The sequence below is a fragment of the Nicotiana tabacum genome, chromosome 20, assembly GCF_000715075.1.
Source record: "Nicotiana tabacum cultivar K326 chromosome 20, ASM71507v2, whole genome shotgun sequence".
In the NCBI taxonomy this organism is placed as follows: domain Eukaryota; kingdom Viridiplantae; phylum Streptophyta; class Magnoliopsida; order Solanales; family Solanaceae; genus Nicotiana; species Nicotiana tabacum.
This window is the reverse complement of record NC_134099.1, coordinates 24,189,503-24,260,928: the sequence shown is the minus strand read 5'-3', so window position 1 is coordinate 24,260,928 and position 71,426 is coordinate 24,189,503. Positions and strand designations below refer to the sequence as shown.

Here is a 71,426-nt window from a genome sequence, read left to right as displayed (position 1 = left end):
CAGTATTCAGCATATAAATATAGTAAGATAAGAATAATCAGACATAGCAAACATGCAGGTTAAACAGCACTGAAAGAAAGAAGTGAGCCTTGAACAGTCAAGACGAACACAAGTTCAAAAAGGTGATATAAGTTAGGCTAAAAATTCAGTAAGAACATATTCGAGGCAAGATAGTCACAGAAATTCAAATAAGAAACGAGCAGTCATGCTAACACATAGAACCAAACGAAGAAAATCTAGAAAATTAGGGCTTTCAACATAGGCGAGTTGAAGAGGTAGCAAAATCACATAATCAATCGAAATATGCAAGAAATAGAAGTTTAAACATAAAGAATCAGTTTTAACAAAATTTTGAAAGAAGTTCCGAAACCCTAATTTTTAGAAGAAGGTGAAAACATTTAAAATCAACGATTCTTGTAAGAGTGTTCCAGGGACAGTGTAAAACACTAAAGAAACCAACTCGAATCATCCTAGATCTGTACAGATCTAAGATATATAGGACGAAATTAGCGTTTCAGAAGAAATCCATATAGAGATGAAATAACCTGTCTAGAATCCCAAGGATCGTAACAAATACAGCATGATTTTCTCAAAATCACACTGAAGTAGCTAAGAACAGAAAAGTGACGATCCCTAGATGCAAGTCGTCATGGCCCTGGGTCCTTGAAGACCTTAGAGAAGGCAATCATGGCATTAGAGGAGCCATTGGAGGCTTAGGAGTTGATGGGAGATCACTGAAGAAGACCAGAGAAGAGAGGTCGGCGGTTAAAAGGGCTAGGGTTAGGTTGAGTTACTGAGAGAGGAGAGGAGAGGAGATGAGAGAATACAGAGGCGACGGGTTTGGGAGAATGAGATAAGGTTAGGGTCTTTTAGGATTAAAAAAGGAAGGAGTTAATAGGGGTCGTTGATCTCTTTGATAAACGGCCATGATTTAATTAGTTCTGGGTCAGGTAGGCGGGTTTAGGGTTTGGGTCGGGTAATTTAATATGAAATTGGGCTTGGGTTGGGTTAAAATTAAGGCTACAATTGAAATGTAATATGGCAATATTTTGAATAGCCAATTTATTCCTATATAATTTATAATAAATAATAATCAATTTCTACAAAATAATTTCATGTACTAAAAATGATTTAAAATATATTTTCAACATTTTAAAAATATAGAAGGTCGATTTTATGCATATAAATGTAATTATACATTAACAAGGCTAATATTGTAATTATATACAATTTAGCTTTAAAAATACAAAATGCAATTATAAAAATACGTAAAAAAATATTTTAACCATATTTTGGCATAAATATAGAAATTAAATGACTAAATCACCACAACAATAATCTGAGTGATAATTATTGGGGATTTTATGAGTAACATGGAAGGAAATAAATCAATTTAAAATATTTAAAATTATGGGAAAATTATAACAACCATGTGCATACGTATATATGTATATGTATGCTATTTTAAAAGTATTTATGCACGTTAAAATATATAGGAAAAAATTGGGTATCAACAGCTGCCCCTCTTTACCTATGAAGGATGAAAGATTTTTCGGGTAAAGAAATGATGGCTAATTTTGACCGGGCGGGATGTTTTGAAAGGTATAGGCCAAACTCCGGTCTTCGAGTTGCTTACATATCCCTGATTTTACAGAAATCAGGTCATGTGTAGTTCTGGATTCATCTGCAGAATATTCCAATGAAATCATTACAAGAACGGACGCGAGATTTCGGAATGGATGCAGGAGTGGTTATGGTGAGCGGTTAAAGCTAGGGATAGTTGAAGGAACTGGAGAGAGATCTATCCTGCTAGGATAGTTGTGCTTACTGGTTACGTGCAGATAAAAGATGCTACACACATGTATTTGCGAAAAATTAAACATGATGCAAATTCCCTTTGGACCATGACGGTTGTCTTCGGACGGTTAAAGATGATGTCTTGGGCCATGATTTATTTAGTGAGGGATTCATAGGCCATGAAATGATGTTCTCGGGCCATGAAGATGGTGCATCCAAACCATGACGCCTTTGAATAATGATATGCAAATTTGAGATATCCTCAGGCCATGGCATGGTGTCTTCTGGCTATGAGGATAATGCCTTTAGACTATGACGCCTTCGGATAGATTGGAGATATTTCAGCCCATGATATGTAATAGTCATGATGTTATCAAGACAATGATTAGTCTTGTGAAATGGAGGGCAGAGCTTAGCCCGATTGGAAAACAAATAGATAGTCAAATAGAGCAATATCTATGCAAAAAGGGACAGTGCTTAGTCCCATGCGACTGTAGAGGTAAGGATTAGCCTCATACAAGTATGGAGGAAAGGATTAGCCTCATGCAAGTATGGAGTCAAGGATTAGACTCATGCAAGTAGAGAGGCGGGGATTAGGCTCATACAAGTATGGAGTCAAAGATTAGACTCTTGCAAGTAGGGAGGCAGGGATTAGCCTCATGCAAGTATGGAGGCAGGGATTAGCCTCATACAAGTGTGGAGTCAAGGATTAGACTCGTGCAAGTAGGGAGGCAGGGATTAGCCTCATGCAAGTATGGAGTCAAGGATTAGACTCATGCAAGTATGGAGGCAAAGCTTAGCCCAATTGAAAAGCAAATAAAGAGTACCTAGAAATAGAGCAATATTCGTGCAAAGGGGGGACGTTACTTAGTCCCGTGTAGATGGGGAGGCAAGGATTAGCCTCATGCAAGTATGAAGTCAAGGATTAGACTCATGCAAATAGGGAGGCAGGGATTAGCCTCATGCAAGTAGGGAGGCAAGGATTAGCCTCATGGAGTCAAAGAATAGACTCATACAGATAGAGAGGCAAGGATTAGCCTCATGCAAATATGGAGTCAAGGATTAGACTCATGCAAATAGGGAGGCAAAGATTAGCCTCATGCAGCGAGTCAAGGATTAGATTCGTGCAAATAGGGAGGAAGGGATTAGTCTCATGCGAATAGGGAGGCAAGGAGTAGCCTCATGCAAAAGCAAGTAGCAAATGAGAGCAATATGTGTCTTAGCTGGAGATGTATTCTGTCTTCGATGGCCTGAGTGATAGTGAATTATCTTTGTGTATACATGTTTTGCGAATGCAATTGTTACGTCGAATATGCATGCACTAAAAGAAAAATTGTAAGTTTTGTGGGGGGAAATGTTGGTTCGTGCTCCTGTCGGCTGGCTTTTCTTTGCTCCGTTCTGAAAGCGTTTCGAGTTCCCCTGGGTGACACCTGACCATTATGAAAATAGATTTTTCGAAAATATGCATCTATTGATAAAAATAGAGCTATTTTAGAAACGTATTGATATATCAAGTAATTTTGATGAACTAGTGACTGTAACACATCTCAAAGGCATTGCAACTCTCTCATATTGGAATTTTGAGGGTCCTCCTCAAAATTCTGCCCCAGTTTGGTTGATGATCTTTTGACCGTTTGCGGATAATGGATCTTGCCGAGCCTTCTTCGGAATTTTGAGAATCCTTCTCAAAATTCTGCCCTAGTTTCTTAACTAGTTACTGACCGTCTGACACATGTTGGCATTGGTTGGACTACTCCAAAATTTTGAGGACCCTCCTCAAAATTCTGTCCCAGTTTCTGATCTTGGGGAAATGAAAATTTTATTATAATATGACCGAACCCATAAGCTGCATATGTATCCCCTCTTAAACGGGAATCAGGTCAAGTGTAGTTCAATTGCATCAGAGGAGAAGTGTAAAGTAATCTAGGCATAGTATCTCTTGACTGCTTCTGAATTGATTGGTTTTGACCAGACTTCTCCGTCCATTTCTACAAGTATGAGTGCTCCTCCTGTTAGTACTCTGTGAACCAGGTACGGACCTTGCCAGTTGGGAGAGAATTTCCCTTTTGCTTCATCTTGATGTGGGAAGATCTTCTTCAATACCAGCTGCCCTGGTGCGAACTGTCTTGGTTGACTCTTTTGTTGAAAGCTCAGGACATTCTATTATGATAAAGTTGGCTGTGACACACTGCATTCATCCTTTTTCTATCTATGAGGGCCAATTGTTCATAGCGATTCTTTATCCACTCAGCATCGCTGAGTTCAGCTTCCTGTATGATTCTTAAAGAAGGAATCTCCACCTCAGCTGGGATGACAACCTCGGTACCATAAACCAACATGTAGGGAGTTGCCCCGGTTGATGTGTGAACCGTGGTGCGGTACCCCAACAGAGCAAAGGGTAACTTCTCGTGCCATTATTTGTGGTTCTCTACCATTTTCCTTAGTATCTTCTTGATGTTTTTGTTGGCGTCTTCTACGGCTCCATTCATCTGAGGTTTGTAGGCTGTGGAATTCTTGTGCTTGATTTTGAAAGTTTCACATATAGCTTTCATCAGATCACTATTGAGATTGGCAGCGTTGTCGGTAATAATGGACTCGGGAACTCCGAATTGGCAGACAATACGATCCTTGACAAAATCTACGATGACTTTCTTGGTTACAGCTTTGTAAGATACAACTTCTACCTATTTTGTGAAGTAATCAGTGGCTACCAGAATGAACCTATGTCCATTTGAAGCAGTGGGTTTAATCGGACCAATAATATCCAGTCCCCAAGCGGCGAATGGCCAAGGTGAGCTTGTTGCATTGAGCTCGTTTGGCGACACTTTTATCATATTGGCATGCACTTGACATTGAAAGTATTTGCGGACATACCGAATGCAATACATCTCCATGGTCATCCAAAAATAACCAGCTCTGAGTATCTTCTTTGTCAAGACGAAACCATTCATGTGCGGACCACAGGTCCCAACATGCACATCCTCAAGTAGCTTAGAAGCTTCTTTTGCGTCAACACATCTTAGTAAACCCAAATCAGGAGTTCTTTTGTACAAGTTTCCTCCACTGTGGAAAAAGTGGTTTGACAATCTCCGGAGTGTGAGTATCTGAGTGTGATTTGCATGCTCCGGGTATTTCCCTTTTGATAAGTACTCTTTGATGTCATGGAACCTAGGCTTTCCATCTGCTTCTTCCTCGACATGAGCACAATATGCCAATTGATTATGGATCCTCACCGGAATGGGATCAATGTAGTTTTTATCTGGATGTTGTATCATGGATGACAAAGTGGCCAATGCATCGGCAAACTCATTCTGAATTCTGGTCACATGTCAGCATTCTATCTTTGTAAATCTCTTTCTCAATTCCTGCACATGGTGCAGATATGGCAATATCTTGGAATTCTTGGTGGCCCACTCTCCTTGTACCTGGTGCACAAGCAAATCTGAATCATCGATCACCAACAACTCCTGAATATTTATGTCGACTGCCATGTTGATCCCTAATATGCAAGCTTCATATTCTGCCATATTGTTGGTGCAAGAAAATCTGAGTTTAGCAGATACCGGATAATGCTGACCTATTTCTGATACCAAAACTGCTCCAATGCCTACTCTTTTGAAATTTGTGGCTCCATCAAAGAACATCCTCCAACTGTCATATGTTTCGGTAATGTCTTCTCCTACGAATGATACTTCTTCATCGGGAAAATACATTTTCAAGGGTTTGTATTCTCCTCCCACCGGATTTTCAGCAAGGTGATCTGCCAATGCTTGTCCCTTGACCGCCTTTTGAGTTACATAGACGATATCGAACTTACTTAGTAGTATCTGCCACTTAGCCAACTTCCCGATCGACATGGGTTACTGTAATATATATTTTAGAGGATCCATCCTGGATATGAGGTATGTAGTGTAGGCACAGAAGTAATGTCTCAATTTTTGGGCTGTCCAGGTCAAAGCACAGCAAGTGCGTTCAAGCAAAGAATATCGTGCTTCATAAGGTGTAAACTTCTTGCTCAAGTAATATATGGCTTGCTCCTTTCTTCCCGTCTCGTCATGTTGTCCTAGAACACATCCGAAGGCTCCATCCAATACAAATAAATAGAATAGCAAAGGTCGTTCCGGCTCTGGCAGGACCAAGACCAGTGGTGTGGACAGGTACTCCTTGATTTTGTCGAAAGCTTTCTGACAATCCTCGGTCCAGCTTGTTTCGGCATATTTCCTCAGCATCTTGAAGATGGGTTCACATATAACTGTGGACTGTGCTATGAAGCGACTGATATAGTTGAGACATCTTAAGAAGCTCATCACATCCTTTTTGCTCTTAGATGGTGGTAACTCCTAATAGCTTTGACTTTAGACGGATCCAGTTTGATCCCTCGACAACTGACGATGAATCCTAGTAACTTTCCTGCGGGAACCCCGAATGCACACTTTGCGGGGTTCAATTTCAAATTGTACCTCCTTAGCCTATTGAAGAACTTCCTCAAGTCTGCTATGTGATCTGCAGCCTTCTTGGATTTGATAATGACATCATCCACATACACCTCTATTTCTTTGTGTATCATATCATGGAAGATGGTTGTCATGACTCTCATGTAAGTAGCCCCAGCATTCTTCAAAATGGCATCATCTTGTAACAATATACACCATATGGTGTAATAAAAGCTGTCTTCTCTGCATCTTCTTCATCCATTCAAATTCGGTGATAACCCGCGAAGCAATCGACAAAGGATTGGAGTTCATGCTTGACACAGTTATCGATCAGGTTATGTATATTCGGCAGCGGGAAGTCGTCTTTGGGACTTGCGCTGTTTTAATCCCGATAACCAACACATACTCTGACCTTCCCGTCTTTCTTCGAAACTGGCACAATGTTAGCTAACCAGGTTGGATATTCGACCATCTTGAGAACTTTGGTTTTGATCTGCTTGGTAACTTCCTCCTTGATTTTCAGGCACATGTCTGGTTTGAACTTTCTGAGTTTCTGTTTTACTAGCGGACACATGGGATTAGTAGGAAACTTGTGAGCCACTATGGAAGTGCTCAAACCGGTAATGTCATTATATGACTATGCGAAAATGTCCTCATATTCTTTTAGGAAACAAATGTACTCTTCCTTCTCTGTTGGTGACAAGTGAATGCTGATGCAAGTCTCTTTGACGGTCTCGGCGTCTCCCAAATTTACTGCTTCGGTCTCGTCCAGATTGGACTTAGGCAATTCTTAAAATGTTCAACCTCTCTAACGATTTCCTCGGGTATCTCATCTTCTTCCTCTGAATCACTATTCTCATGTTGCGTTGCCTCATTACATGTCACAGTCACTGGTTCATCAGAAAAAGTAATAATAATGTTGTAGAAAGGAAAAGTGCAAAGATAGTAGTGAATAATAAAGAGCAAATGCATTTGATTAAAACTTGAAAAATTGTCCAGACAAAGCACGACTCAATGAATCGAGAATTTATTTTGAAACAAGTAAAGCTTAAAATGAAACTACAGGAAATCTTAAATGCCTAGAATGGCTATAGAAGTAAATTCTGCCAAGCTACCCAGGGACTCGGTGGGCTCGGGATGGTGTGATGGTCCAATTACTGAGAACAACTCCTTTCTTCATAATCTGAATAGTGAGGTCTTCTTCCTCCTCCTCCTCAATTATGGCACCACAGTCCATGTCTTCATCCTCCAAGAATAAATTCCTCAACCCAGCTAGTGCTTCTTCCTCTGCAGTTCCCCATATTGTGTCAGCCTGATGAAAAGCTTGTTCCAAACGTGGCACTGGCTACTTAAGAGGGTAATACGGTCCATGCTATGGAGGAGACTAATCCCTATACTCTTGCCATGTGTACTGATATCCCAGCCCAAAGGTGGTACCATGATTTTTTAGCTGTATTGGTTTGGTAATACCTTTCCCAATCCTTTACCGGGTTCATATCCGGACCATGCTAGTATACTTTCTATTTTGTTACTCCATCACTTATCTTTCTCGACGGCATTGACCCGTTCGATGTGATAGGTTTTCCCTCCTAGACTTCTTCTATGTCCAATGGCCGAGATGGTTTGACTAGGGTAGATAGGGTTACTTCTATCTCTATGAATGATTACCTCCTGACGGTTCCATTCAAACTTCACGTCTTGATGTAGTGTGGAAGGCACGGCTCCAGTGGCATAGATCCATGGCTGTCCTAACAGAAGATTATATGAGGCTGGTATGTCAAGTACTTGGAATTCAACGTCAAACCAAGTTGGCCCCATCTGCAAGCAAAGGTTGATTTCCCCGATCGTGGCCATCTAGGACCCATCAAAAGCCTTCACATTCATGCTTCCTACCCATATCTCATGGAAACCTTTGTCCAACCTTTTCAGAGTGTCCAATGGACAAATATTTAGGCACGACCCTCCATCAACCAAAACCCTGGCAATGAACTTGTCTTCAAATTGCACCATAATATGCAATGCTCGATTGTGATTCAGCCCTCAGGTGGTAGCTCATCCTTATGGAAGATGATCTTATGACTTTTTAGTACTTACCCAACTATGTTGGCCATTTCTCTGCCAATGATGTTATTGGGTACATAAGCCTTGCTCAGTACTTTCATCAAAGCGTTCTTGTGTGCCTCTGAATTCTGCAATAGTGATAGGATAGATATCTGAGCAGGGACTTTAGAGTATTCTTTTGCCGGCACTTTCCTCCACAAGTCATCTGGCCCAGTCTCAATGATAGGCTGCCTAGTAGTGGCCTCCTTACTTGAACCTCCTAGGTGCTCGGGTGTATAGACTCTGCCGGTTTTAGTCATTCCTTGTGCATCGTCAGATTCCTCTACCTTGGCCTTCCCTTTCCACCGAGCATCAGCAACATAATCCTAAGGTATTGCTTTTGAGTTGAATGGGGGTGTGGTTGATACTGTCACAATGAAAGGTGTGACTACTTCTACTTCAAATGGAAGCGGGGGTGACTGAGGGCGGAGCCATTTCCACATCGAATAGAACTGATGCAGTTACCTTAACCTCGATTGGTGCCTGAGTCTGAACCATAATAGGAGTAAGTGTGACTGCAACCTTAAAGTCATCGCCTTCTCGAATAAGCCCGATCGACCCCTCAGGGTCCCATTCTTCATTTGTCTTTATCACATGTACATCATCACCTCTGTGATCAGGGAGGGGATTGTTGCGGACATTAGGTGCGTCTTCCTTTGCTTGTATGACCTTGTTGTCAATTAGCGTCTAGATCTTATCCTTCAATGTTCGGCACTCAACAGTGGTGTGCCCTTTCATACCGGAATGGTACACACAAGTTTTGTTCGGATTGACCCATTGTGATGGATTTTCTAATGCCACCGCAGGAACAGGAGTGACGTAACCTGTGGCTTTTAACCTTTCATATAGTTGGTCGATGGGCTTAGCAATGGCGGTGTACTGTCTGGGTGGCTTGCGGTCGAAATTGGGTCTTGGTATTGGATAATTTTGGCGAGCTGGTGGTGATTGGAAGTGAGATGGTTGGGAATTATAGGTGTGATGGACAGTAGATGGTTGGGAATATCTGGGAGATGAAGGCTGATATGTGGGTGGTGATGCTTGGTATGTGGGTGGAGGTGTTTGATATATGGGTGGAGGTGTTTGATATGGAGGTGGAGGTGTCTGATAGGTAAGTGGAGATTTTGGGCCCTAGTCCACCATTACTGCCCCAACATCTCTCTTCTTCGATATGCCACCTAATTGTAGTGCCTTATTGGTGGCTTGCAATGCCTCAAAGTTTGTTACCTTCCCGCTCTTGATTCCTTCTTTGATTCTTTTTGAGTTTGATGATGTCAGAGAATTTGTGATTTTCACTAACCATCAATCTCTCATAATATTGTGGATCCTATGCTCTGACGAAGAATTTATTCATCTGTTCTTCGTCTAAAGAGGGTCTAACCTTGGCCGCTTCCGACCTCCAACGAGTAGCATATTCGTGGAAAGTCTCAGTAGGTTTCTTCTTAAGATTCTGAATGTAGAAGACATCCGGTGCATTCTTTATGTTGAACCTGAACCGGTCTATGAAATCCGACACCATGCTTCTCCAATTGGACCATTTCTTGGGATGTTGGCTGATATACCAAGACAAAACATCCCCAGTAAGGCTCCTCATAAAGAGCTTCATCCGGATCTTTTCATCTTTTCCGACCCTGACAAGCTTGTCACAATAGGTCCTTAGATGAACCCTGGGATCACCTGTACCCTCGAACATTTCAAACTTGGGAGGTTTGTACCCCTCTGGCAGTTCGACATCCGGCTGTATGCACAAATCTTCATAGTTCAAACCTTCTATTCCTCTGTCGCCCTCAACACCTTGGACTCGGCTTGTTAACTTCTTGAGTTCTTCAGCCATGTTTTTAATGAGCAAGTCCTTCTCGGAGGATTCCGGTGTATAGGATATTGGTTAGGTAGAATGAGGTATAGTTTCCACATATATGGGGTTGCTTTGATGGGTGCCAGGAACTTGGGTGTAGTGATGGTCATTGGTAGAGTTTTGTGGATCAGGTATGGGTTGTGATGTGTTTTGGAGAGTGTGGTAAGTGGTGGTTGGTGGGTACTGAATTGGTTGATAATGTTGCGGTGGAGTTGGTATTGGCAACACATTGATATTTTGGGGTGGAGTTGCGTATTGATTTGGTGCGGTAGGATTTTGTGACTGTTGGTTTTGTGTGTTCTAAGGAGGTGTTAGGTTCTTTGTGTTTTGTTGGTGGATATCGGGAACATTGAGGGCGAGTGACAATTTTGCCAAGTTGCGAACCTGCTCAAGTTCTCCTTGCAATTCCAGTATCTTTTGTTCTAGTCTCAAGACTAAATCATTTGGGGCCGGAGTACTAAGGCCATCTGAGCTTTCTGCGTTCTCAATATTATCCTTTCGGATACCATTTAAGTTGTCCATTTTTGTCTTTCCTTTTCCCTTTGTGTTGCTTAGAGGAGGAGGAGGTGGAGGGCCTCTAGATTTGGTGTGATACACTGATGAGGCCAGTATGAGTGAACCAACCTAAGGGGATGGGAATAATAATAAAAATAAGCAAAAACAAAAAGGTAACAAGTCAGTGAGAATTCTGAAACATTTGCAGTATTTAAACACATATTGCGAAAATGTAAATTCGTGTCTTAATTTGGGAGCCTCATTGTGTCCGAGGTAGGCCTAGTGACAAATAGATTTGGAGAACTTTAAATGCCAATAAATGCTTCATTTCATAATATAAAAATAGACGAATCCCAAAATGACACTAAGATAATAATAAAATAAGTCACTACTGGTACTTGGCCTTATTATATTTTTAGGAAAAAGCAAATAAATCTAGCCTATTTGGTCCCAGAAGGACCTTCCCCAGATTCAATCTTCCGGACTCCATCATATAGATCCCCTAGCTCGCGCAGCCCCAGCAACAAGTAGGCTCTGGCCAAATGTCCTCCTTCAGCTCCTTCAGCATTCTGGCAATTTTCAATTCTCTTTATGACTTTGCCTTCCAGCTCCCTTATTCCTCGCTCCAGATATTCCAGTTTCCTGTTGGAAGTGATTTCCATCTCTTTTCACTCCTCGATCAACCTCACATTCCTCTCATGTATTTCTCGGTGCTCATTCTCAGAGTCATGGGCCCTCTTGCACAACTTGTTGTATTTGACTTGAGCTTCAGCTTCCTCATCTATGATTCTGTTCCCTCGACCAGCCCCTGGTATCACCATTCCTTTCAGATTGTCCTCCAACCATGCCAAGTAGAGAGGCTCGCATCCTGCATGATACCTGCATGGCTCAACAATGTTTTTCTCCACAATGATTTTGCAGTGCCACATGTGCTGAGCTTGGAACTTGTAAGGGACATCGTCATCTTGAAAGTCTTCCCTAAAATGACTCATCTTGACAACCCTTGGTACAACCTGTTTCCTACCTACTTGCCTCATAACTTGCATAGGGACATATAGGTATATCTCTTTCAATCCGATCAGCATCAAGTGCGGAGCATCCCTGGACCTGATAATAAATTCGTCTATTAGGAACCATTCAAAAATCCACTACACTTGTTCCTCGGTCAGATTGTCGAAGAACCCTACCCATTCTTTGGCGTTTTCTGGCTGAGCAAATCTGTCTGGAATGTAAGTCATCTGCTTAGGGTGATGGAAGGCAATATGGTCGTTCCAATCCCTTCGCAGAAATTCTTGGCGATAGTGAACCTTTTGGAAATGCTCCAACAACCATAACTGCAATAACAAATTGCAACCCTTGAAATGCTTGACCCCTCTTTGACAGCACTCTAGAGCCCTGTAGATGTCGGCTATTATCATGGGGACTATGGTATATGTCTATCCATTAATCCCTTCCATCAGAGTCTTGCGACCATGGCCAACCTACTATAGATTCTTTCCTTTTTCATTGGAAACACTATCAGTCCTAGGAAGCAAACAATGAATACAAACACTCTGCAGTAGATGTGACCTAGAGAAGTGAGAGAGATCTCATCATGGTAAGTACAGAAAGACTTGCTATGGCCATACCTCTCGTACAAGTATTCGAAAGGTATGTAAGATTCTTTTAAGCACACTAGGTCGATATTCTTCTTCAGCTCCATCATCTTCAAAAATCCACTGCCCGTACGGTTTTCTGGTACCAATAGTCCGGGACTATCCCAAGTCAATCCCGCAAGCCCTCTAATTTCCACTAGAAGTGGTGTCATTTCTATGTTGTCGAAACGAAACACAGCTCTTTCACTATCCCAGAATAAAGTGGCAGCTTCGATCAACTTGTTGTTTGGCTCAATATCTAGCAATGAAGGAAGGTTACCCAGGTACTTTCTCATATGTTTCTTGTCACTTGAGGAACCAATCTAGCAGCACTGGTGGAATGTTGCTAACCATACCGAATCTGGGGACCTCGTGCCTCATTTTCTGCAAAACAAAAGGGTTAGACCTTACCCCCACCGGACTCGACTATTTATACATTTATGATCAACATATCGACATTTAGTTCTCCAAATTAATGCACAGAATGTGGTTATGTCCGTTGGGATTAGGGAAAACCCGATGGACTTTGGATAAGGCTTTATCTTAAAGGATCATTATGTGGACAACATAACTGATCTGACTAGGTTTGACCATGATGCATGCACAATTTAGATTGGTACCCTCAAGCGGACAACTCGAGGGGGAAGGCACGAAACCATAGACTGCACCGCTGATCGACTGGTTTTACCGCAAATAAGCCTTTTCAAATTTAAGGGTAGTAAATAGGAAGAGCGCAACCACTCATTAAAGCGTTGCAATAGGATTTGATATGCACGAGTAGAATATGATATGGAGCATGATTTATGCAGCAATTAATAACATGTAGTCAAGTATTTTCACGTAGGAAAAATAAATACAGCATTTAAATAATTGAAAGACAGTTACTTGGAAAAAAAACAAAGAGACAAGTCAGTTTCAGGGATAAAGAACCATAAATGCTTAAAAAATGGACAGTTAAATTTGAATAAGGGAGAAGTGTACGGGATAAAGCACGCTTAGACTAATTTATAAAGAGATAAGTTTGTTATGGTAAGAGCCTAAAGGTATCCCCAGCAGAGTCGCCATGCTGTCGCGCCCCCTTTTTTCCCTCATCGAAGAGAGGTCCGGGTTTCGACATTCATGGGGGGTAATAACTCATTTCCTTTTGGGAATTGGGTATTTGAAGAGTCGCCACCTAACGAGTTATGATGCATTAGGACACCTAGAGAGATTAACTCTTGGATTGGTTTGCATTACCAGAGACTAGGGTAAGGGCTCGAAATGAACTCGAGGGGAAGGTGTTAGGCACCCCTCTCACAACTGTGGGTCCCGTCCGAAATTATATTTACGAATTAGTCCATTAACAAATAAATACTTGAAACAAATAATTACAAATAAAGCACGTTTGTATAACTCAAATAATAAGACAAAGGTTTTGGATAAGTTGTATATATAGAACAAAGTTTGAACAAAAGGAATTTTGGGAAAGGGAAAGTCCTAGGTTGGTTAGCCTATAGGATCACCCCACACAATGTCCGATAAACACTCCTCAATGAGGGTCTACACGTAACATTAGCGCATAGTCATCATATCCCATATCTACCGTTCCCATCCCCTTAGTGGTCATTAAAGCGAGTGTTGGTCAGCAATCTCTATCGCGTGCTGTTACTCGTCCCTTCTTAATGGTCCTGGAGGGATTTAGGACCTATACCTATGGGTGGTTCTAGACATACCCCTAAGGTTTAAAGGGAAAATACTAAGGCGACAGGCAACAATTGAAGCAATTAGAGGCTCACGTTTACCTCCACAAACAATGCATATAAGCAGCACAACTCAAACACAAATAAAGGGCCTTTTGTTAAACAGTTTCCTAAGACATGATGTCTAAGTGAATATTAAGACATAGAAGATAGACAGTTTATTTTATGTACTCAGAAGTAATGGCCCCATCAGTTTGCCTACTAATTTTTTAAAAGCCTGTTAAAATCAGAACAACATTAAGTTACAGAAACAGTTTCGGAGTTACAGGATTTGGAGACGCCCTATAGGCTAGCCTACACACGGAATAATGATAATTATGTTTATATAGTAAAACATGGCAGATTTTAAAACAGGCTCTTTAATCCCTATATGCATGATGTCTAATGATAGATTAATGCAGTTTGAAAGAACTTGTTTTAGGGAAAAATAAACCATTAATTAAACTAGTTTCGAAGTGAACTGGTTTAGATCCATATGCAGAATTTCTAGTGTTGTTTCCTATAGGTATGATATCTAGTTGTTTAATACTAATTTTAGAAACTTGCAGGCATGATGACAAATGAAAAACACATGTAAACACTTGTTATAACAGAAGTTGGATTGGATTATATCCTATAAGCATGACATCTACTTGTGAAGTTGATTTTATGACCTATAACATGATTTCTATCATTGGAACCACTTGAGACCTATATGCATGATTTCTAGCATAACAAAATATAAAGTCCTATAGACATGGGTTCTACTTGGTAGGAAAAATATAGCAGAATATAAAGTCTTATAGGCATGGTTTCTACCCGTATTACCCCACAAATATGTAACTACCCACCCTTTTCACGAATTACCCCAATATTCATTTATGAATTATTACAGACCATATGAATGATTTGCCTAAGTAGATCAAAAAAATAAGAAGCTATTCTATAGGGAGCCTACAAATAGGCCCAGATTTCCAAAGCCTCCAGTAGCCTCAAATGCCCAAATTCCATAGATAGTGTCATTGTCTAGGTGCGTCAGAGTTCCCTAAGGATCTCAAGGACCCCGGGTAGTGCTCACACCTAGACTTGGTAACCAAATTGAGTAAGTGCAATGTGGAAGGGCCAACCTCAGTGTGCCAGAGTTCATAGGGTTCTCAAGAGGATCCCAAGGCAGTACACACACTGGAGGGGCCAGAACCTAGTGACTTAGGAGTAGAGTGAGAGTGCTTGACACAATTTGAAAGGTTTTAATGAGAAAACAATATTAAAAAAGATTTTCTTGAAATAGTTTTGTGGAGTAAAAGAGGGAGTCATGCAGTAAAACAACTTTGAAAAAAGAGAGTTACATGATCAGACAACAATAAATCAAACATGGAGCCCAAAACCAACTCAGCAATAGTTAAAGAACACAGAACCAAAACAGAAGGAACAAACCTACACACATGGGTGATAGGGATTGGGGATATATAGAGCATATGATAGTAAACATATAACAGGCAGAGATCTTTGGAATTGGTACAGACATGATCAGAAATAACTGATCAGACATAGTCGCAGAACCAGCAATGCTTAAGGGATTTAGTGTAGGATCAACATAATTAAAAAATAAATCCCCAGACTCATACAAGTTAGGAGTGCAAACTACTTTACAAGTAGACTCATACCAGAAACCAGATAGAGCAAGATCACATGGAGACAGACTACATAGATGGGGGGTAACATGTTCATACTGATCCTAAGGAAGGGGAGTACATAACATGCTTATAATGTAAACATATTAACTACAGGTTTCACAGCAAAACCATAAGTAAAAGCAAACTAACAACAAGATGAACTGAAGTAATAAATGGACCATATTGTTTTTGGAACTTGAATTGAAATTAGAACATACCAGTAAAGAAGGTAGTAAACACAAAGTGAATATCAAGAGAGTAGAGTAATCAGCCTTGGCTTGTAGCCGACTGACTTAGAACAATAGCAAGTAACCAGAGAAAAGAGAGCAGAAGAGAGTTTTTGAACCAATGTGTTTGTGTCCTTGTATTAATGAGAGAGTGTGTATATATAGTAGTTCAAAAATTAGGTAAAATAAGGCAAGAATCATAGTAGCATAGTAATTATTGAACCAAATAATAATCAGAATCAAATCAATGCAAGTACTCCTTTAATTAAGGGGTAATCAACCAACGGTAATAGACAGAAATAATTAAGGAAAGAAACCACATAGAGCATAAGGTACAAAATAGGCAATTAGAGGTAAGTACATAGGGGTTTAATTAAGGAAACAGCTAATGAAGAATCAGTAAAATACTCGGTTAACCAAATAATATAAGAAAACAAAATAATCGAAAATCAGCATATAGTAAATCATGGAATCAAGATTCGAAATTATTGATTTAAGGAGAGTAACCTGGGTTCCCATAAATAAGAAAATAAACCAAGTTTAAAAAGGAAAGTTTTCAAATCAAGCCAAGAAACAGGGAGCTCAGAGTCAATCAAAGAGAGAGTCATGACTCAGTATTCAGCATATAAATAGAGTAAGATAAGAATAACCAGACATAGCAAATATGCAGGTTAAATAGCATTGAAAGAAAGAAGCGAGCCTTGAACAGTCAAGACGAACACAAGTACATAGAGGTGATATAAGTTAGGCTAAAAACTCAATAAGAACATATTCGAGGCAAGATAGTCACAGAAATTCAAACAAGAAACGAGCAGTCATGCGAACACACAAAACCAAACGAAGAAAATCTAAAAAATTAGGGCTTTTAACACAGGCGAGTTGAAGAGGTAGTAAAATCATAGAATCAGTCGAAATATGCAAGAAATAGAAATTTAAACATAAAGAATCAGTTTAAACAAAATTTCAAAAGAAGCTCCAAAACCCTAATTTTTAGAAGAAGGTGAAAACATTTGAAATCAACGATTCTTGTAAAAGAGTTCCAAAAATAGTGTAAAACACTAAGGAAACCAACTCGAATTGTCCTAGATCTGTACAAATGTAAGAGATATAGGAAGAAATTAGGGTTTCAGAAGAAATCCATATAAAGATAAAAGAACCTGTCTAGAATCTTAAGGATCATAACAAATACAACATGATTTTGCTCGAAATCACACTGAAGCCAAGAACAGACAAGTGACGAACCCTAGATGCAAGTCGGCATGGCCCTGGGTCCTTGAAGACCTTAGAGAAGGCAAGCATGGCATTAGAGAAGCCATTGGAGGCTTAGGAGTTGATAGGAGATCACCGGAGAAGACCGGAGAAGAGAGGTTGATGGTTAAAGGGGCTAGGGTTAGGGTTGAGTTACTGAGAGAGGAGAGGAGATGAGAGAATACAGAGATGACGAGTTTGGGAGAATGAGATAGGGTTAGGGTCATTTAGGATTAAAAAAGGAAGGAGTTAATAGGGGCCGTTGATCTCTCAGATCAACGACCATGATTTAATTAGTTCTGGGTCGGCTAGGCGGGTTTAGGGTTTGACGGGTAATTTAATACGAAATTGGGCTGGGGTTGGGTTAAAATTAATGCTAAAATTAAAATGTAATCTGGCTATATTTTAAATAGCCAATTTATCCCTATATAATTTATAATAAATAATAAATAATTTCTACAAAATAATTTCATGTACTAAAAATGATTTAAAATAGATTTTAAATATTTTAAAAATATAAAGTGTCGATTTTATGCATATAAATGTAATTATACATTAATAGGGCTAATATTGTAATTATATGCAATTTAGCTTTAAAAATATAAAATGCAATTATAAAAATACATAAAAAATATTTTAACCATATTTTGGCATAAATATAAAAATTAAATAACTAAATCACCACAAAAATAATTTGAGGAATAATTATTGGGGATTTTATGAGTAACATGGAAGGAAATAAATCAATTTAACATCTTTAAAATTATGGGAAAATTATAACAACCTTGTGCATGCTTATATATGCATATGTATGCTATTTTGAAAGTATTTATGCACATTAAAATATGTAGAAATTGGGTATCAACACCTCTAATCAATTAAATTTTATGATTATACATAAGATTTAACATCAAATTCATGAAAATCTAGGAAAAAATTTGGGGATTTTGTCAAAGTTTTGAAAAATAAAAATCTGGGATTTGAGAGTCGCATATGACTCGGATTTGAAAACAAAACACGTATATGGACTTGTGGGGCTATGGGTAGTCAAGACCATCGGGTTGACTTTTTCAAAATTGTATAAAGATCATCGCTTTATTAATTAAAATTATTTTCTCTTGCATTATGTGATATATTTAAGTCGTCTTTGGCTAGATTGAGTCGAGCGGTGGTAAATTCATAAAGAAAAAAGCTAAATTGAGTATTGAGTTAGCTAAATTGAGGTAAGTGTCTTGCCTCACTTTGTTGAGGGAATTTTTCCTACTATTTGATATTATTTGTTATATGCAGGGGTGATACATATATGAGGTGACGAGCATATATGCATATTCCAAGGTTAATCATGCTGGGGGTAGATTATGCTACGAACTGTGCCTTGTAGAATTACGTGACTTTCTTGCTTCATGTTTTACTTGATTCATAGATTCTAAGAACATAGAATTAAATATTATAAACCAAGACTTAGTTTATTATAACTTGATTAAACTTGACGGAATTCTAAGAAAACATTGATTTGTCTAATTCGGTCATCATTATGCTTAATCATTAATACATTGCTACGACTGATATTCTTGAGATACTAGATTCTATACTCTTGTTGTGGATCATTCGTGAGATTTGTTGAAATACTTGAATGATAAGGTTCTTGAGGGTTTATTGAATTATTGTTAGCTTGAAAAGTTATGATTGGGATTCATTTGGACTGTTCGTTTAAATACTCTCCTTGATGTTATGTATGCTTCCTACCTTATTTGCCATCGATATACATATGCTTGGTAAGGAAGAGTGTAGATCATGAAGGGTGATGCCGTGCCATGTTATGAGACTATAAAGCATGAAGGGTGATGTCGTGCCATGTTATATAAGTGTAAAACACGAAGGGTGATGTCGTGACATATTATTTGACAGTAAAAGCATGAAGGATGATGTCGTGCCATGCTATGTGAGTGTAAAGCACGAAGGGCGATGTCATGTCATTTCATTTATATTATCATGCTTTTATATTATCATGAGTTCATGGCACAATGGGTGTTTCCGTGCAGGCAAAGATGAGAGACATGCATTATATTGTGATATCTTTTCCTTGTGTATATGTTCATGCCTTTACATTGAGCTGTTATTGTCGTACTTATAGTTCTTATGTGACTTTTTGTTATTGCCCTGTCCTTGTCCTCTATCTTAATTGTTATCGTGTTGTCATGCCATCTACTTGCTAAACTTGCAAACACTATGCCTACTTCCTGTTGTTATAATTACGTCCATGTTGTATCTATTTTGTTGCACTTTAGTACAAGTCTTCCACCATGTTAGTCATTTATGCCTCTACTTGTTAACTTATAAAGAACATGTGTTCCCTTCTTATTTGTTTTTCTATATCTAGGCCTTCTACCATGCTAGTTAGTTGAAGTTTATATTCCATTTTCCTAATTGTTGTCATTACTCCTATGTCTTCCGCCTAGTCTATTACTGTTGCCATATGTATATCCTCATTCATTATTGCTATTTGAGTATTTCCTACTTTGTCATTATTGTTATCAGCATTTTTGTCATCCGGTTGGTACTGGTATATGTATATTTGGTGAGGATGAGATAAATGCACAAAGGGTTTTGCCGTGCCATTGACTTGATATCTGAGTATATTCCTCACGCTATGAAAGTTATGGAGTGACTATCGTGTTTTATTAGTTTTCGCTCAAAGGAAAAGATTGTTCGAGATATTGGAAATTATTAAATTGTGATCTCTTCTAGTACTCAGTTATTGCTTTGCATATCCGTTTTGTGTACTCTTTTCTGTTATATCGTAGTATTGTTCTTGCTAGTTTATGGTTCAGGTTTTATTAGTGAGTATTTTTAAATAAAAAGCCTTGTTACTACTTCGACGAGGTTAGACAAGATACTTACTGGGTACATGGAGTCGATTGTACTCATACTATACTTCTGCACCTTGCGTGCAGATTTTGGGGTGGAGCTGCTAGTGATATCGGGAGCTGACTCTGAAGATGTTCGTGCATTCCGGATATAGCTGCCACCTGTCCTTGGTAGCTTTAGATTTTGCTAATCTGTTTATGTAACTTTCAAACAGATCGTGTAATTATTTAAATCAGCTTTGTAAATTCCAAGTCTTAGAAGCTCATGATTTGTACCACCAGTTCTTGGGTAAATTTGTAAATGTTCAGATAATTCTTCACTTTTTTCTTATAATCTCGTTTGGTTTGTACCCACTTTTTAAATAACTTCAGCCTCATTTCTCCCCCTCCTTCTCCTGCTTCGTTTTCTTCTTCAAGTTACAAAATAAACTGGTATTTATCTCCAGAAGCAACGCTGCTTTAGTTATAAGGACAACTTTTTTTAATTGAACAGTTCGACAGTTGTACTTCTGCTCCAAATTTACAGCAAATTAGTCTTAGGAAAAAGTTTAAGTTACCAATAGGATGAGCTGTAAAATTTTGGAGTTTTTGTATGTTTATTCGTATTTGAGCTGAGAAGATGTACGCTATTTTTCTTAAAAAATCACTGCTAATCGTGGTGTTTCAGCTCTAGAGCTGAAGTTCGCCAGTACAAAACAAAAACTTCAGCTATAGAGCTGAAGTTCGCCAGTTCCAAAACAAAAAATTCAACTCTAGAGTTGAACTTCGCCAGTTACAAAAACAAAAACTTCAGCTCTAGAACTGAAGTTCGCCAGTTAAAAAATAAAAACTTCAGCTCTAGAGCTGAACTTCAGGCCTGGCTACTAGAATGCTGAAGTTTTGCGTGATTGTCTTTGCTACTTCAGCCCCGTATGCTGAAGTTATGCGAAAAGCGGGTATATTTTTTTGCAAAGCGGGCACAAGTTAAAACGTGACACAAAAAGCGGGTATAGATGCAAATGCCCCGAAAATTTCACATTAGAACAATTTAGCTCCATACTTTTCAATTTTATAGCCCATATTTTAATTTACAACCAACTAGCCCAAAAATAATAGGCTAAGATTCAACATCCAACTCAAATAGATTCTCAAAATTACTATTTAATTTTTTTAAAAAATTCCTCAAGCTTTTAAATTAATTTTCGAATCAGTAACTGTGATTCAAATATTAATTCAACAAACCAAATTCATTTGGGTGGTGAAAATTAGATTTTTAACAAGCTTAAATATGTAGGTTTAAATTCCGATTTGATTTTGTGAGAAATTTGGAGTGGGTGTTATTTAGACTTGTTAGAAATAGTATAAGGAGGTTGTATATAAAATTTGAAGTCATTTAATGGAGATTTAGACTGGTTTTGAACGAGAATTGCAACTGAAAATCGTGGAAGAAGTTCGTCTACAAACGCTTGTATAAAGGTGTATAAAAGTGTATAAGGTGTGTTTCTACACTCATATACACTATTATACAATATTATACAAAAAACAGACTTCGTCTTCTTCTTTGCGTCTTTTCTGAAATTTAACTCAAATCTTGCTCAAATCTATTTCAAATCACTTCAAAATTAAAAATTGAACTTCTTTTGATATTTTCAATCAAATGGAACAACACCCAATCCAAACAACTAACAAATTCAAAAAAATCCATTTTCAAAAGCAAAGCTTTGAATGGTCCTCAATGGTGGACTTCTACTCTTCAATTTTCTTACATTGCAAGCAGGTGACACAAGAGGAGAACAGAAAATACATGACCCTTGAAGCATATGTAAAAGATGTGAGAAGAAGAGAGAGTGAAAGCAATGGTGGTAAGAACAAAGAATTAACTACATAGCTTTTAGAAGCAATGATTGTAAGAACACAAATTTTGAATTTGCAAGTGCTTTCAAAATATTTACAATGTGAGCTAGGTGGGGTAAACTTAAAAACATATGCCATTTTTTATTATGGTGTGAAGTCATATGTATTTTCTTGTAATTCTTTATTAGAAGATTATATAACTAAAACAAAATTAACATGAGCATAATGAAAATAAAATCAGATTTCAGTCAATAAATCTTGCAACAAATAAATTAGATGGTTCAATCAAAATAAATTCTTGGCTTGACTACATTATGGATGACTTGAATTCAACACCGTTATTAGTTGGTAAGACAGAAGTAATCTAATCTTGGATTAATTACCGTGCTCGCAAATAGCAAGTTATAAAATGTAATACAGTGACTTTTAATTGATATTATTGAAGATTAATTGAAAGATAGTATAAGAAACCTAAATATTGTTTAGGATTTAGTATTTGTTAGTCCAATTGACCTCTTCGCGAGGTTATTAATAAATTATCAAACTTTAGATTAAATTATATACATTGAAAATATAAAATAAAAATGTATAACTTTAACTTGTGAGTTGTGAATACTGAATAGCAAATTAATTACATGTAATTGCTTAATAAGTAATCTAATGCTGTAATTTTTTTTAAAAATTTAAAGTTATCTTATTTCAGCATAAGCCTTAAATCACGGAACTACGAGATTCTACATCAATTTTAATTAGTCAAAAGTTGGTCAATTAATAATTCGAATTATATTAATGGCTGGAAAAAAGAATCAAAAGAGGCTACATGGAAATAGGAATGATGGAAACATCACAAGAAGTAAACACTATTTCAGTATTAGTCCTTCATTCGACTTTCATTTACATTTCACCCCCTAAACTTCTCAAAAACCACAGGTCCACAATCCTTAGCCCCTTATCTCCACCAAACTCGTTCTCGTCGAAGCATCTTTGAACTTCTTAACAATGGCTAACACTTTATGTATAACTCTCACTCAATCTACTTGTCCCACTTTACCAAAGCTTTATTCATCAAAATCCATTCTTCAGAAATCAAATAGAATCTCTCTTACCCCATTTCTCAAATTTCAAGATTCAGCTCCTACTCAATCTTCCACCAGAGGGTTCACTACTATATGCTTTTCTCGTCCCAGAAATGGTCCTGATTATAAAGTAAGTTAATTATATTATCAGCAAGATTGACCACTACTCTTTTTGCTTTTATTAAATGGTACTTCCTGTCCAATTTTACGTACCACACTTTTCTTTTTAATTTATCCCCAAAAGAATAACACCTTGTCGGAACAATTCAATTTATAGTCATATGTCTTGTTTTAGACCGCACGTTTCAAAATTTTTTTAATTAAACTTTGTGTCTAGTCAAACGGTACATGAGAAGGTCATATAGCAAAAACTAGTTTGCTATCAAGGCATATTATTTATTGATGATTTTGTGGTATATCTTGATTGTGATGTTGAATTAATAAAAAAGGCATCCTGGTGCACTAAGCTCCCGTTATGCGCGGGATTTAAGGAAGGGTCGGACCACAAGGGTCTATTCTATGCATCTTTACCCTGCATTTCTGCAAGAGACTGTTTACCCGACTCGAACCTGTGACCTCCTGGTTATGTATTAGGTGGAAGTAATTGTGCTATGCCGAAAGTAGTGTTGTGGAATCTTGAAATTGAAAATGATAAATTTGAATGCTTTTAGAAAGAGCTTCTAAGATTTTTTTTTTCTTTGAGTAATTCTTGTGTTGTTTCTCTTCCCTACAGGGAAGTGGACCTGACTGGCCAATTTTGAGACGCTGGAATGTGCCATGGAATTGGCAAACTGTCTCACTTTCTTCGCTTGCGTGTGGATTGAGGTGTTATTTAGTTACCTCACTAAGTTTTCAAATATGTCTGATCAATGAAGTGTAATCTTATTGTGATTAGTAAAAAAAACAATTTTTTTGTAACGGGATACTCCCTCCTGTCCCATTTTATATGGTGGTTTTTTATTGTGCACATAATTAAGAAAGAAAGAAAGACTTTTGAAACTTGTGGTTTAAAACAAATCGTAGACATTTGTGTGGCTATAAAACATCATATTAAGGTAAAATGGGTGAAATGCAACGTTTTATTGGTTTAACTTGCTGTAAATGGAAGTTTTTTTCTTCTAGTTTGTCTAAAGTATCTTTATAAGCTGATGTTCTGTTTTGTCGTGGAAATATACTGGGCAACTAGCAACCAAGTATTGATCTTGGGAGGAAAAAGCTAACTAATATTCAGGCAGTTTTGTTTTGACAGGACTAATAGAGACAGCATCAATACCATATGTAGGACTCGATGTAGATGAATTGAGCTTGGATGAGAAGGCTGAAATTTTGTTCGCCGATCAAGCGTATGGATACTGATTCTTTTAGCACCGTTTGTTCATCCGGATTAAATAACTTCACATTTTGTCCATCCTCCAAGATTCTGATCATTTGTATACTTTTTTTGTTTTTCAGTATAACAACTGCAGTTGTGCTAATAGTCCTTTATACTCTCACCAAGTCATCTCAACCGCTCCCTGATGACATATATCGTTATGGTAATGAGTGTTTTTCAAGTGATTGACGAATTCATTTGTCTGTAGCTTTATGTAGTCAGGAAACTGGATAGAAGGCTGAGTCATAGTTTCCTCTAGTCTTAATTTGTTGCAGCAACTGGTTGATTTACGTTTGTCTATTTCCAGATTTGAAGGAACCTTTCAATCTCCAGAGAGGATGGCTTTTGTGGGCTGGAATTGGTTTAGTGGGAGCAATAGGTGCCATTGCTTTAACAGGAGTGGCAATGTCCACTTTCAACGGTGAGACGCCACCAAGAGAGGTTAGAATTGAACTAACAGTTCATCCAATCTTTTGAATTGAGAATGCCATTCTTTCTACAACCTTCAAAAGCAAATAATAAAATTGGGGTCAGAAAGAAGGATTTCTTTTAGGATCTGAGGAAATGGGTGAAATAGCTTTACTTTACCCATTGAGCGATATCCTGAGCTAGAGGACAATAATTGAGGAGCATATATGAAAATAAAGGACATAGTTTTTCAAATATATTCACATTATGGATGAGGACAATTACTCAAGAAGCATATCATAGGTTAGTTGCACACTAGCTTTTTCATGCAAAATTGTGTTGGGTTAGGCTTATCATTAAATTGGCTACATTGTGGTGATTAATGTAACAGAAAACTATGTGACTAAACTGCTATTGTTGTTTCAGCTCGTGTACATTAACGCGCATTAAAGTTCATTGTTCTCCCTGTGATGTGGTTTTTTTCCTCATTTAATTCCTTAAAACTTGTTACAGACTGATGCTCTTGCCCGATTACTCCCACTGATAGGCTCCTCAAGTATCAGGTATTTCCAAATATCTCTATTATCAATAGGCCACTGCTTTAATATTGATGGCTTTGCTGCCACTTAAAACTTTTGTAAGATATACAATAGAGTAATGAATTCTCTTCTATGTGTAGCACTGTTTCTCTGCTAGGCATTACTGGCGTGCTTGCTCCAATTCTTGAGGAGACTGTGTTTAGAGGATTTTTTATGGTCTCTCTGACCAAGTGGTATAATTCCTTCTACGCAACTTCGATTACAAATTACTACCGCTTCATATTTGGTGTGAGAACTGGCACTAGTGGTGGCAAAATGGTTAAAAGAAAACAATTATCCACCCATATTATTCGTTAAAAAATGGGCTGCATAATGAACTTTATAAAAACGGGTCAAATATGGATAATAACCATATTATCCACTTAGAAAATGGATAACTAATAGGCTTAACTTTTACATTTGTAAAGCCTCAAATTGGGGTTCCTCAAGTCTGGGAGACTAGGAATTCTCCCAAAAGTGATCATATTTAAGAAGCCATGGATAATATATCCGTCGGTTAATCTGTTTTTTATCCGTATTATATATGGGTCGGATCGAATAATTTATTTGTTTTTGTATTACCCGTTTTCGACCCTCCCATATCCTGACCCGACCGCCCGTTTTGCCACCCCTAACTGGCACTATTAAGTGACTATGTGAATCTTCTGGACTTTGTTGAGAAACTTGAAAAGGGAGGCATAAAAAGTTTTGAAAACCCAATAAACATGTAAAGATTATACTTTCACCAGTTGATCCACTTCTTTTTATATGTTATCTTTACCCAATCCAGGAATTTCTTTCTACGGATTCTGCTACCTGCATTGCTCTATGCATGCCAAGTGTGAACCCTCTTAATTTGAAAGTACTTCTGGGCTTGGTCAATTGATCCTTCAATATTATGCTTATGAACTACAATGTTATCTCTTGTGCAGTCTGTTTTGGATGTTCTGTAATAAAATTTGGTTTTCAAGGGAATGAGACTGAAAGAAAGTGGGCACAATTAGAATGGAATAGCTAGCAAAATGTTAACGAGGGTTAAATAGGAAGTGAGTAAGAACCCTCAGGGGTTGGCCTGGTGGCAATTGACTTGAGCCTTGGGGTTTGCTCCCTTTCAAGGTCTCAAGTTCGAAACCCACTGGGTGCAAACAATTTCTGAGGGCCATCGGACTGGGTAAAAACCTGAATTAACCGTGGTGCACTTGCGGGAAACTCCTTGCCGAGGGCTTGTGCACCCCCGGGAATAGTCGGGGCTCGAAGAGACTCGGACACCCGGTGCAAATCAAAAAAAAAAAAAAAAAGGAAGTGAGTAAGAGTTATGCTAGCAAAGACCATACCTAGAAGAATCAAGAAAGGTTGTCAAACATTAATTGAGTTGTGAGTCGTGATAGACTAGTCGCTCTTGCCTGGATTCTGTTCATGAGCCAAAGAGAAAACACAATTACAAATATAAAAGGAAATCTCTGGATAAAAGATAAAGACACCAATAGAAGAAAGCCGTGATTAGCCATCTATAACTTTATCACTTGTGGGTGATTCATAAATACATCATGTTTAATGAGGACATATGACCTGATACTCTATTCTCTCATGCTTATCAATTTCTCGTTGCAGGTTACCTACACCACTCGCAGCGGTTATTAGTGGGGCTGTATTTGCTCTTGCACATCTCACTCCTGGACAATTTCCTCAGCTGTTTGTTCTTGGTATTACTTCCATATCCTTTGATATAAATGACACCGAACGATAGAAGGGTAAAAACAGAAATTACAAAAAGAAATACTAACATAAATGGTTTTTACTTCTGGAAGTTCTAGAAAGTGAAAATTAGTTCAAAAAAGAATTGTTTATACTGCATAAGACAGGATCAGCGACTTTCTATGGTTTTTATGCTAATATTTTATTCATTTTTAGTAGAATGAAATGGGTCCGATTAGAGCAGAATGGATGTAGAGCCCGGCCCTTGGGTAAAAGTCTAGCCACTTTTATGGTTGATGTTTTAAACTCAGCTACCGTTTCATAATTGTTTGAAGTTTAGCCACTTTTTAACAAGGAAATAAAAGTTTGATAAAATTATCCCTAGCTAAAACACTGAAAAATGCCAGCACAGCGTGCTGGAGTTTGAAACTAAACTATAACGCATTGTACTGAAGTTTCTCCATGTTTTAGCTAAGGGTATTTTGTTCAAATTTTATTTTCACAATAATAAAATAAACATATCACGAATCACGGGTGCATTTCATGTAGCGTGGCTTGCGGTGTGTCCCAAAACGGTAAGTGTACGACAATCGTAACTTGTTTAAGAAATAATTCCATACATCCTAAAAGCGTTTAAAATAATTAAAAGCGCTTATAAAGGTAAAATGCACAATAGGTTTAAAACATGTAGTAAATCAGATAATTAGACCAATTATTAATAGTTTAAGCGACCGTGCGGAACTAGGAAATGCCTAACACCTTCTCTCGGGTTAACAAAATTCCTTATCCATAATTTTTGGTTCGTAGACTTTAAATAAAGTCAAATTTCCTCGATTTGGAATTTAAAATAAACCGATGACTTGGGACACCATAATTTATTCCAAGTGGCGACTCTGAAGAAATTGAATAAAATAATCTCATTTCGATTATTATCACTTTAATTGAAAAAACTCCCTTATATCCCCTCTCGGGTGGTAAAAAGGAGGTGTGACAATGAGGACGGTCTGGGCCAACTTTGAACTGCCTCTATCTTATTTGGATCCACTTGAATCCTCTCACTGGATACCAAGTTCCCCAAGAACGTCACTGAACTAAGCCAAAACTCACACTTGTAGAATTTGGCATAAAGCTTCTCTTCCCTCAACCGCTGCAACAGGATCCTCAAATATTAGGCATGCTCGTCCTGGCTATGAAGAGCCGTGGTCAAGGCATTCTTGAGCTTCTGAAAGCTCTCCTCACACTCATCCGACCACCTGAAATGAGCACCCTTTTGGGTCAATTTGGTCAAGGGCGATGCAATAGACGAGAAACCCTCTATAAAGCGATGATAATAACCAACAAAACCAAGAAAGCTCTGAATCTCTGTAGCTGAGGATAGTCTGGACCAACTCTGAACCGCCTCTATCTTCTTTGGATCCACCTGAATCCCCTCACTGGACACGACGTGCCCCAAGAACGCCACTGAACTAAGGCAAAACTCATAATTGGAGAACTTGGCATAAAGCTTCTCATCCATCAACCGCTGTAACACGATCCTCAAATGGTGGACATGCCCCTCCACCATGATATCATCAATGAATACTATAACGAACGAGTCGTGATAAGGCTGAAATACACTATTCATCAGGTGCATGAATGTTGCAGGGGCGCTGGTTAGCCCAAAAGACATCACAACGAACTCATAATGACCATAGCGGGACCTGAATGGTGTCTTTAAAATATTCTAGTCCTGAATCTTCAACCAGTGATACCTAGACTCAAATCAATCTTAGAGAACACTCTCGCTCTCTGAAGCTGGTCAAAGAGATCATCAACATGCGGTAAAAATTATCTATTTTTTCGCTCCCTGAAGCTGGTCAAAGAGATCATCAACATGCGGTAAAAATTATCTATTTTTTAACTACATTTCAAATGGTGGCTAAATATTAAAAAGTGGCCATCCCACGCCATTTTAAAGCCGACCCTTTTACTAGTTTTGGATTTTGGCATAGTTGATTGATTCATTAATTGATTTTACCTGTTCTTATCACTACATATATATATTTTCTGCTGAATCTGACTTGAAAAATGACGTGCATTCAGGGACTGCTCTGGGATTTTCTTATGCTCAAACGCGGAACCTCCTAACTCCCATCACAATTCATGCTTTCTGGAACTCTGGTGTTATTTTGCTTCTGACCTTCCTTCAGGTACTTTGTGAAGTCATTTAAAGCATGGCTAACGTAGGATTACCATCTGGCAATATCTGTTGTCATGTTGCTTTCTATCTATGAATATGTTAGCGTCTTGAATAACTTCAAAGTTGTTTGACCAATAATTAAGTCTGATTTCTTCCTCTTAAATTCTTTTCTATGTAGCTCCAAGGGTATGATATCAAGGAAATAATACAAGCAACTTGACCGAGACATGGTAATTCTCCGGACAAATGCTAACTGGAGCTTGTATTTAATGGGAGAAGTTATTATCTTTTGTCCGATGCCGAGTTGTTTAATTTATTGGTAGAGCTATTAATGCTCTTTCTTCATGGAAAGCAGGCAGGGGGAAGGATCCAAGAAGGAAGCCTCTGTTAATTTCTCAATAATATCTAATATACTACTATTTGTAGGTTTTGAGTGCACAGTTTTCTTTAATACTGTATATCCTAGTGTACAAGTTAGTCGGGATCAATCTTCCATATCCATTGTGCTTCGAACGTTGTAGGCATATAAATTTTATTAAAATTAAATCCATAAAATAATTTGGACTATATTTTAAATTCAAGATATATTGGTCCAACTAAATATTATGGGCTAATATAACTGAATTGATTATATAAGTTTAATACATATGAGTTAAATAAATAAGTCTTAATTCATTGGGCTAAAGTGATGAGCCCAGTTCATTAAGCCTAAAATGTCATCTTACTAGAGGCCCAGTTTGGTGCCACGTGTCAAATGACGTGGTGCGCCAAGTCCAACAAAAGAACTAATAGGATTATGCCACGTGTCAAAATGACAAGGCATGCCAAGTCACACTAAAAGGTTAATGAAATCGCGCCACGTGTGCAAGTGACATGTTCTGGTCAATCATATGTGGCCATGTCATATTTCAATTTGATTGGTCGGAAAGAGTTTGTTTTTATCATAACTCCTCCCTTCCACAACTATAAATAGAGATCTTCATAAGCCAGAAAAGAGGACCAGAAGTTATAACAAGAAGCAAGAGAGAGCTCAAGGATCAAACGCCGCAAATTTCTCTACAAGTTTCAAGCTTCAAGCAACCAAGTTCAAGTTTAAGAAATCAAGTTCAAGCTCAAGAACGAAGAACGAATCAATGTCAAGTTCAAGCAATCAAGCTCAAGCTCAAGAACAAGATCATCGTTCGTGGAAACAAATATAGATTCAAGATCAAGCTCAAAGGCCCTTGAATTTATTTACTATTGAAAAGAAGAATCAGAGGATCCATAGAGATTGTAACACTCAAATATTTGAAATAAAATAATACGATTGTTGCGATATTTTTCGGTATTGATTTTATTTTCTTGACGCAAATTTATTGTCTACAAATTCTGGCACGCCTAGTTGGACGATCTCTACCTCTCATCTCAATTTTTCAATCACCAAAGTCCAAGAACATTGAAATGGCTTCAAAGAAAATTAACTTCGGTTCAATTTCCACCAAGGCTGCTAACTCCAAGTTCTATGCTGATGTGGAAAGCATCCTCGGTGTTACCTTTAAAAGCTTCGGACCAGTTACGAGGAGCAAAGCGAGCTCTTTAGAACAACAAGCACCCCAAGTGTCGTCCGCATCAACACCTGTTTTCGGATCTTCACCCTCAAAAGGAGCAGGATCTTCCACAAACGCACCTGAAGGAAGAAGCGATGTTGCTGAAAAGATCAAGAAAACTCTTGCTCTGCTTGACCTCTCTAGATCCAAGCACTCTACTATGAAGGAAGATGATGATGCTTCAAGTGATGGATCCTCCCTACTTACACTACATAGGGTGAGCCAATCAAGGATCAATCTGTGTGAGATTCATGCTACTCTCCGTTGTCCACGACGATCATGCAAGTCATGGTGACAAACACTTCATTTATGGAGGAGCAGTTGGCAAACTTGACGGAAGCAATTGTTGGCTTGACCAAATGCATGCAAAATCAAGAGGCTAGAATTGACAAACTAACAGACAGGGTGAGAATCTTGATGGAAGAAGAATCCACCCATGCACCCGGCAAGCTCCCAGAAGTTCTAGAGAGTGACTCTCCCCCAAGACAAGTAGCATCCACTAAGGCTATCCCTGTCTCATCTGAAAGGATGATTCCAATCGATCAACTGAAGGAGTTCATTGAAGGAACCATTAAAAACAAATATAAAGTTGCCGCTAAATCCTCCCTTACATATGCAAAGCCGTACACTGCAAGGGTCGATATGTTGAAGATGCATGCTGGCTATCAACCTCCAAAGTTTCAATAGTTTGATGGTAAAGGTAACCCAAAGCAATATGTGGGGCACTTCGTGGAGACGTGCAACAATGCTGGGACTTATGGAGATTACCTCGTCAAGAAGTTTGTCCGCTCGCTAAAAGGAAATGCTTTTGACTGGTACATAGACCTCGAGGCTGGATCTATCGATAGCTGGGATCAACTAGAGCAAGAGTTCCTCAATCGCTTTTATAGTATGAGACGTACTGTGAGTATGATAGAACTTACAAATACTCGTCAACGAAAGTGGGAACCAGTTATCGACTTTATCTATTGTTGGAGGAATGCAAGCCTCAACTGCAAAGACATGCTTAGTGAAGCTTCAGGCATAGAGATGTGCATCTAAGGCATGCATTGGGGATTGCGATACATCTTGCAAGGTATCAAGCCTGACACATTTGAAGAACTTGCAACTCGTGCCCATGACATGGAATTGAGCATGGCCTCCGCTGGAAATGAAAGGCTGCCCATCTATGAACCTTGCAAAGGGAATGACAAGCAATAAGTTAGGAAGTGGGGCAAGTTCGTACCCAAATCTGAAAGCAAAGAAGCTATGAATGTCAACACGTCACCTGTGAAGTTCATGACGAAGGTGAGAAAGAAGCAGAGTATGAAATCCACTTCTTTTCAAGATAAGCCAAGTGGAAAGTTGACTCTAAAAGAAATGCAAGAGAAAGAGTACCCATTTCTGAATTCTGATGTTCCAGCCATTTTCGAAGAACTCCTAGAGTTAAATCTTATTGAGCTTCCGGAGATGAAGCGACCAAATGAAGCTGGGAAAACAAATGACCAAAATTACTGCAAATATCACTGACTTGTAAGCCACCCTCTGGAGAAATGCTTTGTCTTCAAGGACAAAGTCATGGAATTGGCTCGCGAAAAGGAGATCGTGCTTGAAGATGAGAAAGCAAGCGCAAACCAAGTCTCTATCACCTTTGGATCATTCAGTCCGGATGAATTATGTGGTTTTAAAGAAAGTAAAGATGAAGAATTACTGGAGAGCGACAAAGCTGAAGTCAATCAACCTGATGATGATGAAGGTTGGACATTGGTGACTCGCCGTAGGCACCACAAAAGGAGCCCACGAAAAGAATCAGTAGAACAACCAACAAGGAAAATGATGGTGAAAAGACCAAGGAGATGGAATCCAGTTAAATATTTGAAGAAAGTAAAAGTGGAGGTGCACCATCCTCAAAAGCCACGACATCTAGTGACCTCGGAGGAGTTCTTACCAAGTTGGTTCCGCACGAAGATTTCCCATGAGGGCATTGATGTCTCTTGTTGCCATGCTGACAAAGGGGAAGAAAAGAGTGATGACCTACTGTTGGCACCATCTTCGGAAAAGCTCATCGAGTCCACTCCTCAAGAATTTAATGCTTGTGAGGAAAAGGTCACGTTCACAAATGACGATCTTTTACTAAGTGACACTCCTCATAACCGCCCATTGTACCTGGTTGGTTATATGCGCGATGAAAGGGTAAATAGAATTTTGGTTGATGGAGGATCCTCAGTGAACATTTTGCCAATCCACATTGTGAAAGAACTTGGTATTTCCATGAACGAACTCTCAGAAAGTCGGGTGATGATCCAAGGATTCAACCAAGGGGGGAAAAGAGCCATAGGCGCGATTAGGCTGGAAATCACCATTGAAGATATGCAATCAAGTGCATGGCTACATGTGATCGATGCAAAGACTTCATACAACGTCTTGCTTGGAAGGCCTTGGATACATGAGAACAAAGTGGTTCCATCTACCTACCATCAATGTTTGAATACTACGAGGGTGAAGTTGAGAAGAAGATAGTTGCTGATGATGAGCCATTCACCGAGGCTGAGTCACACTTCGCCGATGCAAAGTTTTACTTGAAAAACCGCATTGTGCAGGAGCTAAACATCGATGATGTCATAAAAAGCAAAAATGACGAGCCCACAACTAAAAGAGTCGAAGTGACTACTGGTCGAGTCAAAGATGTTACCGAGGAGGTACAACCCAACATGAATAAATCTTATAGAGGGGGTATTGCGTCTTATGGCAAGAAAGTGAGTCATGTGCTCCAATATGTCCCTAAAAGGAAGAAAGACGAGGGTGAATCATCTAATCTCCAAACTAACATGCCAAAGGAGTTGACTCTTCTAGTAAAACGAATTGAGGCAGTAAAGTTGTCCTCGAAGCCGCTTGCAGGTTTTGTAGCCCAAAATCGTTTGCAGAATGTGGCACTCCCTACAAAGTGAACGGATAAAGGTTTTGACCTTAACGCTTACAAGCTATTTGCAAAATCTGGATACAATCCCAATGAGCCATCAAATTTAGGGAAGCTACCATCAGAAGCTTCAACGAGGCAACCACGTGAAGGTTTGGGATACAAGCAACCGTCACTAGTGCGCATCTCCATAAGAAGGTCGAGTAGCAATTATATCACTGTTGAAGACGAATCTTCCGCTTCCAACAAGCCTTCTGTGTTTGATCGACTTGGAAAATCACATGTGAGGACCTCCGTGTTTGAAAAATTGGGTCCATTAAAGAAGGGTAACAAGTTCTAGAGAAATTTTCAAAGCATAAGAACACCCGCTTCGCCTAAAATCCAGAAGATCTCTAAGGATTTCCAAAGTTTGGTTCCTTCTAGAATGAGGCGACAAACAAAACTTGTGGCTTCATGTAAAAAAGTACTGAAGGTAAAGCCATATACTGTGGTCTACACTAAGGAGCGTGACGAATATGAAGAAAGTGCGGGTTCTTCGTATCATGTTACTGTACAAGGCGATAATGGTGTTCCATCTTCAATGAAGGATAATGCAGGGTGGTGGATTGCTTGAGGACTAGCAAAGATTTAAGTGTGGGGTGTTGATATTAGGCTAGATTTATGTCATTTGAAGATTGTTTTGCCCCAGCTTGATTATGTTTCAATGCTCTAATATAATTAAATGATGAAAAATGAGCTCTAAATTGTGTTGCAGGAATGAGGAGCTTGTATGAGGCCTTAAAGCTGTGATTGGAGCTACATTGAAGCAAGAAAGATCCCTAGGAGCTGAGTAAGCGAGAAGACGAGAAAAAGAATCGACCAAATGAAGGACTGGACTAGCGCTCCCACTAGCGCGACCGCGCTAGCCCAGATGGTCGAGGCAGAATGGTAGGCTACTAGCGCGGCCATTAGCGCGCCCACGTGCGCGGCTGCGCTAGCCCAGTTCTGGAAAATAATTCTCAGGGGTAAATTTGGAAGTCTGAGGGCAAATTAACTTAACCTATAGAAGGTCAAGCTCGCCCAAAGGGGGGTGCGCAGCTTTTGATAGCCGAGAGCAAGAAAAGGAAAGGCAAGAGGCAAGGAGGAGTATTCTACGTCAAGTTCTTCTCTTCTTCCTTTTGTTTTTATGATTTGTAATGAATTTGATTATTGTGATGAACATCATTGTTATAAGTAGCTAACTCTTTTAATCTAAGGTTTTTGGGTGAACCCATTGTGGATGAACTTGTTGTTATATTAATATAGTTTTGAGTTGGTTGTTAATCTCTATTTGTTCAACTACGTTTTGATTTTGGTTAGTTGAAAGGATCCTCAATTAGCCATTCCTATTTGTTATGTATCTGCTTGAGAGAGAGTGCATATTTAGGTAATTTTTTGAACAACATCACTCCCGGAGTATAGGCGAGAGTCATAACCGAGGGTTTAGAGGTTGGAGTAGAGATAACGATACCTCGGGTGCGATCTAAGTGAGCTGTAATGCGAATCTAGCTAGCGTAGCTTGAGAGAGTGCGTCTAGTAAATTATCATAATTACTTGAGAGAGAGTTATGATAGCTGGAGAGTTCATGATCGATAAAGGCAACTAAATCGAAGCTATAAGAAACATACAACTAAGGAATTCAACAACGGGGGAAACCATTACCTTAGACCTTTATTCCAATTGTCACCAACTGCGTGTTAGTTAATCTTCGTTTATTAATTCTGTTAGCTGTAGTTGTGACCATAACACCACTTGTTATTCACAAAGTTTGAGAAGGTTGACTAATAAGAATTTAGTACTTTAAAGGCTTATCTTGATACGTTAATTCCTTGTGGGATTCGACTCGGGGCATAATACTCCGGATTATATTTGCAACGCCCGCTTAGTCTTTTAGTAGACACAGTTGAGCGTGATCAAATTTTTGCGCCGTTGCCGGGGAATTAATGGTATTATCAATTACCATTGAAAGAAGTACAAAAATTCTTAATGTAATTAGTTTTCTCTATACCCAATTTTTACATTGAAATTTTTAAAGTTTGTCGACTTGGTTGCACAGGTGCATGCCTAGAAACTCATCGAGAACTGGTGAAGTATTTGAAGCATTATCAGATCCCGAGAAAGTTTTCAAGGCCTTGAACCGGGCCAACCGGAAAAACAAACAACAACAAACAACTGACCCATTAGAAACAATAATGGGAGATCACGAAGAACACCCAACTGTACCAATAGCTCCAATGGCACCTGTTGTGCCCGAGGCGGCTCTCTATGACTGGGCACAACCCACAGCTGAAAATCTGGCCACCTCAATTTTAGTCCCGCAGATACAAGCTGAATTATTCCAAATCACGAATAACATGTTGCATTTGTTGCAAAACAAGGGACTATTTTCGGGGTCACAAGTCGAAGATCCTCAACAACACTTGAATTTTTTTTGTCAATCTACAAAACCCAAAGGCAACCCAATGTAACTCCGGAAGCAATCAAATTGCTATTATTCCCATTTTCAGTGACAGGAGCTGCCCAGACATGGTTAAACTCACTCCCCATAAATTCCATAACAACTTGGGAGGAGTTAGTCAGGCAATTCGTGAACAAGTTCCACCCCCCAACAAAACCGCGCAACAGATTGATGATATTTTGAGTTTTAAACAGAGACCAACGGAAACATTGCATAAAACATGTGAGCGTTTTAAAGGGATGATGGTCATATGTCCGCACCATGGCATTCCAGATTTGATGTTGGGACAACGGTTCTACATAGGATTGTCAGATAGCGTGAAAAACATTATTGATGCTTCAGCTGATGGAGCATTTTTGAGTAAAACATGGAGAGAAGGTCAAGGTCCGCTTGACAAAATGGCGCAGAATTTGGGATGGATAACCAGAAATGCACCTATAACTCCAGTGGTGAACTCAGTGCCTCTAGATCCGTCCAATTCAATGGCTGAAAATATGGCCACCTTATTGACACAGATGAGTATACTCACCAAAAATGTGGAAGAGTCAGGGCAAAAACAGTAGGTACATATTGTAGATACTACTAATAGGGGCTTGTGCACATCTTGCATTAGTCAGCCAATTGGTAACTCAGTGGAATGCAGAACACGATCATCAGCACTACCCTAAACATATGAATTATGTGTCTAATTATGGAGGTTAGAGACAGGGTGGTCAGAGTTGGGGTCAGCAGAATCAGCAGTACAGGTCATCCCTATCACAGTTCAACAGTGGGAATATGGGAGGTATGAGACCCCCCAATAATATAGCACCTTACCCAAGGCCACAGGGATATAGTAATCAGAATCAACAGCAGGGGTATCACCCTCCTCAGCAGCAGTATAATGGAAGGTAGGAAGATGGGTTTGCTAGACTTGAAGCAATGATGCAATAGGTTATTGGGTCTAATGCAAAGATTAGTGAGAGAGTAGATGCATATGATTCAGCGATCAAGAATATTGAAATGCAGATGGGCCAAATTTCGATGTCTCCAAACAATCGCCCTCATGGAACACTACCTGCAGATACCCAGGTAAATCCAAAAGATCAAGTCCCGAAGCAGCTGATGGCGGTGAGCCTACGTAATGGCAGAGATTTGGATGTCGAGCAGGAAAGGGCTCGAGAAGCCAGGGAGGCTGAGACACTCATATCAATGCCCATTGAGTTGGATGAATCAACGAAACTAATAGAGGTGACAGTCCAGCCTGCCCAGGAAGAAAGTAGCATTCAAATGGAGACCGAGAAAGAAGCTGAGATAACACAGAAACCAGTGGTTGATGTGACCGCTGATAAAGATCGATCCCAAATGATTGGGAAGAAGAGACCTCCTGCACCCTTCCCTCAGAGGCTAGCTAAGTACCAAAAGGAGGAGCAATACAAGAAGTTCTTGGAGATGCTAAAACAAATCCAGGTAAATATTCCCTTAATTGATGCTTTGAAAGAGATGCCTGAGTATGCAAAAATGATGAAGGACTTAATGTACCGAAAATTTGATTTCCAAGATTTGGCCACAGTTACTCTTACTCAAACCTGTAGTGCAGTGGTGACTAGACTAATTGCGGAAAAGCTGTCTGACCCAGGGAGCTTTACAATCCCATGCACTATTGGTGATTTTGCCTTTGCTAAAGCACTGTGTGATCTAGGGGCCAGCATTAATCTTATGCCCCTAGCAATTTATAAGAGGCTGGGTATTGGAAGAGCTAGACCCACCTCTATGTTGTTGCAGCTGGCTGACAGGACGGTAAAACGATCCTCTGGTATTCTGGATGATGTGTAGATTCAGGTAGGGAAATTTGTGTTCCCTGCATATTTTGTAATCATAGACTGTAAAGTGGATGAAGAGATTCCCATAATTTTGGGAAGACCATTCCTGGCCACGGGTAGAGCTTTAATTGATTGTGAAACTGGGGAGTTAAAGATGAGGTTGAACGATGAAGAGATAACATTCAACGTGCAGAAATCTATGAGGCGACCAAGTGAATTCGACAATTGCTCTCTTATTGATGTCGTGGATGTAATCGTAGAGACCGATGATGAACTGCTGACTATTGAAGACCCCCTCACTGCGTGTCTAATGAATTTAGATGAGGTAAAGGGAGAAGAACTGGCTGGATGGGTGATGGCATTAGAGGGTAGAGGGTTATGGGATAGAAATCTTGAATTTGAGCCCTTACACTTGGGAAACAGAGAAACTCCTCCAGCCAAACCATCAATCGAAGAACCACCAAAGCTGGAGTTAAAACCATTGCCAGCCCATCTCAGGTATGAGTTTCTTGGACCTGACTCCACATTACCTGTTATTATCTCATCTAGTTTGTTAGATGTGCAGGCTCAACAACTTTTGCAGGTACTCAAGGAGTGTAAAACTGCCATTGGATGGACCATAATATGAAGGAAGTAGTGAAGAAAGAAGTGATCAAGTGGTTAGATGAGGGAATCATTTTCCCAATTTCTGACAGTAGCTGGGTTAGCCCAGTTCAATGTGTACCTAAAAAGGGTGGCATGACGGTAGTTAAGAATGATAACAACGAATTGATCTCTACAAGAACCGTCACAGGCTGGAGAATTTGCATGGATTATAGAAAGCTAAATCTAGCCACCCGGAAGAATCACTTCCCACTACCTTTCATTGATCAGATGTTAGATAGATTGGTAGGGAGGTCACACTTCTGTTTCTAGATGGATACTCGGGGTACAAACAGATTTCTATTGCCCCGGAGGATAGGGAAAAGACTTCATTCACTTGCCCTTACAGAGTGTTTGCCTTCAGGAGAATGCCATTTGGCCTTTGTAATGCACCTGCAACATTCCAACGGTGCATGATGGACATTTTTACAGATATGGTGGAGGACATTATGAAGGTCTTCATGGATGACTTCTCAGTGGTGGGAAATTCGTTCGATGAATGCCTAGTAAATTTAACCCGTGTACTGAAGAGGTGCATCAAGACGAATCTAGTGTTGAATTAGGAGAAGTGCCATTTTATGGCACAAGAAGGAATCGTCTTGGGGCACTTAGTGTCGAGTAAAGGGATTGAGGTGGACAGAGCCAAAGTCGACGTGATAGAAAAACTTCCACCTCCCACATCAGTCAAGGCTATTCGTAGCTTCCTGGGACACGCCGGCTTCTACCGATGATTCATCAAGGACTTTTCCAAGATCGCCAATCCCCTCTGTAAGTTGCTCGAAAAAGATAACCCATTTGTATTTTCTGATGATTGCAGGGTGGCTTTTGAGGAACTAAAGAAGCGGCTAGTCACAACACCGATTATAGTTGCTCCCGCCTGGGAGCAACCGTTTGAACTCATGTGTGATGCTAGTGACTACGCTGTGGGAGACGTGTTGGGACAACACAAGGATAAGGTAATGCACCCTATTTACTACACAAGTAGGACGCTGAGTGGTGCTCAGCTGAATTACACGGTAACTGAAAAAGAAATGTTGGCTGTTGTGTTCACCTTTGATAAGTTCAGGTCTTACTTGATCGGGTCGAAGGTGATCGTGTACACAGATCATGCAGCCATTCGGTATTTAGTTGATAAAAAAGAGTCCAAGCCGTACCTAATTTGTTGGGTGCTGCCTCTGCAAGAGTTTGACTTGGAGATTTGTGACTGTAAGGGCACGGAGAACCAAGTCGCTGATCATTTGTCACGCCTTGAAGGTGCTGAAAATGCAACTGAGTCTGAGGATATTCTGGAAACCTTTATAGACGAGCAGCTGCTAGCCACAAGTGTGGAAAATATGCCATGGTATGCTGATATTGCAAACTATTTGGCCTGCGGCATTGAACCATATGAACTCTCCTATGTTCAAAAGAAACAATTTTATCGTGACTGCCGAAACTACTACTGGGATGAACCGCATTTGTTTAAAATTTGCATTGATAACATGATCCGAAGATGCGTCCCCGAGATAGAACAATGTTTTGTTTTGTAGGCTTGTCACGCGTCACCATATGGAGGACATTTTGGAGGAGTTCGAACAACAGCAAAGGTGTTAGAGGACGGGTTCTACTGGCCAACAATCTTTAAGGATGCTCACCAATGGGTAAAGGGATGCAACGAATGCCAAAGAACGGGCAACATATCTCGTAGACACGAGATGCCAATGAATCCAATTCAGCAAGTTGAGGTGTTCTATGTCTGGGGAATTGATTTCATGGGTCCCTTCGTCAGTTCTTACGGCAATAAGTACATACTTGTTGCGGTAGATTATGTATCCAAATGGGTGGAAGTTGCAGCATTCCCCACCAATGATTCGAGAGTGGTGGGTGGGGTTCTTGAAGAGGAATATATTCACCCGATTCGGGATTCCGAGAGCCATCATTAGTGACGGGGCACGCACTTTTGCAATCGTGTCTTTGAGAAGTTGCTGGCTAAATATGACGTGCACCACAAGGTGGTGACCCTGTATCACCCTCAAACAAGTGGGCAGGTAGAGGTCTCAAACTGTGAGATCAAGAGTGTGCTTACTAAAACTGTAAACGCCACAAGAACTGATTGGGCAAAAAAGCTTAACGATGCACTCTGGGCCTATAGGACCGCATTCAAAACACCATTGGTATGTCACCGTACAAGTTGGTATTTGGGAAGGCCTGTCACCTGCCTGTGGAGCTAGAACATCGAGCTTGGTGGGCACTAAACCAATTGAACATGAACCCTGATGAGGCTGGAGAAAATTGACTGACAAAGTTGCATGAGTTGGAGGAATTCAGATATCACACCGTTGAAAGCACGAGACTCTACAAGGAAAGAATGAAGAGGCTGCATGACAAACACATTGTGGACAGAAATTTCAAACCCGGAGACAAGATATTATTGTACAATTCAAGGTTGAGATTATTTCCTGGTAAGCTTAAGTCCCGATGGTTTGGGCCGTTCAGGGTGACCGAAGTGTTCCCGTATGGGGCTGTGGAGATAACCAGTGAAGATAGCACTAACACCTTCAAGGTTAATGGACAACGACTCAAACTGCATGTGGGGATGGATAAAACGAAAGAGTTATCTGTCATACTTCTTGTTGAACCACAAAGGTCGAGCGAGCCTTAAATGCGCTTGATCTACGTCGTGCCATGACGTTAACTAAGGCGCTGGTCGGGAGGCAACCCGACGGTAGTAGTAGTGGTTAATTGTGAGTTTTTGAAAATGCTAACCAATGCAGGTGATAATGGGCGGGTGATAAGGCAATCGAAAATGGAAAAATCAGGTGAAAAGTGTAAAAATATTTCGAAGTCCAGTAGCGCGACCGTGCTCAGGAACGCGCTACTGGCGCAATCGTGCTCCTGAACGTGCTAATTTGGCAAAACTTTCTGCCTTGGCCGCGCTAGACTAGCACGATCACGCATTTGGCCGCTCTACGAACGCGCGATTTAAGCCCTTATAACTGACAATTTTTCACCTATTCTAATTTTTTTTATGAATCAATTTCCTCTTTTTCTTTAGTCTAAATTCCCTCCCCCCTCATCTAATAAGCCACATCTAACAAACCCTCCCCCTACCAAACCACACGCCCTAAAAACTTCAGAAACCCTCCCCAATCTCTCACAACTCAATTTCTTTTCTTCTTCAGCTCCCCTCTTCCAGAAAATTTTCATCTCTTTCAAGTTTCTCTAAGTCTCCAACAACATTCCCCTTTAACCCTCTTCTCTACTCCTCACTCTCACTACAGGTATGTTACTCTTGTTTCAATTTTCTTTCTTTGTTTTCACATAATCTCTGCAGATTTTTGTGTGTTTAAGTGTGCTTTCTTTTATATAGTTAATTTTTTTATTTGTTTGTTAGTAGTAGATTTGGTAATAATTATTGTAGTATTTGTGGCTGGTGCGAATTGTAGAGTGTTGTTTTACTTGAATTGTGACCTTTGGAAGATTTGGTAGTGGGTTCATGTTGTAAATTGCTTTGAATGGGTTGTGAGTGCCTAATGCCCACAAGATGTTTTTGAAAAGGCCTCAATGAGTGTAATTATGTAATTGTGACCACGTATTCATGTGAAGTCTGAGTAACCGCAGTGCGTCACAATTTCTGGTATTGGGAGGTACTTATTTGTTCCCGTTTTTCAGGTACCATGGCTCCATCGAAGAAACGCCGCACCACCGGTCCATCGTCTAGCAGACAAGCCAGCTCATCCAGCACACGTGGTGCTGCCCCTGAACGCCCTTTTGATAATAACAAATTTGTCTCGGCTAAAGCCCAGGATCGCTTTGCTGAGAAGGTTTCTAAAAAGCCAATTCCTGAGAGGGGTATTGACGTCCAATCGCTCCAGCAAAATTGCCCTCACATGTACGATGAGCTGATGAGACGGGGGCTACAAACATTCATTAATGAGCCCGGTAAGGGTAATGTAATGGTTGTGAGGGAATTTTACGCCAACGCGCCTGAGCATGACAATGGCATCGTCACAGTATGACGAAAAGCGGTGAATGCCTCTGTTGAGGCGATAAGGACGACATACCAGCTACCCCCTTATGTGATTGATTATGATGACTTTTATGAGTATGGCCGTAACTCAACACAGGAAAAGTGGCAGCGATTCTTTGAAATAATCTGTGCACCGGGGAAAGATGTGGTTTGGATGCAATATGGTGAGAAGTTCCACTCCTCCGCACTCACCTTTGAAGCAAAATGCTGGTTGTATCTCATCAACAACCGTTTGATTCCATCCTACAATACTATAGAGGTAAATGGGCCTAGAGCTGCTTTGATTTGGCGCTTCGTCAATGGACACAACTTCGGCGTGGCTAAAGTAATACATGACGAGATGTTCATCTGCAGCTGAATAAAAAGGTATGGATTCTTCTTCCCTTCTTTAATAACTCAGCTTTGCAGGGATGCTCGAGTGCCCGAAAATTTAGCTGCGGATGGGCTCGTAAAAAAGGACCGCAAGTTCCAAGCGGACAAAGTAACCACGGGTAAGGAGCCAGCAGCAGCAGAGGAAGAGATCAGTGGTAGCTGTGATGACTCAGATGATGAGGATGAAGAAGCGGAGACTGTGAGGGACGAACCCCAGGCCCCAGAGCACGCTGTAGAAGCTGCAGTACTATCTAGGGCATCCATATCTTCACATCCGCGCAGGAGAACCCGCATGACCAATTTGGAACAAGAGATGGCTGGGTTACGTACTTCAATCACAGATGTAGGTGCCCGTGTTGAGGTGGTGGCTGACAGGAAGGTGAAGTCTGAAAAGAAGTTCTTGGGCTGGTTGAGAGCTTTGGGACGCGCGTGCAATGTGAACCCAGACACCATCTCCGACCAGGAGTGAGCCTTCAGGGAAGTACCTCTACCTCAATGTTCTTTAATTTTTAAAGCCACGGGGATATGTCTTCAGTATATGTGTGGGGTGGGGATACTTCATTGTATATATGTAATTGTAACCTTTGACTAGTTTGGTTTTGTTTTGTTTTGATTGTTTTGTTTGTTTAGCTTTGATTGCTTTGGTGTTAAGTAAGAGTTAATTAGTTTAAAGTAGGTAAGTAGCTTGGACTAAGTCGAACAAAAAAAATGAAAATGAAGACTCTTCCTGATGACGGATCCTTTAGATAATTTTCTTGAGGGAAGTTAGTATAAAAAAAATACAAAAAAGATTTTTTATTTTCTTTTTTGGTAGAGTAGTAACTCCCCCTTGATTTTTCTTTGGGCCACGGTTCTTTTTCAAGGGTTTAGCTTGAACCGGGTATAGGTAGTTTTTATTTATTTTGTTTTCTTTTTAGGTTTTAAATTAGGATTAATGGGCTGACGAGCTGAATTCGAAAAGAAAAGCCTCTAGCATTATTACACCTGAACACAATAGACACTAGAGTGTAATGCTTATTCTCAGTAGTTGATTCTTGCTAAAGTACCTTAAATTGTATATTTGTCACTAACTTGAATACTCAAAAGAGAGTGTCTTGATAAGCGAATCTTGAATGATTCATGTGCCATATGTGTGAGTTTTACTGTATTCCATGATTCATATTTGATGCCTAGAACTTGCCCTATGTGTTTGCAATGCGAAATAGTAGTATCATTCAGTCTTAGAAGTGATATAGGCAATTCCTTGTTGAGCCAGACTTATAAAGTAAACCCACCTAACTGCAATATATCTTAGTTAACCCCGTTGAGCCTATAAGCTTATTTCTTTGGCAACCATATTGCAAACCTTACCCAATTGTTTGAATAGCCTGCTGTTTGAACCCTCTTTCCTCACATAAGCACTTGAATGGTATTGAGAATTATGCAAAGGCAAAAGTGTGGGGTGGGGTTTGGTTTTTGAGTGGAACCATTGAAATCGAAAAAAAAAGGTGTAGAATTTTGTCGCATAAAAAATGAAGCAACACACAAAAAAAAGAGAGAATAATATAGTGGTTGAGAAGTGTTTTTTTGCTATAATTTCCCCTAATGGATGGGGTTGTTGTAAATAAAAGAACGGTGGTGAAATGTTTGGTTGACAGAAGTATGGTTTTGAATGTTAATGTAATTGTACTAAAAAGTGCTTAGGGAGGTTAGTCACTATATCAATATATCCTACCCGTCCCTTAGCCTACATTACAACCAAGTGAAGTCCTATTGATCTTAGACTGAGTGGCTCAATTAGTAGAGTAGTACACTACGGGCAAGCTTATGGTTCATCTTTGTGACATGTGAATGTTCTTTTTTTTAGAGTGAGTGAATTTCATCTATCTAAGTTCCTAATTGTTCTAAATATCATTATATGTGGAACTACTCTCTTGTGTGAATGTGAGGGCATGTGATTCATGAAGGAAAGGCAAGTCTTGACTTCTGTGTAGAGTAGCTTGAGAAAGTATGAATATTGCACAACACGTGAGAGTCAACTTTTGAGACTAAGATTGTTCACTACTAGGTGTAACTCATGTGATTTGTTCTTGGTGTGATGTTTTAGGGAAGAATGCTTAGTGAAGGAACCTCTATAAAGGGTGGTGGATTGCTCGAGGACTAGCAAAGATTTAAGTGTGGGTGTTGATATTAGGCTAGATTTATGTCATTTGATGATTGTTTTGCCCTAGCTTGATTATGTTTCAACGCTCTAATATAATTAAATAATGAAAAATGAGCTCTAAATTGTGTTGCAGGAATGAGGAGCTTGTATGAGGCCTTAAAGCTGTGATTGGAGCTACATTGAAGCAAGAAAGACCCCTAGGAGCTGAGTAAGCGAGAAGACGAGAAAAAGAATCGACCAAATGAAGGACTGGACTAGCGCGTCCACTAGCGCGACCGCTCTAGACCAGATGGTTGAGGCAGAATGGTAGGCTACTAGCGCGGCCATTAGCGCGCCCATGTGCGCGGCTGCGCTAGCCCAGTTCTGGAAAATAATTCTCAGGGGAAAATTTGGAAGTCTGGGGGAAAATTCACTTAATCTATAGAAGGTCAAGCTCGCCCAAAGGGGGGGTGTGCAGCTTTTGATAGCTGAGAGCAAGAAAAGGAAAGGCAAGAGGCAAGGAGGAGTATTCTACATCAAGTTCTTCTCTTCTTCCTTTTGTTTTTATGATTTACAATGAATTTGTTTATTGTGATGAACATCATTGTTATGAGTAGCTAACTCTTTTAATCTAAGGTTTTGGGTGAACCCGTTGTGGATGAACTTGTTGTTATATTAATATAGTTTTGAGTTGGTTGTTAATCTCTATTTGTTCAACTACGTTTTGATTTTGGTTAGTTGAAAGGATCCTCAATTAGCTATTCCTATTTATTATGTATCTGCTTGAGAGAGAGTGCATATTTAGGTAATTGTTAGAACAACATCACTCCCGGAGAATAGGCGAGAGTCATAATCGAGGGTTTAGAGGTTGGAGTAAAGATAACGATACCTCGGGTGCGATCTAAGTGAGCTGTAATGCGAATCTAGCTAGCGTAGCTTGAGAGAGTGCGTCTAGTAAATTATCATAATTACTTGAGAGAGAGTTATGATAGCTGGAGAGTTCATGATCGATAGAGGCAACTAAATTGAAGCTATAAGAAACATACAACTAAGGAATTCAACAACGGGGGAAACCATTACCTTAGACCTTTATTCCAATTGTCTACAATTGCGTGTTAGTTAATCTTCGTTTATTGATTCTGTTAGCTGTAGTAGTGACCATAATACCACTTGTTATTCACAAAGTTTGAAAAGGTTGACTAATAAGAATTTAGTACTTTAACGACTTCTCTTGATATGTTAATTCCTTGTGGGATTCGGCTCGGGGCATAATACCCCTGATTATATTTGCAATGCCCGCTTAGTCCTTTAATAGATATAGTTGAGCGTGATCAACCTTTAAGAAGATGAAGATGTGAAAGATGCTCCACCTGAACTTGAAGAAGGAGTGAAGGCGACAGTTGATGCCTTAGAAGAAGTTAACCTTGGCACCGATGAGGAACCAAGACCCACCTACCTAAGTGCTTTACTAGAAGCTGATGAAGAGAGCACTTATATTGAGTTACTTAAGGAGTTCAAGGATGTCTTCGCTTGGAGTTACAAAAGAGATGCATGGCTTGGACCCGAAAGTAGCAGTCCATCACCTTGCAGTCAAAAATGGTGCTCGCCCTGTTAAACAAGCTCAAAGGTGTTTTAGGCCGGACTTGGTTCCCTTGATTGAAACCGAAGTTAACAAACTCATCGAAGCTAACTTTATTCGTAAGATTAAATACCCAACATGGGTTTCAAGTATTGTCCCTGTAAGGAAGAAAAATGGCCAGATTTGAGTGTGCGTTGACTTTAGGGATCTTAACAATGCATGTCCGAAAGATGAGTTCCCACTTCCCATTACAGAACTGATGATTGATGCTACTACTGGGTACGAGGCAATGTCATTTATGAACGATTTATCAAGCTATAACCAAATTCGCATGGCACTAAAAAATGAAGAGCTTAATGCATTCCGTATCCCCAAGGGTATTTATTGCTACAAGGTAATGCCTTTTGGCTTGAAAAATGCTGGTGCTACTTATCAAAGGGCTATGCAGAATATTTTTGACGATCTTCTCTACAAGAATGTCGAACGCTATGTTGAAGACTTGGTGGTAAAATCAAGAGAGAAGGCTGACCACTTGAAAGACTTGCGAATGGTGTTTGAGTTGCTCCGGAAGTACCAACTTAGGATGAACCCATTGAAATGTGCCTTTGCAGTTACTTCCGGAAATTTCCTTGGTTTCATTGTTCGACATCGAGGGATTGAAATTGATCAAGTCACAGTAGATGCAATCTTGAAAATGTCTGACCCTCGGGACATTCACGAATTGAAAAGTCTTCAGGGAAAGTTAGCGTACCTTAGGAGATTCATCTCAAACCTAGCTGGTATGTGCAAACCATTTAGTCGCCTTATGAAGAAAGGTGTCCTTTTGTAATGGGACCAAGCGTGTAACAATGCCTTTGAGAGCATTAAATCCTACTTGATGAAGCCTCATGTTCTAGCAGCCCCAATACTTGGAAAGCCGCTGATACTATACATTTTAGCACAAGAAAGGTCTATTGGAGCACTATTGGCCCAAGAAAATAGTGAAGGGAAAGAAAACTCCCTTTACTACTTGAGCAGGATGATGACACCAAATGAGCTGAATTATTCGCCAATTGAAAAGTTATGTTTGGCGCTAGCCTTCTCAATCCAAAAGTTGAAGCACTACTTTCAAGCTCATGTCGTTCGTTTGGTTTCTAGAGCAAATCCCATCAAGTTCGTGATGTCAAAACCTGTCCTTAGTGATCGACTAGTAAGGTGGTACCTCCAGTTTCAACAATTTGAAATCGTGTACATCCTTCAAAATGCTATAAAAGGACAAGCGTTAGCGGACTTCTTGGCAGATCACCCTATACCTGATGATTGAGAGCTAACTGACGAACTACCAGATGAGGATGCCATGGTCATCGAAGTTTAGCCTCTATGGAAGATGTACTTTGATGGTGCTTCACATCGCGGAGGAGCTGGTGCTGGTGTAGTATTTGTCACTTCTCAAGGTGAAGTTTTGCCCTACTCTTTTACGTTGACGCAACTTTGCTCTAACAACGTTGCTGAGTATCAAGTACTAATAATTAGGCTCAAAATGGCTATCGAAATGAAGCGGTTGCAATTGCAAGTCTTTGGTGACTCTCAGTTAGTGGTCAATCAACTTTTAGGTAGTTACGAGATCAAGAAGCCTGAGCTACGCCCATATCACGATTACGCTAAAACGTTAATGGGGTGGCTCCGTGATGTGACTATTCAACATGTGCCAAGGAAAAAAATAAGAAGGTGGATGCTTTAGCTGCTCTAGCTTCATCTTTAACCCTGCCTGATCAAGCGCAAGTTACTGACTGCCAAAAATGGGTAGTACCGCTGCCAAATGATGCTGAAGGTAAAGAAAATGAACTCAAGCATCTTGTCACTATTTCTAAAGTCGAGAACGAAGAATGGAGACAACCCATTATCGACTACTTGTGCTATGGGATACTTCCAAGAAAATCCACACGCCAACACATACGACTCCTTATTTACTCGTTTATGGAGTTGGAGCCGTCTTGCCACTTGAGCGTCAAATACCTTCGTTACGACTGACTATTCAAGAAGGGATCACTGATGAAGAAAATGCTCGACTTCGATTAGCAGAGTTGGAGGCTCTTGATGAGAAGAGGTTGGAAGCTCAACAGAGTCTTGAATGTTATCAAGCTCGATTATTTCGTGCCTTCAATAAAAGAGTTCGTCCGAGATCATTTCAAGTAGGAGATCAAGTCCTTGACATACGAAGACCCATAATTACTTCCTATAAACCTGTAGGTTGAAAATGGCAAGTTTTTAAAGAAGTATTATCCTTGAAGTTGCAACGCTCCTTGACGCACGAGCCTAAACTGCATGTTGCTACACTCCTGGCCTGCATGGTCTAAACTGTGTACGACCCCTACAAAAAAAAAGAGTCTGCTAGGTTGAAAACTTCGAAAGAGGCAGCCTAGGCAAAAGTTAGGACATAAAAAAAATAAAAAAAAATCACCCAGTTTGAACTACGATATGGCTTGATCCTCTTCACCGAGGTACGTAGACAACTTAGAGTTTCATTCTAAGTTCAATCGCATAAGTTCAAAAGATACATATTGCCCCAATTGTTGTTCGAATGAAGTATGAAGGAATGTAAAATCAAGCTGAAATGTCATCCTCCTGTTGAACTTGGATCCCCTTTGATCTAAAGGGGGAAAGCTACTATGGTAAAATGGTGTCTTCTTTAAAATGATGACAATATTTGCATCTAAGTCTGGGGATTCGCTATGTCTTCATGTTCGTATAACCTTCAAGTTTTGTTGGTATTCATATCCGCTCACTGCCCTTAAAAAAAGGGGAAGAGTAATAATCGCAATCTTGAAAGAGAGCATAGATAAGTAAGAAAAAACATTTCTCCTCAAACGTAAAAAAAAAAGGGGGGGGATGTCCATGTCGGACTTTTCTAAAGGTTTTCGTTGCGAACTTTTAAAGGTGTTCGTCTCGAATTTTTAAAGGCATTTGAATTTTTAAAGGTTTTCGTTGCGAATATTTAAAGGTGTTCGTCTCGAACCTTTAAAGGCAATTGAAGTTTTAAAGGTTTCCGTAGCGAACTTTTAAAGGTGTTCGTCTCGAACTTTTAAAGGCATTCGGATTTTTAAAGGTTTTCGTTGCGAACTTTTAAAGGTGTTTGTCTCGAACTTTTTAAAGGCATTCAGATTTTTAAAGGTTTTCATTGCGAACTTTTAAAGGTATTCGTCTCAAACTTTTAAAGGCATAAGGTTTCCATTCCGAACTTTTAAAAAGGCGTATGTTTCGAACTTTTGAAGGTGCTCGTTTTGAACTTTTAAAGGTGCTCATGGAAAACTTTAAAAGGTCTTTATCGCCTGCTTTTAAGGATCTTCGCGCGAACTTTTATGGGTCTTCCCCGCAAATTTTAAAGGTATTCGTCGCGAACTTTTACAGGTCTTAATTGCAAGCTTTTAAAGGTTTTCAATGTGAACTTTTAAAGCTTTTGACCACGAGCTTTTAAGGATCTTTGCACGAACTTTTATGGGTCTTTGTCGCAAATTTTAAAGGTATCCATTACGAACTTTTAAAGGTCTTGACCACGAGCTTTTAAGGATCTTCGCACGAACTTTTATGGGTCTTCCCCGCAAATTTTAAATGTATTCGTCGCGAACTTTTAAAGATCTTCACTGCGAACTTTTAAAGGTCTTCACCGCGAACTTTTAAAGTTCTTCACTGTGAACTTTTAAAGATCTTGACCACAAGCTTTTAAGGATCTTCGCGTGAACTTTTATGGTCCCCGCAAATTTTAAAGGTCTTTATCACGAACTTTTATGGTTTGCCATTGCAAATTTTAAAGATCTTCATCACGAACTTTTAAAGGCCTTCATCTCGAACTTATAAAGGACTTCGTAGTTTGACGAATTTACTTTTAAAAGGAAAAAAAAGAAACAACAAGTAAAACAAAAAAGAAAAGCATAAAAAAAGAAGAAGAAATTACCTTCGTGTCAATGCCTCTAAGTCGTCAAAAGTGGACTCAAAGCAATTTACAAACGCTGGAATTGGTACTAATACAATGAAAGGTGTATGATATTTATAGATGTCAAAAGGTAGCTGCGAGAGGACAAATACTGATGTGGGATATTGCAATTGTATTTCATGTCGGATTTGGCTACTGCATTATTACTTCGTAGTAGGATTGATCTTCGCAAGAATCCAAAAGCAATTGAAAGTGCTATTTGGAATTGAGATCACTGGCGGCTAGGACTTGTATCCAAATCGTGGGATAACTGATATAATTCGTCTTCTAAAAGGACTCTGTTATTTGGGCGGTTAGCATTGTCCTACTCAAGGTTGAATTGAAGTTGGATAACATGGCAAGTCATTATTATGGAAAGAAAGAGTTGTTGTTTGTCTCCTTATTTGAAACAACAAAAAGTGCAGGTTCTCACAATATTGTTAAACCCACGTGCCACTAGCAAAGGTAAGTACTTTGACTTTGGAATCTATCTATCACCAATCTGCTTTGAAGTTTAACGTTAAAAGCTAAAAGACAAACAACAACTTAGCAAAATACATAATCTTTCTAAAGGAAGTGAAAGATTATTGAATGTAAGTCTACAAGTATAGTATTTGAGATGAGATCTGGAGCCAAGAGCTCAAGCTATTCCACGTGTTACTTCAAGCCTTGTCATTAAAACTCAACAAGGTTATGCTCTAACCAGCCTTGAAGTAGGAGGCATTTGTAGGCATATAAATTTTAGAAAAATTAAATTCATAAAATAATTTGGACTATATTTTAAATTCAAGATATATTGGCCCAAATAAATATTATGGGCTAATATAATTGAATTAATTATATAAGTCCAATACATACGGGTTAAATAAATAAGCCTTAATCCATTGGGCTAACTTATTTAATTGGGCTAAAGTGATGAGTCCACTTCATTAAGCCCAAGATGTCATCTTCCTAGAGGCCCAGTTTGGTGTCACGTGTCAAATGACGTGGCGCGCCAAGTCAAACGGAAGAACCAATAGGACTATGCCACGTGTCAAAATGACAAGGCATGCCAAGTCACACTAAAAGGCTAATGAAATCGCGTCACTTGTGCAAGTGACATGTTTTGGCCAATTAAATGCGGCCATGTCACACTTCAATTTGATTGGTCGGAAAGAGTTTGTTCTTATCACAACTCCTCCCTTCCACAACTATAAATAAGGGGTCTTCATAAGCCAGAAAAGAGGGCTAGAAGTTATAACAAGAAGCAAGAGAGAGCTCGTGGATCAAACGCCGCAAATTTCTCTACAAGTTTCAAGCTTCAAGCAATCAAGTTCAAATTCAAGAAATCAAGTTCAATCTCAAGAATGAAGAAAGAATCAAGGTTAAGTTCAAGCAATCAAGATCAAGCTCAAGAACAAGATCATCGTTTATGGAAACAAATATAGATTCAAGATCAAGCTCAAAGGCAATTGAATTTATTTACTATTGAAAAGAAGAATCAGAGGATCCATAGAGATTGTAACACTCAAATATTCGAAATAAAATACTACAATTGTTGCGATATTTTTCGATCTTGATTTTATTTTCTCGACGCAAATTTATTGTCTAAACGTGTTTCAATCAAATACTCAAAATGTGTATGAGATTCTCTTCACATTCTAGAGACATTCAAATATCTACAGATTCAATAATACATGATCATAAATTTAACAAGCACAAGGAAATATCAATCTGGATACAAAATATAACAAGATATGGTGAAGAAAGCAAAACAGAACATTGTTCAACTTCAATATACAAAAAAGATCATTAAAAAAGATGTCAAGACTTCATTTTTCCGATCCATGCAGTTATCAAATACGGATTATTGTTTCACATAAGCTTCAACTTCCTGAAATTCAACAGTACAAAACTAGTTAAGCATGCATCTCATAAAATTTTACCGTTTAGATATATTTGTCGCTTAAAGTGAACTGGGGATCAAAATAACATCGATCGAACATATATAATCTTCTTATTCTTAACACTTCCCCCTTTTTCTTTAATGGAAGAGTGAAATGAGTTCTACAAAATATAAAATTGATGTTTCAACCAATAGATTTTAAATAATATAACAAGTTGGAGTGGTGAGATGTCATGCTACATGGTGTCCACCTTGTGGGGTCCATCCCACAAATTAAGGAAGACTTTTCTTCCTTCGTTCGTTATTCAAAGTTGGCAGCAACATTTTCTTCTGCATTGTCAAAAGGATTAGGCCGCAGAAGAAAAATGTCAAGTGTAGTAGGCGAGGCTCTGCCTATAAAAAGAGAGCTTCGGCTCTCATTTCTACACACCAAAAACCTCAGACAATACATCTGAGTGAGAGATAGAGAGAGAGAGAGCAAGGTATCCCATAGACTATAAGAAAATAGTCTGTGAAGAAAAATACAGTGAGAGAGATATTATAGTGAGGTGAAAAAAGCAAAAGAGATTTTTTTCCTTTTGAGGGTGTAGTGATCTTAGGAGTATTTATACTAGTTACTACACAGTGTAAAATTCCTTGCTATAGTGATATCAATCGCTCTTCTTGGCCGTGGTTTTTCCCTTATTCAGAAGGGTTTCCACGTAAAATCTTGGTGTTATTTTTGCTACATTTTTATTCTTGCTGATTTAACCATAACTTAGTGGTCCGCGCTTATCACTAATACCGTGAACATTATTTTTACGGGGTTTATTCCCAACAAGTGGTATCAAAGCCAAGGTTCTGTCTGAGTATGCTCTGTGATTGCAGCACAGTCTGAACTTCCACATCAGAAAAGAATTACTTTGGTCTCTTAATAAATAGTATTTGTATTTGTGATAAACGATGAAAGCTAACACTAGTAGAATGGTTACTTTGAGTGGCACAAATTATGCCATTTGGAAGGGCAAAATGGAAGATTTGACTATGTCAAGAATTTTCATCAACCTATCTTCGCTACTATAAAGCCTGATAATAAATCAGATGAAGAGTGAAATTTGTTATACAGGCAGGTTTGCGGCTTTATTAGATAGTGGGTTGACGATAATATTTTGAACCATATTTCTGGGGAGACACATGCTCGGACCTTATGAGAGCACCTTGAAAGTCTGTATGCTCGAAAAACTGGAAACAACAAGATGTTTCTAATAAAGCAGATATTGGGTTTAAAATACCATGATGGTTTCGCGATGACAGATCATCTGAATAATTTTCAGGGGATCATGAACCACTTATCTGCTATGGGCATTAAATTTGATAAAGAAATTCAAGGCCTGTTTCTACTTGGTTCCATACCAGATTCTTGGGAGGTTCTTAGAACTTCATTATCAAATTCTACTCCGGATGGTGTGATCTCTATAGATCTTGCCAAGATCAACCTTTTAAATGAAGAGATGAGAAGAAAATCTTAAGGTTCCTCCTCATCAGATGTCTTGGTGACTGACTCTAGGAGGAGAAGCAAAAATCAGGGTTCTCAAAATAGAGAACATAATAGAAGCAAATCCAGAAGCAGACTTAAAGATATTGAGTGATATTATTGCGGGAGGAAAGGGCACACAAAGAAGTTCTATCGGATTTTGAAAAAGGAGAATAGAGACAAGAAAGAACAAAAAGAAGATGGCAATCGTGTGGCCACCGTCACTACAGAAGATCTTGTTACTGTCCTTAATGCGGATCTGATAAATATTACTTGTGATGAGTCAAGCTGGGTTGTGGACAGTGGTGCCGCATCTCATATGACATCAAGGAAGGAATTTTTCTCATCATATACTCAGGGTGACTTTGGAACTTTGAGTATAGGCAATGAGACTGTATCATAGGGTTGCTGGTGTTGGAACGATTTATTTGGAAACTATTTAAACAATGTAAAGCATGCACCTGATGTTTGTTTGCACTTGATCTCTATTGGTATTTTGGATGATGAGGGATATGTCAGTACTAATGGTGCTGGAAAATGGAAGCTCACCAAGGGTTCCATGATTGTGGCTCATGGGGAAAGCGACGTGGTCTATACTAGACTACGACCTCTACCTGTGTTGATATGGTAAATGTCGTTGAGAGCCATAACTCTTCAATGTTATGGCATAAGAGGATAAACCACATTAGCGAGAAAGGACTAAATATTTTGGCCAAGAAGAAATTGTTGTCAAATTTTGAAAGTGCAAAATTAGAAAAATGTGAGCACTGCTTGGCTGGAAAACAAAAAAGAGTTTCCTTCCAGTCTCATCCTCCTTCAAGAAAAACACCGTTGCTTGAGTTGGTGCATTCAGATTTATGTGGTCCAATGAAGACAAGGACTTTGGGTGGTGCACTTTATTTTGCTACCTTTATTGATGACTGCTCAAGGAAACTTTGGGTCTACATCTTGAAGACCAAATACCAAAGACCAAGTGTTGGGTGTTTTAAGCAGTTTCAGGTTTCAGTTGAAAGAGAAACTGGAAAGAAGCTGAAGTGTATTCGTACTGATAACGGTAATGAATATTGTGGACCATTTGACAAATAATGCAAGCAACAGGGTATCAGACACCAGAAGACTCCTCCCAAGACTCCTCAGCTTAATGGTCTAGCAAAAAGGATGAATAGGACCTTGATGGAAAGAGTCAGATGTTTGCTTTCTGAAGCAAAGTTGTCGAATTCCTTTTGGGGTGAGGCTTTGTTAACCGTCGCACATGTTATTAATCTATCCCCTGCGGTTTTATTGCAAAGTGATGTTCCAAACAGAGTTTGGTATGGAAAGGATGATTTCTATGACCACTTGAAAGTGTTTGGTTGCAAAGCTTTTGTACATGTACCTAAAGATGAGAGGTCAAAATTAACTGCCAGACAAGACAGTGCATCTTCATTAGTTATGGCCTTGATGAATTTGGTTACAGGCTATATGATCTAATTGAGAAGAAGGTCATGAGAAGTTGTGATGTTATCTTCGTGGAGGATCAAACCATTAAAGATATTAACAAAGCGGAGAAGCTAAAATCTCCAAGTTCTGAAGGTTTAGTTAATCTTGATCAAATACGGATGACGTTGGTGGGATCAATGATGATGGTGATGCCTAGAACCATATTCCAGATCAGCATATTGATGGTGATGGTGATAACAATGCTAATGCTGATGAGGTAAATGCTCCTACTCATGAAGTTGTGGACGAGCTAGATATTCCACTCAGGAGGTCTTCTAGACCTCGTACTCCTTCCTCCCGTTATTCACCTAATGAGTATGTATTACTTATTGATAGGGGAGAAACTGAATATTATGCGGAGGCCATAGAAGATGAGCATATGGATCAATGGATTGAAGCCATGCAAGATGAGATGAAATCTCTGCATGAGAACCATACTTATGAGTTGGTGAAATTGCCTAAGGGCATGAGAGCTTTGAAGAACAAGCGGGTGTTCAAAGTTGAAGCTGAAGAACATACTTTGAAGCCCAGATACAAAGCTAGATTGGTTGTCAAGGGATTTGGTCAAAGGAAGGGTATTGACTTTGATGAAATATTTTCTCCTGCCGTGAAAATGTCCTCCATTCGGACAATTCATGGTTTAACTACCAGTATTGATTTGGAGATTGAGCAGATGGATATGAAGACTGCTTTTCTTCACGGTTACTTAGAAGAGGAGATTTATATGGAACAACCTGAGGGCTTCAATGCAAAAGGTAAAGAAAATCTTGTATGCAAACTTAAGAAGAGTCTATATGGATTGAAGAAAGCTCCTAGACAGTGGTACAAGAAGTTTGAGTCTGTTATAGGGGAGCAAGGATACAAAAGGACTTCTTCAGATCACTGTGTGTTTGTACAAAGATTTTCTGATGATGATTTTATCATCCTCTTGCTATATATAGATGATATGTTGATTGTGGGCAGGAATGCTTCCCAGATTGACGAGTTGAAGAAACAATTGAATAAGTCTTTTGCAATGAAAGACTTGGGTCATGCTAAGTAGATTTTGGGCATGAGAATTACTCGTTCGAGTAACGAAAGAAAGCTTTACTTGTCATAGGAGAAGTACATAGAACGTGTATTGGAGCGCTTCAATATGAAAAGTGCTAAGTTGGTTCGCACACCCCTTCCTAGTCATCTGAAGTTGAGTAAGAAGATGTGTTCTACAACAATGGAGGAAAAAGAGAGAATGGACAAGATTCCTTACTCCTCTGCTGTTAGAAGTTTGATGTATGTAATGTTATGTACTCGACCAGATATTGCTCATGCAGTCGGTGTTGTTAGCAGATTTCTCGAAAATCTAGGAAAAGAGCATTGGGAAGTTGTAAAGTGGATACTCAGGTATCTAAGAGGAAGCTCACATGAATACTTATGTTTTGGAGGATCGAATCCAATTCTGAAGGGCTACAGATTCTGACATGGCAGGTGACCTTGATAACAGAAAATCCACTACTGGATATTTGTTTACTTTTCCAGGGGGAGCTATATCATGGCAGTCGAAGTTGCGAAAGTGTGTCGCACTATCTACAACTGAAGCAGAGTATATTGCGGCTACTGAAGCTGGCAAAGAGATGATATGGCTCAAGAGATTTCTTCAAGAACTTGGATTGCGACAAATGGAGTATGTTGTCTATTGCGATAATCAGAGAGCAATAGACCTGAGCAAAAACCCCATGTACCATGTGAGAACTAAACACATCGATGTCAGATATCATTGAATTCATGAGCAAGTGGAGAACGAATCACTTCAAGTCAAAAATATTCACACGAGTGAAAATCCTACAGATTTGTTGACCAAGGTAGTACCAAGAGACAAGTTCGAACTTTGCAAAGAACTTGTCAGTATGCGCTCAATCTAGAATCTCCGGTGTTACCTCCTTCAGGTGAATGGGACTAGAGAGGGATATTTGTGGGGTCCATCCCATAAATTAAGGAAGACTTTTCTTCCTTTGTTGGTTTTTCAAAGTTGGCAGTAACTTTTTCTTCTGCATTGTCAAAAAGGGTAGGCTGTAGAAAAAAAATGTCAAGTGTTAGGTGAGGTTCTGCCTATAAAAGGAAAGCTTCGGCTCTCATTTCTACACACCAAAAACCTCAGACAATACATCTGAGTGAGGGAGAGACCAAGGTATCCCATAGACTATAAGAAAATAGTTTGTGAAGAAAAATAGAGTGTGAGAGATATTATAGTGAGGTGGAAAAAGCAAAAGAGTGCTTTTTCCTTTTGAGGGTGTAATGGTCTTAGGAGTATTTATACTCGTTACAACAGTGTAAAATTCCTTGCTATAGTGATATCAGTCGCTCTTCTTGGCCGTGGTTTTCCCTTTATTCAGAGAGGTTTCCACGTAAAATCTTGGTGTTATTTTTGCTGCATTTTTATTCTTGCTGATTTAACCATAACTTAGTGGTCCGCACTTATCACTGATACTGTGAATATTATTTTAAGGGTTTATTCCCAACACACCTCATTAAAATGGTAAAAATAGCACGGTATAGCCAATTTTCGGACTGGTCATTCAAAAATAGCCTGCGTTTACCAAGTCAATGAAAAATAGCCATTATTTTGCTGCAACAGAGACCGGTCCAGCATAATATACTGGAGTTCAATGCACATGTGTATGAACTCCAGCATATTATGCTGGACCGATATACTTTGTTGGCTCCAGTATAATATACTGGAGACTGGAGCACCGGTGCTCCAAACTCCAGTATATTATGCTGGACCGGTATACTTGCTGGAACTCCAGTATATTATGCTGGAGTTCTAGTGTACTTATGCTGGAACTCCATCATATTATGCTGGAGTTCCAGCATACTTATCCTGGAACTCCAGTATACTTATCTTGGAACTCCAGCATAATACACTGGCGTATTTTTCAGGTTTTGAACTGTGTTTTCGCTCAAATTTATCTTTACATGAAAAGTGGCTAAATTTCAATTACTTTTGAAACTGGGTTATTTTTGAATTTCTCCCATTAAAACGCCGATGCCACGTAGGGTTGATCATCCACATTGGATAGCCCTAACAGATGGAGTGGTGTATCCAACTCATTAAAAGTGTTGATGCCATATAGGATTGGACTTCCACATTAGATAGCCCTAATGGATGAGGGAAATATCTAAGCTACTTGAAGAGATGGATGACATGCCACGTGGTGTCTACCTCATTAAAATATCGATGTTATGTAAGATTACACTACCACATTTGATACCCCTAACAAATGAGGGGAATGTCCGAGCTACTTGGCTAACATTGGTGGTGTTTTGTACGAAAATATAACGGCAGGCGAAATTGATCATTTTCACATAGTAATGATACAAATTTTACCATTTTCACTATAAAATAACTAGAGACATCGATCTGTATCTAGTTCAAAATTATAATACGAATTTATTGTTATTGTTTATCAAATTTATAGTGATGAACCCTTTCAAACAAGGATCCAATCCAAATGTGCTTCTCTCCTAGCTAGACTCCCCTCTGATATGGTAGTTTCACTCCCTCTCACGACTATTGCAGTTTTCTTTCCCTACAACAAATTTTATCTATATCCTCTATTTTACTGAGAAAAACAATAATACCACCAACTAATAACTTTTTTCATGAATTAGTGAGAGAATAAAACGGCGAAATGCTTACAAGAACTCCAAGATATACAAGCAAATATGATGGATGTAATAATAATGACACTGTATAATCACTCTCAAAATAATAGCCGAAAAAATGTATAATTTTTTGTATTATATATACATTTTGTATGTTATGTACAAAAAATATACAAATTTTATACATTTTTTCGGCTACCGAATATAAATAGTTTTTGGCGTGAGCTAAAAGTGATAATAACCCTATGATGTATGGATTCATAAATATTCAACGTCTTGTCCTATATTTGACAAAAAAGGAAGTGCAAAATGAGCATAGCAGTTAAAAATAAAGCAGAACTCTTACAAGTTAGCAGCCAAATGATTGTGAGATTTCAAGGTTACAACGTCCTCGACCAGCTATCAATAAGGGATCAATAAGGCTTTCTACATAGAATTCTGCAGCAAAGTATTCCTTATTTTCAATGGCCTCTAGTTGTCTGGTTGAACCATCATATATCATAATAACTGGGGGAAGCAAAAGTAAACTTTCACCCTTATTTGACTGGCAAAAAGGTATAGAAAAGATGGATGAAAAGAATATGAACTCCCCAAGATCTCGATGATGTTCGATGGTGAAAATCTTTGTCCAAGACACTTTAACTCCACAATCCTTGAGAATCCACACATCAGAATTAGTTACTTGACGACAAGGACAAAGCACAGAAAGATCACTTCCCACCACTCCCAGTGTCAAAGGATAACTGCTATCTTCGTAACTGGGAAGATCCAACCTTCTCCATGTCTCGTCTGCTAAATCAAGAGAAATGATGTTGCACATATTGAACGTATCAACATTAGCAGATAAAGCCCAATAAAGCTTCCTATTGGCAAATTTACCTGAAGAATTTACCAGAAAGTTTCCCTGAAACTTATCGATTGTTCTCCAAGAATCCATCCTCAAACTATAAACGTTGACCACAGTATCATATGTACCAGCATCATCAGAAATACACTGAATAACTACCACTTTATAATCGTCGTGTAACTCATCATATCCAAAGCCATATTTGCAATAGTAAGAGCAACCCTTCCTCGAATTAGCTCCAAATGCAGGCAATTTCTTGGACTTCCTAATTGTGGGATTCCATAAAACTGGCTCCTCTATCTTACTGTATAAACAAATCAGTCCATTGACAGAACCCACAGTCCAAGTATAAATAGTCGGGTTTTCCAAGGGAGAAGCCATGTCTAATAGCTCAGTGATTTGTTCTTTGTAAAACAAGGAAGGGAGAGAACGTAACTTGAAATTTCCTTCCGAGTCTTGAAATATACCCCTATGGGGGCTGCATTCTTTGTCATTCACTGTTAATTTCAGATGAGCGTTTACAAATTCAGGGCTAGAGATTAGTTGAAGCCATGATTTTGAAACGCACCTGAATTTCAACAGGAACTTCGAGGGCACCTTTAAGAGGATTTCGACGATGATTTCACGGGGAAGAACAGGGATTACGAAATCACTCATTGTAGTGCAACAAAGGAGGTTGGCCTGAAAATGAATCAAGAACTATTTTAATCTTTAAACAGTGACTCAGAGACATCTAAATATACAAAATAGTAGCCTAGTTCGATATTTGTCGACTTTGTACATTGTAAACTATTTATCAAACTGCATTATCAAACCGCATAAACTATCCTAAAATCAAGACTTGCTGTACCCTTGCTCGTAACAAAAATGCATGTCATCTCACTATAGTGTTTCTTTTAACCAAAATGTCACACTTAACAACCACAAAAAGAAATCTGAGAGAAGAAATATTCAAACATCACAAAACAAAGTACAATATAGTTAAAACACAGGTTTAAGATACCAATTTAAATGACATAATTTTAGGAGTTTGAACACTCATACAGTGAATGGAGAACGCGGGACGTGGGCGCAAGGAGGCTAAACAAAAATGTATTATCTACACTAGGTAATTCTAGTTGAACTATGATACTAAAATCAAAACTCCATTTGCAAGGAAATACCGAAAATATTCTGAGCTTCAGAAAAGCAAGACCAGGACGACCAAAATTTAAACCCCAAAAATTCAATCAACACAAAGAAACTGAAGAAAGTTAACAGAAAATAGAAACTTACAGAGAAAGTGAAGAAAATATGAAGTAGAAGGGGAAAGGATTTCTTGTGATATTAGATAGTCATGGGTGAGAAGGTGAGTAATAAAAAAGGAAAAGAAACAAAAATAGAAACTTATAGAGAAAGGGAAACCGGAAACGGTTGATGGATTCTCTTTGTAATACTCCATCATATAGCCATGGTGGAGATCCCCAAGCAAAGTGGTGAAGAGGTCGATGTACCATAAATAATTAATTGAAAATAATAAAAGATGATATGAAAAAGATGTTCAAGATTTAGTTCCTTCTTCTCGATCTAATCCAACATCAGATTTTTTGGCTGTTTCCAACTTTGGATCCTTCCAAGAATCTGGCAAAGGCTCTGGATTCTCTTTTTACACCAAAGGTATAAAGGAAAGAAAACTCTTCCAGATCAGAAAAGGAGAATGAAAACTCTTTTTATTATTTATTTTGAGACGTAACTTGAAACTACAATGTACTAATGTAGTAGGAAGCTGTCCATGCTCTTTCCATACTCCTTAGAGAAGCAACATGAATACAACGTTTTCAGTTGGATAGCCCTCAGAAGCTTATGTTCCATCTGACCCCTAATCATCTCATATAAAATAATCTGTCATCATAGCATCTTTATAATGTTACCAAGCCACCCGCTTGTGAGAAATGAGAATGCATCCTTCAAGATAGACCCATCACACCACATCCTATAACCCATTACCAACAACGTAATCAATATAGTAACCCTGCTAAAACACTGCTCTTCAATAAGCAAACAAAGGAGTGAGGAAATTTAAGGAGTGTTGGCGAAAGTCATGGGAGATCAGGATTCATATCTTAATAGAGGAAAAAAAAACTAGTGAATTTCTTTCCATTTTTCTAAGCCTTGGTGGGCAGAGTAAACCGGTACTTGTGTTAGTAAGAGGTAGCAGGTACAGCGGAATAGTCAAGGTGCGTGCAAGCATGACTCGCACTTCACCACCTATATATATGTATGTGTGTGTATATGTATGTATATATAAAAGAGGTTGACTTCAACAATGATATATTTCCTCCAATAGAAAAATATCTCTTCCAACCATTTAGCATATCAATTTCAAATAGGATTTCAAAAGTGAACACCTACACCAACAGATTCACGCCATGTATGGATGTTGTGTACCTCGCAAGCTCTAAGTTGTGTATACAAACATAACCCTGATATAGTGTCAAGCCATACTAATATTCAGTATGTATTTACTGACTAATATTCTGAGGATAATAGAACTACAAATATTTGCAGGTCTATTCAGAAAGAAGTATAAATAACGAGAAAACTGATCTGCTTGTTCACAATAATAAATATGATATTATTACTGATTATCTAATTTATAATAATAGAACCTTTTCAAACAGGAACAATTCCAAGTCTATTTCTCTCCTGGACTCTCTCTAACATGACAGTCTCACTCTCTATCATGATTATTGCAAGCTTTCATTCCTAAATCTTGCTTTCTTGTTCCAACCTTTCGTGCTTTCATCTCTGTTTTTGTCAGAGTGACATACCATTCGTCCACAAATTCACAGAGAGATTGTCACGAAGAGATAATTAAGAGCAAGATGCAGGGAAAAAAATGGGTTTGGGGGGGGGGGGGTGTATTACATGATAACCGTGGCGACAATACATCCATATGTTATCACACTTGGCAACACAACCATAATTTTGCTGAAGCTTTTGCAATGCAACATGGGATTTATAGAAATGGGTTTGGGAGGAAAATGGTGGAATCAGACTTTGGAAATTCATCCAATTGATAAAGGAACCACAAAGCTCCACGAAATGTGAAAAGAGCATAATGCACATAAAGAGCTTGCTGCCCCTTGTGAGGCTCTATATGGTCGACCTCCCCCATTACATTTGCCATATCTACCTGGTGAGCCTGCTTCAGCAGAGGTCGACAACACTTTGTTACAAAGGGAGTTGAAGTTGCAACTACTTAAACATCACTTGCATAGGGCTCAATTGAGGATGAAACAACAGGCTGACTCTCACAGGACTGACAGGAGCTGTAGGAGACTGGGTATACCTTAAGATACAGACTATAAGCAGTCTACCTTGTCTTCTCAACCATTCCACAAATTGGCTGCCAAATATTATGGTCCATTTCAGATACTCAAGCGAGTTGGACCTGTTGCCTATACATTGCTATTTCCACCATCAGTAAAGATTCATCCTACAGTCCATGTATCTCTCTTAAAGAAGTGCCATGCAGTCCCTGATCAGATTGCATACCCTCCTACTATTGACATTGCTAACCCCCATTGTCCTAATCCTGAAGCTATTCTACAAAGGCATATGGTGAAGAAGGGAAATAAAGCTGTTGGCCAAGTACTAGTCAAATGGTCTGGACTGTCAGCAGATCATGCCACATGGGAATACTTCAATGTTCTTAAGACCAGGTTTCCTCATTTTGATCCTTGAGGTCAAGGATCTTTTGCAGATGGGAGTATTGATACGCAAATTGTAAGCTGAAGAAGCTATGGAAGCCACGTCAGCAGAAGTCGTTAGAGTTAGTTACAAAACAGTTAAGAGTTAGTTAGAATAGGTAGTTGAATTCAACAGACCGAGCTGTAATTTTCAATCCCAATCGAGTAGTATAAATAATTGTACTGAGTTCATTACATCAATAAGAAAGGATTACAACTTCCTATTTTAATTCTTCTTCTTCCAATCTTCTTCTCCTCCATTTCTGGGCCTGTAGATCTCCTGTGCAGCTGTTGAATTCTCGAATTACATTCCTGAATTTAAGTGTAGTTAACAATTCTGTTAACATTACATGCCAAGGTTCTCGATCTCACCACAAGCACCAATTCTCAAAACAACATAACATCACATTTGGGGGGCTTGATCAGAAGAATTCAGAACCCTAAGGAAATTTATTTTGCATATAAAGCATGAGTTCAGGCCTTAAATTGCAATCTTAGCGGCAAACCAATAGTCTTATCAAATAGCCAATTTGCTATAAATGGAACTGTCTAATCTCCAACAAGGGTGGGTAGATTATGGGGAGAGAGGTTGATGTAATTTATCTAGACAAAGGCCATAATTCTAGTGTTTCACTTTTTCCCCTCCCCTGGCATTCTTTAGGTTATCATTTTTCAAATTTTATTCTGGTTTAACACATACATGATCCTCTCAAGACTAAACGCACACGAAGGTGACAGGAATTAGAAATGATTTGACAAAGAATCTTGTCCTTGTGATTTCTTGATACTATAGGTAAAGAAGGAATTTTTTTTTTTGATAATGTAGATGAATAAGCAATTAGAAGACACATTGGGCTCTGATTATGCTTCACATGACAAGCTTCACGGTGGTATTCATTCTATCGTTCAACATATATCCAGAAGAAAATAGAAAAGTTAATAAGTAATTTCGGGGAGTTTCATTTTCACTATTTAAAGAAGCTAATGGACTTGCAGCCTCCTTATCGAAATACAACCATAACCTAGAGGAGAGGGAGGAATACCACACCTCAGCAGCCAACGACACGTCAGGGGTCATCTCACAGGAGACAAATCTGATATGGCAGCTTTTAGAGCCAAAAAATCAGTGACTCTAATCTACATAACATACACCACAGTTGGAATCAGCCCTCTAATAGAACTTTTTTGCAAGCTTCATTGTTTAAAAGGAGGCAGTCCTCTTTACCTTCTGTATTTTTGTTTATTTACTTAATTTGATCAAACCTTGTGAATAGGATGAGTCCTGTACATATGAATTGCGAGAAAGAGTCATTTAGTATCCCCAATTCCCCTTTTGTGCATTTCCCTATAGTAAAGAATTGAGTTTTTTCAATTCTAACATAGGATATGAGGAGGTAAGGCATCACATCTCCGTCCTTCATATTTTTAAATTTTTATATTAATATACAGGGTAGGTATCAAATCCGAACCTAAATCACCACAAGGTGGAATTAACCAACAAAAAAGATGTAGAGAAAATACCAAAACCAGATATTATTTCAGAACCTAGCACTAATAATCCAATGATTCACGCAAAGGCCTCAATCATCTTGTGTCCACTCTGCCTAGAGCAAAACATGCCTTTAAAATGTTGTTCAAGACAACAATTTTTATCTATATCCTCTATCTTACATTGGAACAATATACCGTCACCTAATAACATTTTTGTTTCATGAAATAGCCACAGAATAAAAAGGATAAATGTTTACAAGAACTGCAAGCTATACAATATGATATATGGATTCACACCAATTCGAAGTCTTGTTCTATACTTGATTTGAAAAAAAGTGCAAAGAGCATAGCAGCTAGGATAAAGCAGAACTCTTATAAGTTATCAGCTACATGATTGTGAGATTTCATGATTACGACGTCCCTGGTCAGCTATCAACAGGGGATCTGATAAATGGACTTTGGGCCTAACTCAACTCCAAAGGCTAGCTTATGAGGTGAGGATTGCCCAAGACCATAGAAGAAGACCAAGGACCTCAAATCCCTCCGATGTGGGACAACTCAACAGGATCAACAAGGGTTTCTACACAGATTTCTGCATGTTGACATCCCCTAAGTCCAGTGACTTCCACTTTTCTGGTGGAACCATCCTTTGGGTTTTATATCATGATTGTTGGGGGAAGCAATAGTGAGATTTCCCCATTATTTGGCTGGCAAAAATATGTAGAGAAAGAAAAAATGGATGAAGTGAACATATATTCCCCAATATATTGAGGATATTTGATGGTGAACATCTTTGTCCAAGATGCATTAACTCCACAATCCTTCATCATCCACACATCAGAAGTAGTTCCTTCACGACAAATACAAAGCAACGCAAGATCACTTCCCATCCCTCCCAGCATCAAACGAGAATTGGCTTCTCCATAATTAGGAAGCTCCAACTTGCCCCATGTCTCATCTGTTAAATCAAGAGTTATGAGGTTGCAAACATTGAGCTCATCAACATCAGCAGTTGAAGCCCAATAAATCTTCCCATTGACATATTTGCCTAAATAATCTCTCGGAAAGTAACCCGGAAAGTTATTGACTCTTCTCCAAGAATCAGTCCTCAAACTGTAAATGTTGACCACAGTACCAAATGAACCACCATCATCAGAAGTACCGCAAATAATTACTACTTTATAATCGTCATGTAACTCATCATATCCAAAACCATGTCTGTAATAAGAGGAGCCAGGCCTCATTTGAACATCTAACTTACGCAATTTCTTGGACTTCCTAATTGTTGGATTCCATATAAATGCCTCCTTAAAGTCAATCAAAAAACAAATCAGTCCATTGGCAGAACCCACAATCCAACGAGGGGTTTTTTTCACGGGAGAATCAATGTCAAATACCTGAGCCCTAGTTCCTTTTTGAAACAAGGAAGGGAGACAACATACCTTGAATTTGCTTTTGAAGTGTTCAAATATAACCCTATGGCTGCTGAATGCTTTGTCATTAGCTGCTAATTTCATATGGGTTTTCACAAAATAAGGGCTAGAGATTAGTTGAAGCCATGACTTTGAAACGCACTTGAATTTAAACAAGGGTTTTGGACGCAGCTTTAAGAGGATCTCCGTGATGAGTTCTACAGGAAGAACAGGGATTACAGAAGCACCCATTGTAGTTGAAGAGAGGTAAGTTTGATTGAGAGAATTTAGTGTAAAAATTAAAATGGCTTATATAGTTGGACAATACTTTTATTTCGAGAAAAGCCCAAAATAGTGCCCCTACACCATCTCCAACCTTGCCCCCATCCTTGTAACGGGGAAATTTAGCTCCAATCCTTCCCTATTTTTGTCCTCAAAATAGGGATGAATAATGTTCCCTCAAATATGGGGTACACTATTCATCTCCCCAATTACTATTCATTACTTTTTTATTATTATTTTATTATTTAATATTTTAATTTATCTCTTTATATATACCTAATTATATTTATGTAATATCTTTATAATATTAATATTATATCTTAACTTTGGTGTATAATTTTGATAAATTAATTTTTGTGCATTTATTTTTATGTAAAATTATAAGTTAATTTTATTATAAGTTAATTGTACAAATATATAATTATCTCAAAAAATGAATGGTGCAAATATAAAATATTAGATGTTGTTAAAATTGAAAGGTGCAAATATAAAAAAGAAAAATTCCATATTAAAACAACTGAGCTGTCTTCTTTTCAACTTTATAGCTCATATTTCAATGTACAATTGAATAGCCCAAAAATTAGAGGCCCATATCCGAAAAAGGGCGTTATTTCCGTTTTTGGGGAGTAATAAACGGGATTTTCTTTGTTTCAGCTGGATTTTCTCTGATTCTTTCCAATCTTCTTCCCCAAATACTACAAAAACGAGATCTTGCGATCAATGCAGCTCCAAACACCCTAGAATTTCTTTTTCATCTCGAATTTCTTCAATTTTTTTGCTACAAATCAGCGCAATTCTCATTTTTTGCTGCAATTTTGATTTCAATTTTTTGTTCGATGGAGCTTTTTCCAGTTTACGTTCTTCATAGTGGTGAATGGGAAGAAAACAAGTTTATCAATTTCGTCAGCGATTGTGTAATAATCGAGTCGACATTCAACTACAACAATTTAGTTGCAGCTATTTCGAAACAGATTAGGATCGATAGTGAGTTAAACACAATAGAGATTAACTTTCTCCCAAATGATGGTTTGCAACCGATTATGATATATAATGATACAGGTGTAAATGTGTATATCGAATTAAAGAAGAAAAACTTGAATTTCATTGAATATCCCTTGTTTGTGACAGTGAAAGAGATTTATGATAATCGTTTGGTTGCTACAAGTTCCAGTTGTTTGGTTGATACAAGTTCAAGTTGTTTGTTTGTTACAAGTTCCAATTCTACAGATGTATCCACAATTGATAGCACTGAGATTATGCCTGATATCGAATTGATTGAAAACACGAAACTTAGTGAAAACACGGGTGTAATAGATAATTTGTTGAACGAATTTATTGAGGAGGATCAAGTTTATAAAGATAAAGAGACAGTTATGAATGTGATGAAGAACTTGGCCGTACGCGAGAGGTTCCAATTCAAGGTGAAGAGATCTAGTGCAACAAGGCATGTCATTAATTGTATATTCTGTTATATATATGTATAAATATGTATAAATTAGTATATATTTGTATATAGGCATTAAAATTAGTATATATGTAGTTATGTTTTTGTATACAAGTGTATTTAGAAGTTGAATGATCTTTAATCCTAGGTATCACCTTATGTGTGTGGATGACAATTGTGCTTGGAGTTTCAAATCTTCTGCCGTTTTCAAGGCAAACATATTCAAAGTGAGAAGTTACAATAATAATCACGCATGCGGCTATGGTGAAAGATACTTAACACAACGTCAAGCTACTTCGGGTGTAATTGCTAGTATAGTCAAGGATAAGTTTGTTAATCCAAAAAAAATTTACACCGCAAATGATATAATAGAGAACATACAAAAGCAACATGAGATTGAAGTGAGCTACATGAAAGCATGGAGAGCTAAAGAGATAGCAATGACAATGATAAGAGGGAGTCCGAGTGATTCATATAAGGAGTTGCCGAAGTATTTTTATATGTTGGAGCAAACAAATCCAGGAACGGTTACAAAGTTGCACAAATTAGAAGATGGATGCTTTCTTTATACATATGTTTCGCTATATGCATCTTTCAAGGGCTGAGAACATTGCAGACCGATAATGGTTGTTGACGGAAGTTTCCTTAAAGCAGCATATAAGGGTGCCATCTTGACTGCTTGCACACAGGATGGAGCTGATGAGTTGACTGTATCTACCTTGTTTTTGCAGTTTGTATAATATTGTAGTTTCATGTATAAAAGTGTATAGGATTTCACAGCTGTTGTTTTTATAAAATTTGCAGTTGGTATAAAGTTGTATAATTGTGTATAACTGTGTATAAGATTTGTATAATTGTCTGAATCCTAATATCTATTTTATATAAACAGGAAAAATCCTTCCACTTGCATATGCAATTGTAGATTCAAAGAATAACAAATCTTGGGAATGGTTCTTTGTCCAGATAAAGGGTACTTTTGGAGTTAGGGAAGGGATGTGTATAGTTTCAGATAGAAATGAAAGCATCTTCAATGCCACAAAAGTTGTGTACCCAGAAGTACCACATTGTATTTGCATGTTTCACTTATGGCAGAATGTAAAGCGCACATTCAAGAAACATCACAAACAATTGAAGGATATCTTCTTTGCTTTGGCTAGAGCTTACACGATAGAGAAGTTTGAGTACCATATGACAGAGATGTGCAAAATTGATCCGAGGGTGCAGCCTTACTTGTTCGAAGTTGGCTACGAAAGGTGGTCTAGGGCATATTCCAAAGTGAAAAGGTCAATGGTAATGACTTCTAATATTGCAAAGTCAATTAATGCAGCTAACAAGGATGCTAGAGAGTTACCAGTAATGCGATTGCTGGAGTACATGACAAATTTGCTACAACAGTGGAACAACAAAAACAGAAAAAGTGCAATGGAGACATCTACAGAGCTTGGTGAAAAGTATGACAAACTCCTTCGGGAAAATCTGATTGCATCGGAGCAAATGACGGTAAAATCAATCAAATATAATGATGTTTGGCACTGCTGACTTGCATTTTACTGCTTGTATAAGTATGTATAACTCTGTATATTAATGTATAATGTTCTTTAACTTTTTTTAAAAAAAAACTTTTGCAGGAGAGCCCTGCTACGGAGCAGTTATATACTGTATTTGAAGGGGTAAGGCGAAACATAGTGTGCCTTGAAGAGGGAACATGCAGTTGCAGAAAATTTCAAATGGATGAACTTTTATGTCCGCATGCTTGGGCGGTTTTGAAGAACCAGCATCTGAAACCTGGACAGTATTGCTCTTTTTACTACAAGAAGGATAAACTCCTTAGAACTTATGAATTTCCAGTGAATCTGATGCTAGATGAGAGTTTATGGGTAATCCCAATAGAGGTGAAGGAAGATGTGGTCCTACCACCTAAAGGGAGAAGGAAAGCAGGAAGACCAAGAAAGGAAAGACTCAGACCTGCTTCAGAAAAAGAGTTTAAGAGGGCGTTTTCATGTTCTGTGTGTGGACAAGGTGGTCACAATAAAAAAACATGTAGAAATCGACCAAAATAAATAGTTGGAAACATAACACTTCCTATTACAGTTGTTGTCATGTTGAGTAGTTAAGTTTCACAAACAATAGAGTTATAAATGTTGAGTAGTTAAGTTTCACAAGCAATTAAGTATTGAAGGGTGAAGGGGCAGATTCACTATTCGTTAAGCTTTTGAACTGGAAACATCAGATTTGTCCATTATTTAAAACCAAAAAATTTCAAAATTTCCTGAAATTATTCCATAGGTGCTGATAATTTTTGCTATTCCTCATCAAGTGCGTGTGTATTTGTAAGTCTGTCATGTCATATGTTGAATTATCCATCGCTGGTAACTGGGAAATGGGAGATTTGGTCTCCTTATATGATCTTGAATAATTATAGCTAGCTTTTGAGGTTTCTTTAGGCCAAGACACATTCTCTTATGAAAATATTCATTAAAATGTAATTCATTCACAGCCACAACGTGTAATGACTACCACAAATTACACAAAAATAAAAACATCTATAATATCCTTTAAGGTTATCTCACAAGTAGCAGAATAGTACTTAGACAAAACTATACAACAACTCCTAATACATAGAAAAACTACAGTAAAATGGAAAAAACAGAACTACTTTCTCGGTCGTCCCCTCTTCCTCTTCCTGAAAAGTCTCCCTGTAATTTCATCACCACTAATTGCACCGGACTGCTATTTTTCCCTTCCATAATCCCATAACAGAGATCTACACTTGGTGCGAAGTGTCTCAATGTCAAAATTATCTTTTCGAATTTTCTTACCAAGGATGAAATACTCAGCAAAGCCAGCAACAAAAGCACCACAATCACCTGTAATTAAAAGAAACAAATCAGATTCAAATAGGTACACTAATAGTAAAATAGTAAAACAATTGAGATTAACCTACCATTTGATCTGGTGGGGCACATTATTAACCAGATTAATATGCAAAGCATCAGAATGGGATTTATCGGTATATGCACCATTGTTCTAATTAATGCCCTTCTTCTCGACATAAAAATCAGAACTCTTCAAGAAGTAAGGT

General features: G+C 38.7%; 6 protein-coding genes and 1 non-coding gene across 8 annotated transcripts; 4 read left to right on the top strand and 3 right to left on the bottom strand.

The window, feature by feature from the left end:
• The first annotated feature begins 22,790 nt into the window (after positions 1-22,790).
• Positions 22,791-29,740, top strand: LOC107777905 (uncharacterized). 2 transcript variants are annotated; one of them, XM_016598073.2, is made up of 10 exons: positions 22,794-23,083; positions 23,687-23,778; positions 24,189-24,296; positions 24,406-24,488; positions 24,633-24,766; positions 25,247-25,296; positions 25,413-25,505; positions 26,923-27,014; positions 29,089-29,195; positions 29,364-29,740. In XM_016598073.2, the coding sequence occupies exons 1-10, from the start codon at positions 22,877-22,879 to the stop codon at positions 29,403-29,405; spliced, it is 1,008 nt and encodes a 335-aa protein (XP_016453559.1). In that variant the 5' UTR covers positions 22,794-22,876; the 3' UTR covers positions 29,406-29,740. The 2 variants fall into 2 exon arrangements, with proteins under 2 accessions (XP_016453561.1, XP_016453559.1); XM_016598075.2 differs by lacking the exon at positions 25,413-25,505 and having other exon boundaries at positions 22,791-23,083.
• A 6,564-nt stretch (positions 29,741-36,304) lies between these two features.
• Positions 36,305-36,411, bottom strand: LOC142174979 (small nucleolar RNA R71). Its single transcript, XR_012704176.1, has one exon. It is a non-coding gene; the product is annotated as a small nucleolar RNA R71 (small nucleolar RNA).
• LOC142174299 (uncharacterized) lies at positions 36,386-40,509 on the top strand. Its single transcript, XM_075240083.1, has 6 exons — positions 36,386-36,592; positions 37,077-37,869; positions 38,206-38,443; positions 38,952-39,119; positions 39,405-39,987; positions 40,117-40,509. Exons 1-6 carry the CDS (start codon positions 36,386-36,388, stop codon positions 40,507-40,509), a joined length of 2,382 nt encoding a protein of 793 aa, XP_075096184.1.
• An 11,670-nt stretch (positions 40,510-52,179) lies between these two features.
• LOC107777908 (F-box/kelch-repeat protein At3g06240-like) lies at positions 52,180-61,777 on the bottom strand. Its single transcript, XM_016598079.2, has 3 exons — positions 61,260-61,777; positions 59,484-60,665; positions 52,180-52,491 (listed from the first exon to the last, which is right to left on the bottom strand). Exon 2 carries the CDS (start codon positions 60,639-60,641, stop codon positions 59,487-59,489), a length of 1,155 nt encoding a protein of 384 aa, XP_016453565.1. The 5' UTR covers positions 60,642-60,665; positions 61,260-61,777; the 3' UTR covers positions 52,180-52,491; positions 59,484-59,486.
• LOC142174297 (uncharacterized) lies at positions 61,321-63,710 on the top strand. Its single transcript, XM_075240082.1, has 3 exons — positions 61,321-61,332; positions 61,566-61,640; positions 63,399-63,710. Exons 1-3 carry the CDS (start codon positions 61,321-61,323, stop codon positions 63,708-63,710), a joined length of 399 nt encoding a protein of 132 aa, XP_075096183.1.
• Positions 63,711-65,226: 1,516 nt separating this feature from the next.
• On the bottom strand, positions 65,227-67,053 carry LOC107777906 (F-box/kelch-repeat protein At3g23880-like). Its single transcript, XM_016598076.2, has 2 exons — positions 66,649-67,053; positions 65,227-66,513 (listed from the first exon to the last, which is right to left on the bottom strand). Exons 1-2 carry the CDS (start codon positions 66,868-66,870, stop codon positions 65,863-65,865), a joined length of 873 nt encoding a protein of 290 aa, XP_016453562.1. The 5' UTR covers positions 66,871-67,053; the 3' UTR covers positions 65,227-65,862.
• Positions 67,054-68,967: 1,914 nt separating this feature from the next.
• Positions 68,968-70,404, top strand: LOC107777907 (uncharacterized). Its single transcript, XM_016598078.2, has 4 exons — positions 68,968-69,054; positions 69,149-69,151; positions 69,308-69,844; positions 69,973-70,404. Exons 1-4 carry the CDS (start codon positions 68,968-68,970, stop codon positions 70,402-70,404), a joined length of 1,059 nt encoding a protein of 352 aa, XP_016453564.2.
• The last annotated feature ends 1,022 nt before the right edge of the window (positions 70,405-71,426 follow it).

Coding starts and splice junctions, on each gene's coding strand:
- LOC107777908 (XM_016598079.2), bottom strand. CDS start 60,641: ATGAGTGATTTCGTAATCCCTGTTCTTCCCCGTGAAATCATCGTCGAA.
- LOC107777907 (XM_016598078.2), top strand. CDS start 68,968: ATGGTTGTTGACGGAAGTTTCCTTAAAGCAGCATATAAGGGTGCCATC. Junction 69,845..69,972: donor TTGCATCGGAGCAAATGACG/GTAAAATCAATC, acceptor AAACTTTTGCAG/GAGAGCCCTGCTACGGAGCA.
- LOC142174299 (XM_075240083.1), top strand. CDS start 36,386: ATGGTCATATGTCCGCACCATGGCATTCCAGATTTGATGTTGGGACAA. Junction 37,870..38,205: donor AGCAATTTATAAGAGGCTGG/GTATTGGAAGAG, acceptor ATGTAATCGTAG/AGACCGATGATGAACTGCTG. Junction 39,120..39,404: donor TTAACCCGTGTACTGAAGAG/GTGCATCAAGAC, acceptor TGATGATTGCAG/GGTGGCTTTTGAGGAACTAA.
- LOC107777905 (XM_016598073.2), top strand. CDS start 22,877: ATGGCTAACACTTTATGTATAACTCTCACTCAATCTACTTGTCCCACT. Junction 24,297..24,405: donor ATTTTGTTCGCCGATCAAGC/GTATGGATACTG, acceptor TTTGTTTTTCAG/TATAACAACTGCAGTTGTGC. Junction 27,015..29,088: donor TCCTCAGCTGTTTGTTCTTG/GTATTACTTCCA, acceptor ACGTGCATTCAG/GGACTGCTCTGGGATTTTCT.
- LOC107777906 (XM_016598076.2), bottom strand. CDS start 66,870: ATGGGTGCTTCTGTAATCCCTGTTCTTCCTGTAGAACTCATCACGGAG. Junction 66,514..66,648: donor ACTTCAAAAGCAAATTCAAG/GTATGTTGTCTC, acceptor ATTGACTTTAAG/GAGGCATTTATATGGAATCC.
- LOC142174297 (XM_075240082.1), top strand. Junction 61,641..63,398: donor ATTCTCTTTTTACACCAAAG/GTATAAAGGAAA, acceptor GGTCCATTTCAG/ATACTCAAGCGAGTTGGACC.